A 72,089-nucleotide genomic window follows, 5' to 3' on the forward strand; every position below is an offset into this window, starting at 1 on the left:
GCCCTGTTTATACGCAAAATCTCTTTCAGTTTTCCTACAAGGCTGCTATCAATCCACAGTTTTTGATTCAGGTACATTTTGATAGATACTATCGGTATCACGCGATCTATTCATTTTTTTATGAATCCAGTGACTGAGTTGACGTATTCATTGATGTTATCTCCAGAAGAAATTAAGCACTTATTTGCCTGTAAAATACCCATCATATGCCTTGGTGGGAGAGGAGACGGGAGCCCAGATGGGAGAGCGGGTGGACGGCTGTGATCGATATCCTTGTCTAGGGCCTGGTGGAAAGGCAGCTCTCAGGCTGTGCAGCGAGCCAGCGAGCACAGAAAAGGAAAAGTGTCATTTTGTGATCTTTATCCAGTAATCTTGCTGACACCGGCTCTGTGATATATGTATCGGCTGGTCTGGTCTAGTCTGCTCCGGGGCCCTTTGAGTCTCTCTCAGCCACAGAGCGTATCATCTCTACTGTGCGCTGGCCTGTGTGCGGGTTATACTTACACACACAGGCTATGTGGAAGCCGTTACTGGGGAGAGCTGAGCTATGAAGAGAGAGTCATCTGAAATGAAAACGAAATTGACAAGAAAGGAGTATGTGGCGGTTGTGTGCAGTTATCCAGAAGGAAGCCCATATCACTTCACAGATAGATAAACGATCACTTCCAGAGGTCACAACAGATCGAGAGGAGAATTATGATAGGGCATTTGGTAAAGAGATATGATCGAAGTAGCTGTAGATGAAGTAGCTTTGATGTGGAGCTCATTTTGAGTGTGTAGGCTAATATTGAATTATCACCGAATATGATACTGTGTGAGAATGCACAGTGTATGACCGAACTCTGTCTCTTAATTACTGCATTCATTTGTTATAATTAACTTAGAAATTAATGATCTACTGTATGCATGGGCTATGTGCTCAACTTTTGTTTGCCACGAGACCAGGCTTCCTGCAAAACATGAATTAGCGCACCACATTTGATTTCAACAACTCAGCTAAAAATAAGTGGATTTAGCCATTTCTTTCCAAGTATTTTCCTGTGAAGGAGTCATTAAATACAGGCTGTCATTCTTTTTAATGTCCTTTTTTAATATCCAGAAAAGTTTTGAAGCAGAGAAGTGACCACGGACAATTTGGATGTCGTGTCATAAGCCGCTCTAGATTTTACATTTTTCTGCCTGTGGTTTCTTATAGGGACATTTACCGGATGTTACATTGATGAAGTGATTTAATTTTTAATTTTTTTTACTTTATTGACATTATAGTAAAATGCTTTCATTAAACCTTATCACCTCTAAACACATCGGTTATATGGAAAAGCGTCATTGTACCAAGATACAGTGCATTCAGGAAAGTATTCAGACCCCTTGACTTTTTCTACATGTTACGTTACAGCCTTATTATAAAATGGATTAAATAGATTTTTCCTTCATCAATCTACTCACAATACCGCATACTGACAAAGCAAAAAGTTTGACATCTTTGCAGATTTATAAAAAAATATAAAAAAATTGAAATATCACATTTACATACACATTTACATTCAGACCCTTTAATCAGTACTTTGTTGAAGCACCTTTGGCAGCGATTACAGCCTTGGACATGATGCTACAAGATTGGCACACCTGTATATGGGGGGTTTCTCGCATTTTTCTCTGCAGATCCTCTCAAGCTCTGTCAGGTTGAATGGGGAGCATCGCTGTACAGCTATTTTCAGGTCTCTCCAGAGATGTTCGTTCGGGTTCAAATCCGGGCTCTGGCTGGGCCGCTCAAGGTCATTCAGAGACTTGTCCCGAAGCCACTCCAGCGTTGTCTTGGCTGTGTGCTTAGGATCATTGTCCTGTTGGAAGGTAAACCTTCGCCCCAGTCTGAGGTCCTGAGCACTCTAGAGCAGGTTTTTAACCAAGGATTTTCTGTACTTTGCTCCACTCATGTTTCCCTCGATCCTGACTAGTCTCCCAGTCTCTGCCGCTGAAAAACATCCCCACAGTATGATGCTGCCACCACCATGCTTCACCGTAGGGATAGGGTTCCTCCAGACGTGACGCTTGGCATTTAGTCCAAAGAGTTAAATCCTGGTTTCTTCAGAGAATCTTGTTTTTCATTGTCAGAGTCCTTTAGGTGCCTTTTGGCAAACTCCAAGCGGGCTGTCATGTTGGTTTTCCTATGGGGCCTTTTACTGAGGAGTGGCTTCCATCTGGCCACTCTACCATAAAGGCTGATTGGTGGAGTGCTGCAGATATGGTTGTCCTTCTGGAAGGTTCTACCATCTCCACAGAGGAACTCTGGAGCTCTGTCATAGTGAACATAGGGTTCTTGGTCACCTCCCTGACCAAGGCCCTTCTCACCCGATGGCTCAGTTTGGCCGGGCGGCCAGCTCTAGGAAGCGTCTTGGTGGTTCCAAACTTCTTCATTTCAGAGTGGTGAAGGCCACTGTGTTCTTGGGGATCTTCAATGCGGCAGAATTTTTTTTGTACCCTTCCCCAGATCTGTGACTCAAAACAATCCTGTCTCTGAGCTTTATGGACAATTCCTTCGACCTCATGGTTTGGTTTTTGCTCTGACATGCACTGTCAACTGTGGGACATTATATAGACAGGTGTGTGCCTTTCCAAATCATGACCAATCAATAGAATTTTCCACAGGTGGACTCTAATCAAGCTGTAGAAACATCTGAAGGATGATCAATGGAAAAAATATGCATCTGAGCTCAATTTCGAGTATCATAGCAAAAGGTCTGAATACTAATGTTAATAAGGTATTTCAGTTTTTTACTTTTTATAAATTCGCAAAAATGTCTAAAAACCTGTTTTCACATTGTCTTTATGGGGTATTGTGTTTAGATTAAGGAAAATATTTACTTTAAGCCATTTTAGAATAAGGCTGTAACGTAACGAAACGTGGAAAAAGGGAAGGGGTCTGAATACTTTCTGAATGCACTGTATATGGTTCAGTTTTGCAATGTCTCTAAGTCAAATGCCAGTTTTCTTATCGTTGATGTCTAACTTGATTAGATATAGAGTCAGTTAACACTAAGAATCAAGTTGTGATAAAGACATAAGATATTAAATAAAACAATACAATATCTATACCATTGGACATTTGATTTTGAAAGCTACCTTGCCCCTTTGGGCCACCATATTACGACAACGTTATTGTGTGCAGACATTTCACTAAAACCACAATTCCTCAAGGTTTCATGTTGTACTTTACTTTCCAACTGCAGCCAATTAATTCAACTATCGGAGCAAGCTTTGAACAATATCCAACTTACTGCTCGGGGGTTTACTTATACAAAGCTGCCACCTACAGGACACATATCATCATTGGGCTGCAATAATGGTTAAAAAAAAATGAAAGCTGAACCAGATATGTATATCCATACAGTATTTTTCTACTGATAATCTTTACTGTTTTTTAATTAGTCTATTTGTCTGCCACTAAACGGTGGCCCTAAGGGGCAAACCATTCTCTCTATAGGCCTAAAGTAGGCAGTTGATAACCTACAGCACCATGAATGAAACTACCACATTAAAACTTAACATTTTCACTCATCTCAATACTGTACATCCACAAATTGAAATTCTGTGAGTGAAATACATCAGATTGATCCCATAAGGCAGAAATCACGATCTAATGACAGAGCTTACTTTTAGGTGTCCACCTACTGCCTTATGAAAAACCAACTTGCTCTTATGTCTACAGACATAGGTCTCAGAGTGTTCTGTACAGAGAAAACAGACATAGTGTATGTTGCCTTTACCAGGCTGTATAACGATGGAGAGGCATCTGCTGAGTTATTCATAAAGGGCCATTACACCTTATGCATTTTTAATTGGCCAGACATAGCCTTTTTGTCACAATATGGGGGGTTGTAATGAATATTTACTGCCTATTATTATTAATGACCGAAGCGATTAATAAGCAGGGAAGGCGGCACATCGAAGCAATTAAATTCCACCATACTATTCATTTTCTGGTCGTATTATAAATGGCCCTTAAGATTGGATTATCATAAAGTTGGGTGCCGTTTCATGCGTTTCCATCCCATATGCAATGTTAATATCTGTGTGATTGCTCAGCATACTGTAGGCATCCAGCGGTCCATATCTGGCCTAATGAATAATAGCAGAAGCAAGTTAAACGGAATAGGCTTTGTGATTTCTCTAATTGTGACTTTGTCTGTTTCCATGAATCTCAGTGTGATTCTTTATGTGGATCCTTGCCTATGTTCAACACATATTTTGGAAAATTGTAAATTTACATCAACAACTTTTAATTTTGCCAGGAAATAAAAAGAGGCAAATGGTCTCTAATATTTCACAAATGATTTACATTACATTTGATTGCATTACAAATCATTGCATTTAAACAGTGTATAATGCCAAGGAGTAAAATTTGGGACTACATTACATTAATGAAAAAAGCTCCCTACATTCTTCGGAAAAAAGGTGCTATGTAGAACCTGAAAGGGTTCTTCAGCTGTTCCCATAGGAAGAACCCTTTGAAGAACCCTTGTTGGTTTCAGGTAAACCCCATTTTGGTTTCCATGTAGAACCCTCTGTGGAAAGGGTTTTACATGGAACGCAAAACCAAATGGATTCTACCTTGCATCAGCAATCTACCCCTGCATCCTGCTATTGCCATACAGTGTACACTTTTAGAAAGAAAAAAATGTGTAAGGGTTCTTCCGCTGTCCCCAGAGGAGAACCCTTTTTGGTTCCAGGTAAACCCCTTTTTGGTTACAGGTAGAACAATTTTGGATTCCGTGTAGAACCCTTGGTGGAAAGGGTTCTACATGGAACCAAAAAGGGTTTTACCTGGAACCAAAAAGGGTTCTCCTATGGGGACAGCCAAAGAACACTTGTAAAAAAATTGTTAAAGTATATGATGTATAGCAATAGGAGGATGCAGGGGTAGATTGCTGGTACATACAATTACTGCGTCCTCTCTCTCTCTCGCTCTCTCTCTCTCTTTCCCCCGTCTCTGTTTCGTTCTTGCATTTATTTAATTACATGTATTGCTGTGTTGTTGTTAGATAAGTGATACTCTACAGTAGTATGTCTGAACAGGACTGGAAATGTTAACTGTCCCATCCTAGCAAAAAAACATTGATACCACTCCTCTTAAACATTATGAGGAGTCTTATTAATCCAGTCAAAAGATATGTAGTTACATAAAAAAAGACAATTATGATACAGTAGGTCTAGTGGGTGTCTCGTATTCTACAGGACACCTGTCTCCTCCTTATCTGTTAAGATCGAAGCACAGACTCTTGAATTACCTATCCATACAATGCCATCCAAGTTGGTGTAATCCGACCTTGAAATCAGAGCCAGCAAAACATTTATTAATTAAAGCCTAATCAAAAATGCTGCTCTCCTTTGGATGGGTGTCACACAGGAGGGATGATATGTCCTGATTTTATTTTGCTTCCAAACCACATGATGCATTCAGACAATTAAAATTTCAACAAGTCATTCGCTGATAGCCCTGTGAGTGAGTACTGCCGAGCCGTGGGTCTGGGTTTAGGGTTTCTTGCGGTTTTTCCGACACTTCGAGGGCAGGTTATTTGTTTTGGCTTTTTGCCATGTCCGCAAGAAAACCATGTTTGTCTGAGTGTGCGTCTGCATCCAGAGTTTGCAAGGTCACACAGGCTCAAAGACAACCCACTTCCAACAAATTAAGAGTAACTAAGATTAGGGAGTGTTATGTAGCAAACTGACGTATTTGCTTCCATATGGACACACACTACCATTCAAAAGTTTGGGGTCACTTAGAAATGTCCTTATGTTTGAAATAAAAACATTTTGTCCATTAAAATAACATCAAATTGATCAGAAATACAGTGTAGACATTGTTCATGTTGTAAATGACTATTGTAGCTGGAAACCGCAAAACACCAGTCTCAACGTCAACAGCAAAGAGGCGACTCCGGGATGCTGGCCTTCTAGGCAGAGTTCCTCTGTCCAGTGTCTGTGTTCTTTTGCCCATCTTAATTTTTTTTTTTTATTGGCCAGTCTGAGATATGGCTTTTCTTTGCAACTCTGCCTAGAAGACCAGCATCCTGGAGTCGCCTCTTCACTGTTGACGTTGAGACTGGTGTTTTGTGGGTACTATTTAATGAATCTGCCAGTTGAGGACTTGTGTGTGGGATCTGTTTCTCAAACTAGACACTCTAATGTACTTGTCCTCTTGCTCAGTTGTGCACCGGGGCCTCCCACTCTTTCTATTCCGGTTAGAGCCAGTTTGCGCTGTTCTGTGAAGGGAGTAGTGCACAGCGTTTTGCGAGATCTTCAGTTTCTTGGTAATTTCTCGCATGGAATAACCTTTATTTCTCAGAACAAGAATAGACTGACGAGTTTCAGAAGAAAGTTATTTGTTTCTGGCCATTTTGAGCCTGTAATCGAACCCACAAATGCTGATGCTCTAGATACTCAACTAGTCTAAAGAAGGTCAGTTTTATTTCTTCTTTAATCAGAACAACAGTTTTCAGTTGTGCTAACATAATTGCAAAAGGGTTTTCTAATGATCAATTAGCCTTTCAAAATGATCAACTTGGATTAGCTAACACAACATGCTATTGGACCACAGGAGTGATGGTTGCTGATAATGGGCCTCTGTACGCTTCTGTAGATATTCCATTAAAAATCTGCTGTTTCCAGCTACAATAGTCATTTACAACATTATGTCTATACTTTATTTCTGATCAATTTGATGTTATTTTAATGGACCAAAAATGTGCTTTTCTTTCAAAAACAAGGACATTTATAAGTGACCCCAAACTTTTGAATGGTAGTGTATTAGTATTTCCTGTTCTTTATGACATTGACATTAGACAACACCCATTGGGCAAAAAATGGTTGAATCAACGTTGTTTCCACGTCATTTCAACAAAAACATTCAACGTGATGATGTTGAATCAACGTGGAAAACTGATTGGACTTGAAAAAAGTAATCAACTTAAGAAAATTTTGTCATTTATTTTCACCCATCCTTTTAACCTAAATGACATCCAATGACATGGTCATTTTTTTGTTTATTTCACATTGAATTCAGATTAGTTGACAAGTCAACCAAATATAAATCAAAACTAGACGTTGAACTGACATCTGTGGCCAGTGGGTATTGAGTATGTTTGTGGTTGTCAGAATCACATCAGGAGATCTGTGGCATGTGGCAGTCAGTACTGGACCATTACATTTGTGGTGCAATGGAGAGAGCACATTGAAGACACTATAAGCTTGCTGAAATGTCTGATGTGTATGGAGTCTATGAACACTAGTACAGACATCTGCATCATGGACACCACAGACTGCGGTGCCATGGCATTCAAACAACAGATGTCTCTCTTACATTAGCTTTCAGATAAATCAATGTCATTCAAGGAGAAGAGTAAATGCTCTAGTCTAGAAATTAGGGAACCATGTTGTGACATGGGACCGAGCATGCGGCCTGGTGAGCCCACAGAGGCAATGCTGTAGAAGAGTGTCAGACAGGTCATGGTTAATGAATGGCTGAGACATGAAGTGACTTTGGCTTCTAAGTGTTTGTGTGAGGGAGAGCAGTGTAGCGTGAAGCTGTGGAGATGAAAATGAAAATTGGAAGTGATTAAGATGAAACCATCAACCATAATCTGTCGCTACAAAACATTGAAACAGCACTGCTGGGAGGTCTGGTAGGGGATGGAGGGGATGGGGAAGTGGAAGGGGCATGGAGGACAGATATAGTGTGCAACAGTGCGTGACTCCCTTTTCCCAGAGGGAGCGGACCAGGATAAGACTGACAGCTCTGATGATGTCATCAAAAGTGGCCCTGGCAGGATGTGCTTGAGAAAGATGCCCAGCTGGCGGGGGCTGGCAATTTAGGGGGCAGCCAAGCATGGCAGCTCTACTAAGGGCAGTGCATAATTCTAAGCAGCATGGGTAAGGGGCAAATTTTGAGTAAAGAAAGCACAGAGTAAAGAGTATAGCTTCGCCATAAATAATGAAACACAGATGACATTCTTTACCTTCTGGCTGGCTATGTGGCATGCTTGTTTTTCTTTTACCCCCTTTTGTGTTTTTCTTCATTGGATTTTAACCAAAGCATTTAGAAAATTGAAAGAACACTATTCAAAAACAAGTCAACAAGAAATGACTAAATGAAAGCCCTCAAGGTATTAAGAATGAAATGGCTTTCTTTGTGGAGAAAGCTGGAATCCTTATTGGTGAAACAGCTATGTCCGTTTGCAATATTACAACAACAAAGAAATTACTGCAAACAAAAAAACATCATTGCATGCGCAATAGAACAGCAGCATATGTAATGCCATTTTTTTTACCTTGACATGCGACGCTCCCCCAGCACTCCCCATCTCTGCTTGTCAACAATGTCACACCCTGATCTGTTTCACCTGTCTTGTGCTTGTCTCCAGCCCCCTCCAGGTGTCACCCATTTCCCCATTATCACCTGTGCATTTATACCTGTGTTCTCTGTTTGTCTGTTGCCAGTTTGCCTTGTCAAGGCCTACCAGCGTTTTTTCCCGTACTCCTGTTTCTTGTTCCTGTTTTCTAGTTCTCCCGGTTTTTGACCGTTCTGCCTGCCCTGAGCCTGCCTGTCATTTTGTACCTTAAAACCTGTTTGGGATAGGGGGCAGTATTTTCACATTCGGAAGAAAAGCGTGCCCAGAGTAAACTGCCTGCTACTCGAGCCCAGAGTCAATATTTGCATATTATTAGTAGGAAACACTCTGAAGTTTCTAAAACTGTTTGAATGATGTCTGTGAGTATAACAGAACTCATATGGCAGGCAAAAACCTGAGAAAAATCCAACCAGGAAGTGGGAAATCTGAGGTTTTTAGTTTTTCAAGTGATTGCCTATCCAAACTACAGTGTCTGTGGGGTCATTGTGCACTTCCTAAGGCTTCACTAGATGTCAACAGTCTTTAGAACCCTGTTTCATGCTTCTACTCTGACTGGGGAGAGAATAAGAGCTGACTCAACAAGTGGACTGCCTGAGGCCAATGAGTTGTTTACTGCGCGGTCACGCAGGCGCACCGTTCCTTCTTTTTCCTCTGTAATGAATACGCTATTGTCCGGTTGGAATATTATCAAAGATTTATGATAAAAAGACCCTAAGGATTGATTGTAAACATCGTTTGACATGTTTCTACGAACAGTAATGGAACTTTTTGACATTTCGTCTAGGGTTTTGTGCTCGCGCATTGTGCCTTTGGAATAGTGATCTGAACGCGCAAACAAAACGGAGGTATTTGGACATAAATATGGAGTTTATCGAACAAAACAAACATTTCTTGTGGGAGTCCTGGGAGTGCATTCCAAACAAAGATCAGCAAAGGTAAGTGAAGATTTATAATACTATTTCTGAGTTTTTTTGACTCCAGAACTTGGCGGGTAACTGTATAGCTTGCTTTGATGGCTGAGCTCTGTACTCAGAATATTGAACAATGTGCTTTCACCGTAAAGCTGTTTTGAAATCTGACACAGCAGTTGCATTAAGGAGAAGTGTATCTATAATTCTTTCAATAACTGTTGTAAATTTTATCAACGTTTATGATGAGTATTTTTGTAAATTGATGTGCTCATTCACCGGTGGTTTTGGAGGCAAAACATTTTATGAACATCACACGCCAATGTAAAATGGGGTTTTTGTATATAAATATGAACTTTATCGAAACTAAACATACATGTATTGTGTTACATTGAGTCCTGGGAGTGTCATCTGATGAAGATCGTCAAAGGTTAGTGATTCATTTTAATTGTATTTCTGGTTTTTGTGACGCCTCTCCTTGCTTGGAAAATGGCTGTGTGGTTTTTCTTGTTCTTCTTGTCCTAACATAATCTAATGCTATGCTTTCGCCGTAAAGCCTTTTTGAAATCGGACAATGTGGTTGGATTAACGAGAAGTTTATCTTTAAAATGGTGTAAAATTGTTGATTGTTTGAGAAATCTGAATTATGAGATTTTTGTTGTTTTGTATTTCACGCCCTGCTATTCCATTGGCTGTTGGCGAGGGGTCCTGCTGGCGGAACGGGGTCCCGCTGGCGGAACGGGGTCCCGCTGGCGGAACGGGGTCCCGCTGGCGGAATGGGGTCCCGCTGGCGGAACAGGGTCCTGCTAGCGGAACGTCTGTCCTCAACAGGTTTTAAGAACTCTGCCTTGGATTATTGACCTCTGCCTGCCGTTGACCTGTCATTTGCCTGATCCCTGTTTTGTAAATAAACATTTGTTATTTCGATCTGTCTGCATCTGAATCTTATCCTGAGGTCAGATAGTACAAACTGGCCATGACTGACCCAGCAGACTCGGACGAGCTCCGCAACGCCGTCTCCTCCCAAGGAGCCTTATGGAAGGATTCCAGTCCTTGGCAGAATGCCATGACCGTGCCTTGAATGCAATGCTGGAGCAATTCTGCAGATTATCTGGGAGGCAGCCGGCCCCGACAGTAAACTCCCAGCCCCTCACTAACACCGCTGTCAGCAGCACGTCTCTCCAGGCCACCCCGGCTTCCAGAGAACCCCGCTTACCTCCTCCGGAACGCTTCGCTGGAGGGTCAGGAACCTGTTAGGTGTTTCTCTCCCAGTGGTCCCTCATCTTCAAGCTGCAGCCCTTCCCCTCTCAAAGATAGCATATCTCATAATGCTAATGTCCGGGAGGGTTCTCGTCTGGGCTACGGCGGTGTGGGAACAACAATCTGCCGTGTGTTTCAGCCTGGAGGAGTTCGTGGCTGAGGTAAAAAAGGTTTTCGATTCTCTGTTGTCCGGGAGAGAGGCTGCCGGTAAGTTACTCCAGCTTCGTCAAGACTCCCGCAATGTGGCGGACTATGCAGTTGATTTCCTCACATTGGCTGCCGAGAGTGCCTGGAACCCGGAATTCCTGTTCAATACATTCCTTCATGGATTATCGGAGGAGGATAAGGACGAGCTCGCAGCCCGGGAGCTGCCTACAGATCTCGACTCGCTCATCACCTTGACCATCCGAATCGATGGGCGGCTACGGAAATGTAGGAGGGAGAGGTCTGATTCCGGTCCTAATCGCTCGCCCAAGGATCCCACCTTGCCTCCGAGGAACCCTGGAAGTCCCCAGCATCTACGTCCCCGAGAGAATCCGAGCTTACCTGAGTTCCCCCGAGAGTCTCCGAGGTCTGCTGACTCGCCTTTTCCCGAGCCGATGCAATTCGGCAGAGCTAGGCTTTCTCCAGCTGAACGTATACGCAGACTTAACACCCAGAGTTGTCTGTATTGTGGAACTGCCAGTCATTATGTGTCTACCTGTCCATTTAAAAGACCATGCTCATCAGTAGGTACGAGTACTCTGGTGGGCCCTACAGAGAATTTTTCTTCTCCCCTTACTCGCACTTACATGCCATCCTGCTGTGGGGCGACCAGTCAAAACCACAGTGAGTCTGTACAGTTTATGCTCATCAAGTCTCCTCAGGTTCCCGTTATATTGGGGTTTTCTTGGCTCCAGCACTACAATCCCCTTATCAACTGGACTGCTGGTCATGGGCTGGAACCCGTTCTGCCATGCCCATTGCCTGAAGTCAGCGCAGCCTGACCGAGGACGTCTTGCTGTGGGCTCAGAAGGAGCCTCGGGCCTCGCGTCCATTCCCGCAGAGTACCAGGACCTCCAGGAGGTTTTCAGCAAGGCCCGGGCCACTTCGCTTCCTCCGTATCGACCCTATGACTGTGGTATCGATCTTCTCCCCGGGGACGGCTGTATTCACTGTCAGGTCCGGAGACCAAGGCTATGGAGATGTACACTACCATTCAAAAGTTTGGGGTCACTTAGAAATGTCCTTGTGTTTGAAAGAAAAGCCAAAAAATTGTCCATTAAAATTGATCAGAAAGAGCGTGTAGACATTGTTAATGTTGGAAATGACTATTGTAGCTGGAAACGTCAGATACATTTTTTTTTCATGGAATATCTACATAGCCATACAGAGGCCCATTATCTGCAACCATCACTCCTGTGTTCCAATGGCACATTGTGTTAGCTAATCCAAGTTTATCATTTTAAAAGGCTAATTGGTCATTAGAAAACCCTTTTGCAATTGTTAGCACAACTGAAAACTCTTGTTCTGATTAAAGAAGCAATAAAACTGCTGGCCTTCTAGGCAGAGTTGCAATGAAAAAGCCATATCTCAGACTGGTCAATAAAAAGAAAAGATTAAGATTGGCAAAAGAACACAGACACTGGAAAGAGGAACTCTGCCTAGAAGGCCAGTATCCTGGAGTTGCCTCTTCACTGTTGATGTTGAGACTGGTGTTTTGCGGGTACTACTTAATGAAGCTGCCAGTTGTGGACTTGTGAGGCGTCTGTTTCTCAGCCAGTGTTTTCTGTTGAGCCAGTGTTTTCTGTTGCCAGTTCATCTTGTCTCGTCAAGCCTACCAGAGTTTTTTCCTGTACTCCTGTTTCTCGTTAATTCCTGTTTTCTAGATTTCCCTAGGTTTTTGACAATTGTGCCTGCCCTGAGCCAGCCTGCCGTTCTGTACCTTACGGACTCTGCCCTGGATTATATTGACCTCTACCTCCGTTGACCTGTTGTTTGCCTGCCCTCTGTTTTGTAAATAAGCATTTGTTATTTCAATCTGTCTGCATCTGGGTCTTATCCTGAGGTCTGATAAACAAAACAATAACAACGGCTGTGGGGCAGACAGTAGTTCAGTTTCCCCCTACTGCAAATTCCATCTTTAAAGGACTTGCTTTATGGAGTTTCAGTTCTCTTTCACTTTTGTTTTCTTACAACAAAAGGGCCGAAGCAGAGGATGCAATGGTATTTTTAATAAAGACACTGAAGTTGTCTCTTTTAACCTATTAATCCCATGCCTTTGGAATGACCCCTCCTTTCCCCTTCCCTAATGTTTTAACAATTTACTCACCCCACAGCATACAAGTGTTTTCACTATAAATGACAAGTCTAAGTAATTGATAGAACGTATTTTAAAAAAAAAATATTTACTTATGCATGGACCCCTAAAAGGTCATTTGAACCGGAGTTTTCAAAAAGTTAAATAATATGATAATTTTCTACAATTATGTTAGCTGATTATGGGATGACTATGAAACCATTGTTTGATAGGTAAATATGTTTCAAGTATCTGGGAGCCTCCAATAAAGTTCTATATAAGATGTGTTCATTTTAGGGGTATACACTATAATGTCCCTAAAAAGAAAAAAATACATGTTCTTGAGAAAAGCATATTTGTTCAGTATATTCAGTGTAAAGTACACTTTTTCATATAGACCAAAAGTGCTTATATTGCCTTCAACACAAATGAACAAAGTCATCATAGAATATTGAATACAGTTTCATAATGGTAACTAGAGAATTATAAGGAAGGTGACTAGGTTGGCTGGGTGTCTCCTTCACAGGAACATTTATAAGAGCCACAAACCTGCCACCAAGTGGATAGCTCTTGAAATTACAGAGAGCAGACAATGTTTGTAAAAGAATGGAAATACTCTTACCATTGTAGTATTTACTGGAAATGAATGTCTCTCTGTCCCAAAAATGTTATTGATTGTTGTATTCTGATATTGTCTTTACAAACCATTTTTTGGGGGGGGGATTGTGATTTGCATTTTGCTGAAAATATTGGACATGACTATCACCAGATAATCAATTATTGATTTAATCAATGTAGGGCAAATATTTGTGTCTTTATAAACTCAGAATAAATAGAAACGTCTCTTTTTTTAGGACCCTGTCTTTCAAAGATAATTCATAAAAATCTAAATAACTTCAGAGATCTTCATTGTGAAGGGTATAAACACTGTTTCCCATGCTTGTTCAATGAACCATAAACAATGAATGAACATGCACCTGTGGAACTGTCGTTAAGACACTAACAGCTTACAGACGGTAGGCAATTAAGGTCACAGTTATGAAAACTTAGGACACTAAAGAGGCATTTCTACTGACTCTGGAAAAACACCAGAAGAAAGATGCCCAGGGTCCCAGCTCATCTGCGTGAACGTGCCTTAGGCATGCTGCAAGGAGGCATGAGGACTGCAGATGTGGCCAAGGCAATAAATTGCAATGCCTGTACTGTGAGATGCCTAAGACAGCGCTACAGGGAGACAGGATGGACAGCTGATCATCCTCGCAGTGGCAGACCACGTGTAACAACACCTGTGCAGGATCGGTACATCCAAACATCACACCTGCGGGACAGGTACCTGATGGCAACAACAACTGCCCGAGTTACACCAGGAACGCACAATCCCTCCATCAGTGCTCAGACTGTCCACAATAGGCTGACAGAGGCTGTACTGAGGGATTGTAGGCCTGTTGTAAGGCAGGTCCTCACCAGACATCACCGGCAACAATGTCGCCTATGGGCACAAACCCACCGTTGCTGGACCAGACAGGACTGGCATAAAGTGCTCTTCATTAAACGAGTCGCAGTTTTGTGTCACCAGGGGTGATGGTCGGATTTGCGTTCAGTAGTATTCCGGAGGAGGAATGAGCGTTACACCAAGGCATGTACTCTGGAGCAGGATCGATTTGGAGGTAGAGGGTCCGTCATGGTCTGGGGCGGTGTGTCACATCATCATCGGACTGTGCTTGTTGTCATTGCAGGCAATCTCAACACTGTGCGTTACAGGGAAGACATCCTCCTCCCTCATGTGGTGCCCTTCCTGCAGGCTCATCCTGACATGACCCTCCAGCATGACAATGCCACCAGCCATATTGCTCGTTCTGTGCATGATTTCCTGCAAGACAGGAATGTCAGTGTTCTGCCATGGCCAGCGAAGAGCCCGGATCTTAATTCCATTGAGCACGTCTGGGACCTGTTGGATCGGAGGGTGAGGGCTATTGCCATTCCCCCCAGAAATGTCCGGTAACATGCAGGTGCCTTGGTGGAAGAGTGAGGTAACATCTCACAGCAAGAACTGGCAAATCTGGTGCAGTTCATGAGGAGATGCACTGTAGTACTTAATGCAGCTGGTGGCCACACTAGATGCTGACTGTTACTTTTGATTTTGACCCCTCCCCTTTGTTCAGGGAGACGTTATTCAATTTCTGTTAGTCACATGTCCAGTTTATGTCTCAGTTGTTGAATCTTATTATGTTCATACAAATATTTACACATGTTAAGTTTGCTGAAAATAAACACAGTTGACAGTGAGAGGACATTTCTTTTTTTGCTGTGTTTATTTTAATTGGAATTCACTGAAGAGGGAAAATTGCTTGCTGGAGATATCCAATGCTTTCTACCTGAGTACGATTGGTGCAATTACACTAGTAACAACATGTTAATACAATGTTGTTACAGAGCACTTTAGTGAGTGCACAGTTTTTGTAATTACAAAGAGTATTAGGGACAGTTCCTTATAGAGTTTTACTTCATAGGCATAAGTGGCATATCATATGCTGAAGGCTGTGTCCATATCTAACATCCCAGTATCAGAATACTTCTCAAATTGTAATCTTAGCCAGTTTAAAGGGAAAGTTCAGTATTTTACAACTTAATGTTAGATGGTTCCTCACCCTGACAGTAGTCTATGGGCCAGGAAAAACTGTAATCCATAGTTCTGTTTTCTTTAATGGATAGAACCAACACAAAGTTTGATAAAGAAAAATGTTTAAATGAGTTGAAAGTATTAGTGTAATCTGATTGTATATGAGAAAAGTGGTAGGCATGTGAGCTAAATGAAAAGAAAGTGATTTATGATCAGACATTCTGTTTTGCACATCTGAAGGAAAGTACAAATGTTTTAGGCTCTATTACCCATCAGTTTCTGTCTGCATAAGCTACAGTGACTCTGAACTGCTGTGTGAGTTAATTTTGTCCCCCCCAAATAGTTGAGCCTAAAAATATTTTGTCCAAATACAACTCCAGGTGTTGGTTTGCCAACTTGTACTCACAAACTAATGAATGGGGCACTTTTCCCAAGAAGGAATGTGATTAAAACACTGCAGAGACATCATGTAGTTGGTGGCAAAGCCAGTGGTGAATTATTCATCTTTCACTGCAACTTCGATAATGTCTACATTCAACATATTGGTTTCTAAGTATATACAGATGCAATTTTTAGAGTGAATACTACATTTCTCTTTCAACAATGATGGCAAAAGCAAAAAAGTTCAATTTATTCCACATTTCCCTATGTAGCCATTATGAATGATATATCCCAGAACAAGATCCCAAATATGTCACAGCCCGGGATGTCATGGTATGTTTTTTACAATAATATTGGTCAAGCTAGGTTAAATTCAAACTATCGGTAGTTAAACTGTATCATAGACTGAGGTTATAGGGGTTGTCTAACTTGTTAAGTAGTGTCACGTCCTGACCAGCAGAGGGAGTAGTTGTTTAGTATTTTGGTCAGGACGTGGCAGAGGGATGTTTGTTTTGTATGGTGGGGGTTTTGTGTGTGTTGTAGAGGGGTGTTTGATTTATGTGTTCCTGGGTTTTGGGTGTATGTTCTAGGTTAGTATGTTCTAGGTTGTATTTCTGCATTCTGTCTAGTTTAGGTTTTCTATGTTTAGGTTTGGGTGCTGGACTCTCAATTGGAAACAGGTGTTTCTCGTTGCCTCTGATTGAGAGTCCTATATATGGGTAATTGTTTGGTGTAGTGTTTGTGGGAGATTTTCTTGTTTTGCATGTGTGAGCATGACAAGACTGTTTTGTTGTTCGTGAGTGCTTAGTTTTTTGTTATTTTGGTGTTTACATTATTTAAAATAAATATCAAGATGAGCATCCACATTCCTGCTGCGTTTTGGTCCTCCATTCCCGACGACAACCGTTACAAGTAGTTTTTTTTTGCTTTGGGGAGGGTTGTGTGTTTTTTTTTTATTAGGCGCATAGGGGAAGATAGTGTGTTTTTTCCCTGGTTTACATTTGCTCTTTTGCAGATTTTAGTTTATAATTTCTTCCATCCTAGCCAAATGTCCTAATCTGCTTGCATGCGCCTCCCCTTTATCAAGGTGTTTTGGTACTACACTATGCTTTTCCACATGCTAACTTTTACTATACAGCAGGTCAATAATATCAGTCTACCAGTATAAGTGTCTATCCTGCCCTCTATCCACCATTCATAGTGACAATATTGGAGGGGGATCCTTTGTCCAGATCTGCAATAGGCTAACTGGCAGTCATACCAGACATAAAAGCGTTCAAAGCTGCATACATTTATTTTCAATATGAATTCACAACAACAAATAGGAAAAGCTAATAGGCAGCGAAGAGGCCAGGTGCATCATTGCACATGAAAGGACAGTGAAGACAGGAGACATTCAGATCAAAAAGCTCCCCTATTGATCTTGTTTATGGACAATAGAATTATCCTACCTACAGTTGAAGTCGGACGTTTACATACACTTAGGTTGGAGTCATTAAAACTCGTTTTTCAACCACTCCACACATTTTAACAAACTATAGTCTTGGCAAGTCGGCTAGGACATCTACTTTGTGCATGATACAATTAATTTTTCCAACAATTGTTTACAGACAGATTATTTCACTTATAATTCACTGTATTACAATTCCAGTGGGTCAGAAGTTTACATATACTAAGTTGACTGTGCCTTTAAACAGCTTGGAAAATTCCAGAAAATGATGTTATGGCTTTAGAAGCTTCTGATAGGCTAATTGACATAATTTGAGTCAATTGGAGGTGTACCTGTGGATGTATTACAAGGCCTAACTTCAGACTCAGTGCCTCTTTGCTTGACATCGTGGGGTAAAAAAGACAAAAAAACAGCCAAGACCTCAGAAAAGAATTGTAGACCACAACTCTGGTTCATCCTTGGGAGCAATTTCCAAACGCCTGAAGGTACCACGTTCATCTGTACAAACAATAGTACGCAAGTATATGGGACCACGGAGCCGCCATACCGCTCAGAAAGGAGACGCGTTCTGTCTCCTAGAGATGAACATACTTTGGTGTGAAAAGTGCAAATCAATCCCAGAACAACAGCAAATGACCTTGTGAAGATGCTGGAGGAAACAGGTACAAAAGTATCTATATCCACAGTAAAACGAGTCCTATATCGACATAACCTGAAAGGCCGCTCAGCAAGGAAGAAGCCACTGCTCCAAAACTGCCATAAAAAAGACAGACTACGGTTTGCAACTGCACATGGGGACAAAGATCGTACTTTTTAGAGAACTGTCCTCTGGTCTGATAAAACAAAAATAGAACTGGTTGGCCATAATGACCATCGTTATGTTTTGAGGAAAAAGTGTGAGGCTTGCAAGCCGAAGAACGCCATCCCAACCTTGAAGCACAGGGGTGGCAGCATCATGTTGTGGGGGTGCTTTGCTGCAGGAGGGACTGGTGCACTTCACAAAATAGATGGCATCGTGACGGAGGGAAAATAATGTGGATATATTGAAGCAACATCTCAAGACATCAGTCAGGAAGTTAAAGATTGGTTGCAAATGGGTCTTCCAAATGGACAATGACCCCAAGCATACTTCCAAAGTTGTGACAAAATGGCTTAAGGACAACAAAGTCAAGGTATTGGCCTCAATCCCATAGAACATTTGTGGGCAGAACAGAAAAAAGTGTGTGCGAACAAGGAGGCCTACAAACCTGACTCAGTTACACCAGCTCTGTCAGGAGGACTGGGCCAAAATTCACCCAACTTATTGTGGGAAGCTTTTGGAAGGCTACCTGAAACGTTTGACCTAAGTTAAAGAATTTAAAGGCAATGCTACCAAATACTAATTGAGTGTAAACTTCTGACCCACTGGGAATGTGATGAAAGAAATAAAAGCTGATTATATATCATTCTCTCTACTATTATTCTAACATTTCACATTCTTAAAATAAAGTGGTGATCCTAACTGATCTAAGACAGGGAAGTTTTACTAGGATTAAATGTGAAAAACTGAGTTTAAATGTATTTGGCTAAGGTGCATGTAAACTTCCGACTTCAACTGTAGACTAGCCTACAACACCACAATGCAAGTGAGTATAAAATTATACTTTTTTTATGTGCACTACGTATTGATGGAAACACAACTCCGATGGCAAAATGCATACTGTTTTTATGCAGATTTTAGAGTATTCACATGAAAATCTATCACTGATTGAATGGAAACCTAGCATAGACACCATAAAGACTCTGGCAAGTGCACTAGTTCAGTGTCACTTTGATTATGCCTGCACATCATCGTTCACCAGCAGCCCTGGGGAAGAATAAAGAATAAGCTACAGACCAGCCAAAACAAGCTGGTAAAAATTGGACTTAAACTCCACCCTCATAATCATCTGGAGGTCAAGCATTTTAAGCAGCTAGGCTTGGTCTGGTCCACATAATTATCACGGACTCAGCCCCCAGGTACCTATCCAACTATTTTTCATTTGTTAGAAATGTCCACCAGCATGATACCAGAAACTCTGCTTTAAATATAAGAGTCTATCTGGTAAGAACACATGTTCATATACCAGCTCTTGAGTGGAACAAACTACCATAGCAACTTAAAGCCATACGAACCATAACAACTTTTAAAAAATAATGTCAAATCTGGCTAATGTGTGTACAGTAGAACCTTTTTGTCTCTCTAATGTGACTGTATCTACAGTTCCTTCAGAATGTATTCATACCACTTGACTAATTCCACATTTTGTTGTGTTATAGCCTGAATTCAAAATGGATAAAACATTTTCTCACAATACCCCCTAATGACAAAGTAACAAAATGTTTATAAAAATATTAGCAATTTTATTGAAAATGAATTATCTAATTTACATAAGTATTCACACCCGATCCAAGCACCTTTTGGCAGTTACTACAGCTGAGAGTCTTTCTGGGTAAATCTCTCAAACATTTCAACACCTGGATTGTGCAGCATTTGCCCATTATTATTTTCAAAATTCTTCAAGCTCTGTCAAATTGGTTGTTGATCATTGCTAGACAACCATTTTCAGGTATTGCCATAGATTTTCAAGCAGATTTAAGTCAAAACTGTAACTTGGTCAGAAACATTCACTGTCTTCTTGGTAAGCAACTCCAGTGCCCAACATTTGGTATGCTTTGTTTATTGGTTGTGTTTATTGGATGGCACAGATACCTGTTGTTGGAAAATGTTTGAATATATTTTATATAATTCGAAATACGTTAAAACAACATTAATGCAACCAGTTTAATTCGAGGTGACGTGCGATGCATAAAGGCCATACTCGTTGAAGTCAATTACAACAATGTTGACTGTCATATTGAGAAAACACTGGATGTTTTACTGTTCCAATCACTTGTTACTGTAGCCAATGCTATTTAATAAACTGTAGCATCAATCCGCAATGGACTATGAGAATATTGTGTGCCAGCCGAATTGGAGTTGATGACAACCCAAAGACCGTCAATAACCTACAGAACTTGAGACAAACACATGTAGTATTAAGCCATGGAACACCTTGATTGGTCAGTGAGTGGCCAAGCCATCATAACTGCAACTTGTTTACTAATCAAAACCCAGCCCTTTCACACTATAGCCAGCCTTTGCACTCATAATATCTACTATAAAATAGCTAAAATATTTCTGACACTCTCCCAGACCTAAAGAGCAGTTGAGGCTCCTCAAAGGAGGAAGGGGAGGACCATGAATTTCATTTTTTTTTTTACATGAAAAGTTATCCTTTTTAGATCAAACTATACTAAAATGTATTTATGTCACCAAATAACTGATTAAAACACAGTTTTGCAATGAAGGTCTACAGTAGCCTCAACAGCATCCTCTAGGGTGGCACAATGGGGTAGCTGGAGGACAGCTATTTTCCATCCTCCTCTTACTTTAATACAAAACCTAGGAGGCTCATTGTTCTCACCCCCATCCATAGACTTACACAGGAATTATGACAACTTCCAGGAGAACATCTTCCAACCTATCAGAGCTCTTGCAGCATGAACTGACATGGTGTCCATCCAAACAAAGGATCAGAGTATAAATCTCATACTGAAAGCATAAGCTACAGATAGCTAGCACTGCAGTGGATAAAGTGTGGTGAGTAGTTGACTCAAGAGAGAAAGAAAATAGTTGAACCGTTTTGAACAAATACATTTTTTCAAAAATAAAGGTGAAGCAGCAGAAAGAGATATTTAGTTGTATTTTTTTCTTCATCTTTGTTTACCTTTCACTTGTAATTAATACTCAGGGAGAAAAAGTTGTAGATTCACGCGCAGAGCGCGGCAGGTGTTTATTTCGCCTTCGCAGAAGGCAGGAATCGTGGTCACAGGCAGGCAAATGGGCAGGTGAATCAAAACTAGGACAGAAGGCTATAACTGGTTCTCACGAACCAGCTAGGAAAAGGCTTAGTAGAGCCAAAAGGAATAATACTTCACAAAGGCACAAACAGAATGAACTGAACTAAATAAGGAGATGATGAGACCAGCTGAGTAACTAACACAGGTGAAGTCAATGAATAAAAATGAAAGACAGCGCTACATTCAAGAACACACAAAAAAGGGCTACATTCAAGAACAAAATGAAACATAACACAAGGTTGACTAAGAAAATAAATACAGAAGCTTACATCACTCACTTAGTTAATGCAGCTAATTGAGCCTACTCAACAACCTGACTCAAACAGAGAGGAATTAGCTAAGGCTATCCAACACTGCAACTTTTCCAAGGTAAGCTTTCCGTTTTATTAATTTATTACCACCGGAGCCCACCAGTGTAACTGCTAAACTGCTTGCTGTACACTGTACTGTGTGATTGGATTGTGGGTTTACTAAAGCGTTAATTCTAATTTGTTGACTATGACGTTAGCGAATATGGTGACAACGATATAGGCTCTGAAGTGGTTATTAATTATGGTAGAAAGGTTTGGCTTGAAGAGGTTTTTGTGCCTGGACACAGACAGCTGTGTCCGCAAGTGAAGGGGAAAAGGTGAGAGGAGGAGAGCCTGTAGATGCGAGAAGGAATTGTACAATGAGCAAGGTGATGATGCTGCAATGAAAGTGAAATGTGTGTGTGGGTGAACAGGGTTGTATTCGTTCTGCCGATTCCGTTGCAAAATGTTTCTTAAACAGAAAGGAACAGGGATGGACCTACATGTATTTTTCCAAAAGAAACTCTTGTTTTGCAACTGTTTGGTCTAATGATTACACCTCAGATCAGCTAGATGCAGGCAAGGGTGTGCAAGGCGGTATTGAATGTGTCACTGTTTGTCACCTTGATTACTCACTTTTGTCTCTCTCGATTTGTGCACCTACGTTATAAACGTTCAGTTGTAGGCTAGATTGTAGCAACCTCATGATGGCTATAGGGCAAATTCGAGTATCATGTAAGTAGCCTAGCTAATGTCAGTTATGCTAGCGATGACAGTGATAATGATTATTAAAGTATTCATAACCAGATACATAACCAGCAGTCTATGGTCTAGCTACCAGTATACTCACCACCATTGGAGACCAACAAACTCCAACTAGCTATTCCGCATGGTAGGGTCCTTCAGCAGGGCATACAAACCATAGTTGACTGTGCATCCTGCTGGAAGCATGCATTATCGAACCGGAGCCGAAAGAATGGTCAATCTGAAAGCATGGTCATGACGTCTGTGATCCTTTGAACATGGTGGGGCGATGAAACAAAGGAGGCCCATTCAATGAAGGTAAACGAAGTGGGCAGAGGGGCGATTTGCACGTAGAGTTTGGCAAAAGGGGGCATGAATTGTTGACATAATTGTAATCCAAACCTAACCTTCATTTAGTTGTGACGCACTCAGGTTCCAAACTCCAATATAGACAGGACTGACTTTATGACCAAAATGATCCTATTTAAACTTTGTAGTCAATTTTGATATTAGAATACATTTTTCGTTTCATATCGATGCCACATAGGCCGTTTTTAAAGGGATTAGGCGGTTTATAGCTCAGTTGGTCATTTATAACAGAAATAAAAAATCATCTGAGATGCCATTTTGTTCTCATTGACCTTAGCTAGCTAACTAATGCACAGTTCCCATGCCAAATGTATGGTGAGTCGAACTGAACAGAAATTAAGAGCGGGCGGGCACAGTTGAGAGCTTTCTTTGACATTGATTGGTTTGATACAACTGCTCTCAACACTGCAGACTTCCTTGTTGGTTTTGTGTCGAATTTAGGCATAACTGTGACCTCTTCTGTGTTAAAGAAACCACAAAGTTTATTGCACTATAAAGACAAAGAAAGACGATTCACACACCTGTGCAGCACAGAAGTTAATGTTTGAAGCAGTGACTATGATAACTCCCTTTTACTAAATGAATCATGAAGTCTCCTCATCCCTAAAATAAACAATGAGATTTTATTTTTTATTTAACTAGGCAAGTCAGTTAAGAACAAATTCTTATTTACAATGACGGCCTAGGAACAGTGGGTTTAACTGCCTTGTTCAGAACGACAGATTTTTACCTTGTCAGCTCGGGGATTCGATCTAGCAACCTTTCGGTTACTGGCTCAACGCTCTAACAACGAGGCTACCTGCCACCTTAGATATGTTAGCGATAGAGATATTACTGTGCAACGTAGACATTCTATTTTCTCCCGAGATTGCAAAACAATTTATGTTGATGTAGTGCCCATCAGTTATGAATGTTTCAACCTCTGTGTTGAGAAGTCGTGTTTTTACCATCAGTTGCTGGTTTCAAAGAGCACCAAAAACTACACTAACCTGTTCTAACATGTCCACCTGTGAATCCAAGGCCATGATTGTGTTTCCGTTGTAGGTGTGGTAGCGAAGCAACCTTTATTGCGCAAAAGAGAGGTGCATGCTTGCAGCTCCCCCCAGGTGGTAACGCAATGTATACTCATATTAATGCAAAACCATGGAGGACTAGGGTACAATAATAATGTTGTGCACAAACCAGGGGTTGGTACTACAATTATTTTCCAATTGTTTCATTCTGAAAATAATCATAATTTTCTTTTTCCATTCCATGGTTACGACCAGCAAAATAAAGTTCTGAACCGTTCCTCTTCCTTTTAAACTTCTGAATTGGGCATTTTTTTACATTTACCTCAACATTAAATTACTTCACCAATGTGGATAAAGCAGGTTGTGGTGGAGCGGGCAAGCTATTTACATACATTGGACAAACCAGAGTAGCATGAGATGCACATTTTTCATGTGGGTAGAAAGCGAGAGAGGGTGTAGGAGGAGACTTGCTGTTTAGGCCTGAATTAGGCCCACGGCTTCTATGAAGGAACTTTGAATGTCTGAGAGATGGCCGTAGGACCAGAGCTTGCTAGCTACAGTAGACTATGCATCGGAGGGGGAGAGGCAGGTAGCCTAAACACGCACACACCCTGGCATTGGTTTTCAGCTGGCAGGCAGAGACACTGGAATACTTTTCTGAGTAATAAAGTGAGGGCTTTGCATAGGCGCTATGCAAGCCCTCAAAAGGCCCGGAATGTAAAAGAATGTTAATAACCAGTTCCCGTGCTTTTAAAATAAGGGTTCTGTGTTCCGGAATAGTACGGACCACTTTCGCACCTGGTTCTGATTCGGTTCCTCTAAAATTCTGTTCTCTGAACCAGTTCCAACCCCTGGCACAAACATACTTTGATTTCATTTGTATCCCAAAATATGGATTTTTTTTACTACTTGTGCCTATGAGTGTATAAAACATGTGAATTTTGTCCCAATATTTTTCTTACATTTTCAATAAATTGTGTTCTGTTTTAATTCCATGATCTATTGAATTGATGCCATGTAGCTCTGCCATTTTAAAGTAAACTATTTCAAATATTTGACAACTGGGCTCCATGCAAAGAGTATAATACATTTTTAAAAAACAATAAACTTGTTAAAGAACAAATTAGGCCTGCTAGTGAGGAGGAAATAAAAGTAGTACAATGGATATTGTATTGTTTTATTATGCAGTCTAGTGTTCTGAATAATATGACATACTTGATTATTGATTATCTTCAAAACAAACATATTAAAAAAGTAAGACTTGTTTGTTTTGGTGTAGGGGAGAGTGTGGTGAGTTGAACCAAAGGGGTAAATTGAGCCACCATTGTTTCTAGGAAACCATACACAAAACATTTGACCAAAGATTTAGGAAGAGGTCATATTTCATGGAGTCTGAAGGAAAAAAACGACATGGAAAAAGTGGTAGGCAAGTTAGGTCCAAATTAATTTATTGTGTCAGTGGTTTCATGATTCTTGTATCTAAACCAAAGTAGATCATTTTAAGATGTTTTTCTTAACATCAGTTGGGGTATCTATAAGCTTCAATATGAGGTCCTAAACCTAGCATGAAAGTGCATCCTTGTACCTGTGTTGGCTAATATAGTCTAAATATTTGCACTGGGGTAAGTTGAGCCAATTGCCATGGGGTAAGTTGAGCCAATGGCAACTTGAGCAAAAGTAATTGTTTTCTTCCCAGACATATGCAAGGTATTATTGTGAGGTAACAACGATTAAGTTGTGTTAAGTGTTTTTTTTAAGTACAATGTGTTTGTTAGGTGTTAAGCCTGTATTAAAATATGCTTAAAATTATTAAAAGACAAAAAAGCTACTGTGATTGTGTTGAATTGTGTTTGGGAAATAAAGATGGACATGGTTTTAAAAAGGTAGTGGTGATTTTTTATTCAGTACAGAAATGTGTAGGCGGCTTAATTTACCCTGTCTCGTGGCTAAACTTACCCCATACCCATCTGCCACAAGCACAGGGATCGGTTAACCACCTAACTGAGGAACTAAATTTAACCTTGCGTAATAACCAAGATGCAATTCGAAACTAGCTCCCAGGTTTACAGAAAATATCCGAGCTCTGAAGCAAGCTTTCAGAAATTTTGAACGGAAATGGCGCTCCACCAAACTGGAAGTTTTCCGACCATCTTGGAAAGACAGTACTGTGCAATATCGAAGAGCCCTCACGGCTGCTCGATCATCCTATTTTTCCAACTTAATTAAGGAGAATAAGAACAATCCAAAATGTATTTTTGATACTGTTGTAAAGCTAACTAAAAAGCAGCATTCCCCGAGAGAGGATGGCTTTCACTTCATGACTATTTCAAGGACAGCTTTTTTACATCTTCATAACATTGCAAAAATCTGAAACTTTCTGTCCAAAAATGATAGAGAAAAGTTTATCCACACTTTTGTCACTTCTAGATTAGACTACTGCAATGCTCTACTTTCCGGCTACCCGGATAAATCACTAAATAAAATAAAATTAGTTCTAAACACGGCTGCTAGAATCATGACTATAACCAAAAAATGTGATCATATTACTCCAGTAGATAGGTAGGGCTGATTTCAAGGTTTTACTGCTAACCCACAAAGCATTACATGGGCTTTCTCCTACCCATCTCTCCGATTTGGTCCTGCCGTACATACCTACACGTACGCTATGGTCACAAGACGCAGGCCTCCTTATTGTCCCTAGAATTTCTAAGCAAACAGCTGGAGGCAGGGCTTTCTCCTATAGAGCTACATTTTTATGGAATGGTCTGCCTATTCATGTGAGAGACGCAGACACGGTTTCGACCTTTAAGTCTTTATTGAAGACTCATCTCTTTAGTAGGTCTGATGATTGAGTGTAGTCTGGCCCAGGGGTGTGAAGGTAAACGGTAAGGCACTGGAGCGACGAACCACCATTGCTGTCTTTGCCTGGCCGGTTCCCCTCTCCCCACCGGGATTCTCTGCCTCTAACCCTATTACGGGGGCTGAGTCACTGGCTTACTGGTGCTCTTCCGTCCCGTCCCTTGGAGGGGTGCGTCACTTGAGTGGGTTGAGTCACTGACGTGATCTTCCTGTCTGGGTTTGGCGCCCCCCTCGGTGTCTCCCGACCCCACCTGTCTCAGCCTCCATTATTTATGCTGCATTAGTTTGTGTAGGGGGGCTAGGGTCAGTCTGTTATAGCTGGAGTATTTCTCCTGTCTTATCCTGTGTCAATTTAAGTATGCTCCCTCTAATTCTCCCCCTCTCCCCTCCTGGAGGACCTGAGCCCTGGGACCATGCCTCAGGACTACCTGGCCTGATGACTCCTTGCTGTCCCCAGTCCACCTGGTCGTGCTGTTGCTCCAGTTTCAACTGTTCTGCCTGCGACAATGAAACCCTGACCTGTTCACCGGACGTGTTACCTTGTCCCGGACCTGCTGTTTTCGACTCTCTCTCTCTCTACCACACCTGCTGTCTCGACCTCTAAATCGTCGGCTATGAAAAGCCAACTGACATTTACTCCTGAGGTGCTGACCTGTTGCACCCTCTACAACCACTGTGATTATTATTATTATTTGACCCTGCTGGTCATCTATGAACATTTGAAAATCTTGGCCATGAACTATTATAATCTCAACCCGGCACAGCCAGAAGAGGACTGGCCACCCCTCAGAGCCTGGTTCCTATCTAGGTTTCTTCCTAGGTTCCCGCCTTTCTAGGGAGTTTTTCCTAGCCACTGTGCTTCTACATCTGCATTGACTACTGTTTGGGGTTTTAGGCTGGGTTTCTGTATAGCACTTTGTGACATTGGCTGATGTTAAAAGGGCTTTTTAAATACATTTGATTGATTGATTGGAAAAGAAACAGAAATGACTGCTTCGGGCCCCACTATTACCACAGGTCCCCTCCAGAATGTCTTCTCTTTTTTTACATTTATGGTACAATCCACACAACATGTGTTACAGATCTAAGAACAATTTTTATCTAAGAGTGCACGATCGAAATATGACAAACCTCAGGGTCTCCCTAAAACTCAACCAAGGTCTTTCGATTACTTTGAGGATATTGCGCTATTACTTTATCTATATTGCGCGAACGATCATAAATCAATATGAGACGCTGGAAAAGTTCCCAGTGGGAGTGAAGAGAAGGGGATTATAATGCCGGCCCTGCATTCACTTATTACCACAACTGTCACTGGGCAATGGATGAATCTCCAGGGGGAAAGAAAGGCTGCATTTCCATAATCATTCACTTCCTTTTCTTTATGATGGATTTGAGATTCACAAACTCAGGCTGTATGTTTCGATGAATCACGTTGCCTAAGGGCCCATTCGAACTTCTAACTTTCCTTCTCGCAGTCGATGCAATCTCTATGCACCCACTGTCTTTGCTTTAACCAAGACATCCATCTGATTTTGTCAATGTTGTCACATCGACTGCTCATCTGGTAAAGACGTGAGAATAATGCAACCCACCTCCACAACCAAGGCATGTCTGACTGTGGCAAACCTCTAGGGGTCACCATAACGCAGTGCATGACCTAAAGACCTATCAGATACTTTCCTGACTTACCCAAAGGGAGAACCTTCTCACGTCCAGGAATAAACGGCTGTGTGCATGTTTCACAATAATTCAATTAAGATGAAAATGAGGACAAGGTGTTCTTGGGAAGAACACAAAACATGACTTTGTTGGCATTTCATGACTATTTTCCAAGGATATACTTTATGAAGACAAGATGTTATTCTCCAGAAATATGTTTTTATTCATACTAAAGTGATACCATATGGTAACATAAAATGATACCAATGGTGCCATACTGTAGTTTGAAATGCCTGTCTAATGTCTCAATTGGGCCTATACTGTATGTAATTTACCAGTTGGTGAATGTGTTGATTGAAGCCATATCATATTTGTTGGATGAAGTCATTTTGTAGGTCATAATATATTGGGGCATTTTTCATCTAATGGATCCAACAAAGACAATATTTTGTCTGTGGCTCTACACAAACAACATCTGGAACAGTGAAATCCATATTGAGTCTAAGTGTAGGCCTGGGGAGTAGCAGTGTTCAGAGACCAAAGCATTGACAGCTTATACATAGATGGATTCACTATAGGGGAAAGTATCTACAGACAGATTTTGAAGATACAGTGGAAATGAATGAAATCCATAATCTAAGCCTATGTATCTGTGACTCAATATAGGAAAATAAACATGTTGTGGATCCTGAGCCAGAAACAAACAAGTCGTGTGGGTGGAGTAGCCACATCATAAGAACTTGTGTTCTTACTCATGGGCACGATGTTAGTGAAGGTAGTACCTCTTCGTTTCACTCCATTTCAAAATACTTTTTCCCGACTGAACATGACCCTGATGTTATCTAATGTGGATTATGTAAAGCTCTTACCAAAGCACATGGTCTCCATGACAACCAACATCCTGAAGAAACCACTCCTTCACAATAAACAAAGGTCGGCCATGTGTGTTGCACAGCCTGTGTCTATATCACCTTGTAGTGGGCCTACAATACAATTCTGAAATGCAAATTGCCATGACATCTGAAGAGAAACGTAAGGGTATGTTTTCAAGTCTGCTTTCAAAAGGCCTCACAAGGCTAGTAAAGTAAAGGAAAATTCGGACAGGTGGGGACATTTAGTTGGTCCCCACAAGGAAAAAGGCTGAAGTTAGCTTTAGGGTAAAAGTCAGAATTAGGGTTAGGAGTTGGGTCAGGGATTAAGGGTTAGGAAAATAGGATTTTGAATGGGTGTCTGACAATGTGTGGGCGAATAAGGGTGTCTGACAACCAGGGTTGAAAGAAACTGGAATGGTCTGATACCGAGTATCAGTAAAATAAATTGTGGGGGTATGCCATTCCATAAAATATGATCCTGTCACAATAATTAAAACATAGATTTCAAGAAAAGGCTATCACACTATTTATTATTACCGCATGTCAGTCACATGAAACATTTACTAATAGACTTGAAAACTTGTGGAATAAGCTCCAAAGATTAAAACAATGTAACGCTACAAAATGCTGTGCAGTTCAATGATAACACTGACATTTTTGCCAACTCGCACAGACAGCAGTGTATCCGTCAATTCAGGTTACAAAACTTGTGTAGGCCTAATGAATGATGTCATTCATAACACTTTTTGGTGTTTTGTAAGTGGTCTCTATGCATTGATTGCCCCCCATCTATCTTCAGAGCTCGTGCTGCTAGGTGATCTAAACTGTGACATACTTAACACCCTGGCCATCCTACAATCTAAGCTTGATGCCCTCGAACTCACACAAATTATCAATGAACCTACCAGGTACAACCCCAATGCCGTAAACATGGGCACCCTCACAGATATTATCCTAACCAACTTGCCCTCTAAATACACCTCTGCTGTTTTCAACCAAGATCTCAGCGATCATTGCCTCATTGCCTGCATCCGTAATGGGTCAGCGGTCAAACGACCTCCACTCATCACTATCAAATGCTCCCTGAAACACTTCATCGAGCAGGCCTTTCTAATCGACCTGGCCCGGGTATCCTGGAAGGATATCGATCTCATCCCGTCAGTAGAGGATGCCTGGTTATTTATTTTAAATGCCTTCCTCACCATCTTAAATAAGCATGCCCCATTCAAGAAATTTAGAACCAGGAACAGATATAGCCCTTGGTTCTCTCCAGACCTGACTGCCCTTAACCAACACAAAAACATTAGCATCGAACAGCCCCCGTGAAATGCAACTTTTTAGGGAAGTTAGAAACCAATATACACAGGCAGTTAGAAAAGCTAAGGCTAGCTTTTTCAAGCAGAAATTTGCTTCATGCAACACAAACTCAAAAAAGTTCTGGAACATTGTAAAGTCCATGGAGAATAAGAGCACCTCCTCCCAGCTGCCCACTGCTCTGAGGATAGGAAACTCTGTCACCACCGATAAATCCACTATAATTGAGAATTTCAATAAGCATTTTACAACGGCTGGCCATGCTTTCCACCTGGCCACCCCTACCCCGGTCAACAGCACTGCACCCCCCACAGCAACTCGCCCAAGCCTTCCCCATTTCTCCTTCTCCCAAATTCAGTCAGCTGATGTTCTGAAAGAGCTGCAAAATCTGGACCCCTACAAATCAGCCGGGCTAGACAATCTGGACCCTTTCTTTCTAAAAGTATCTGCCGAAATTGTTGCAACCCCTATTACTAGCCTGTTCAACCTCTTTTTCATGTCGTCTGAGATTCCCAAAGATTGGAAAGCAGCTGTGATCATCCCCCTCTTCAAAGGGGGGGACACTCTTGATCCAAACTGCTACAGACCTATATCTATCCTACCCTGCCTTTCTAAGGTCTTCGAAAGCCAAGTGAACAAACAGATCACCGACCATTTCGAATCCCACCGTACCTTCTCCGCTATGCAATCTGGTTTCAGAGCTGGTCATGGGTGCACCTCAGCCACGCTCAAGGTCCTAAACGATATCTTAACCGCCAGTACTGTACCAACAGTACTGTGCAGCCATATTCATTGACCTGGCCAAGGCTTTCGACTCTGTCAATCACCACACACTCATCGGCAGACTCAACAGCCTTGGTTTCTCAAATGATTGCCTCGACTGGTTCACCAACTACTTCTCCGACAGAGTTCAGAGTGTCAAATCTGAGGGCCTGTTGTCTGGGCCTCTGGCAGTCTCTATGGGGGTGCCACAGCATTCAATTCTTTGGCCGATTCTCTTCTCTGTATATATCAATGATGTCGCTCTTGCTGCTGGTGAGTCTGATCCACCTCTACGCAGACGACACCATTCTGTATACTTCTGGCCCTTCTTTGGACACTGTGTTAACAACCCTCCAGACGAGCTTCAATGCCATACAACTCTCCTTCCGTGGCCTATAACTGCTCTTAAATACAAGTAAAACTAAATGCATGCTCTTCAACCGAACGCTGCCTGCACCTGCCCGCCCGTCCAGCATCACTACTCTGGACGGTTCTAATTTAGAATATGTGGACAACTACAAATACCTAGGTGTCTGGTTAGACTGTAAACTCTCCTTCCAGACTCACATAAAACATCTCCAATCTAAATTTCAATCTAGAATTGGCTTGCTATTTCGCAATCAAAGCAGCCTTCACTCATGCTGCCAAACATACCCTCGTAAAACTGACCATCTTACCGATCCTCGACTTTGGCGATGTCATTTACGAAATAGCCTCCAACACCCTACTCAACAAATTGGATGCAGTCTATCACAGTGCCATCCGTTTTGTCACCAAAGCCCCATATACTATCCACCACTGCGACCTGTATGCTCTCATTGGCTGGCCCTCGCTTCATACTTTTTGCCAAACCCACTGGCTCCAGGTCATCTACATGACCCTGCTAGGTAAAGTGCCACCTTATCTCTGCTCGCTGGTCACCATATTTGCTTTCACCTGGGGCACGCATTCCAGCAGGTAGTATATCTCAATTGTCACCCCCAAAGCCAATTCCTCCTTTGGCCGCCTCTCCTTCCAGTTCTCTGCTGCCAATGACGAACTACAAAAATCTCTGAAACTGGAAACACTTATCTCCCTCACTAACTTTAACCTGTCAAGGTATAGGGGGCAGTATTTTCGATTTCGGATGAAAAACGTGCCCAGAGTAAACTGCCTAATACTCGGGCCCAGAGTCAAATATTTGCATATTATTAGTAGATTTGGATTGAAAACACTCTGAAGTTTCTAAAACTGTTTGAATGATGTCTGTGAGTATAACAGTACTCATATGGCAGGCATAAACCTGAGAAAAATCCAACAGGGAAGTGGGAAATCTGATGCTTGTAGTCTTTTCAAGTCATTGCCTATCTAACACACAGTGACGTAGGGTTCATTTTGCACTTCCTAAGGCTTCCACTAGATGTCAACAGTCTTTAGAACCTTGTTTCAGGCTTTTGCGGTGAACACAGAGCAAACACGAAGGCCAGGAAGTTGGTGACTCAGAAAATGACATGACTTTTGTGGCGCACACTCACCTGATGAGGTAGCTGTGTTCCATAACGTTTTGCAAGACATTGGAATCGTCCGGTTGGAATATTATTGAAGTTTTATGTTAAAAAGGCCCTAAAGATTGATGCTATAGAACATTTGACACGTTTCAACGAACGTAAATAGAACTTGTTTTGACTTTTCTTCGTAGAATTTTGGGCGCGCTTCCTACATTTGGAGTACCTTACTGAACGCGCTAACAACAAGGAGGTATTTGGACATAAATTATGGACTTTATCGAACAAAACAACATTTATTGTGGACCTGGGATTCCTGGAATTGCCTTCTGATGAAGATCATCAAAGGTAAGTGAATATTTATAATGCTATTTATGATTTTAGATGACTCCAAATGGCAGGTATCTGTATTGCCTGCTGTATTTTTCTGGGCGCCGTACTCAGATTATTGCAAAGTGTGCTTCCCCGTGAAGCTTTTTTAAAATCTGTCACAGCAGTTGCATTCAGGAGATGTTTATCTATAATTCTTTGAATAACAGTTTAATATTTTATCAACGTTTATGATGAGTATTGTTGTGCTGATTCACCGGCAGTTTTGGAGGAAAAATATTTTCTGAACATCACGCGCCAATGTAAAATGGGGTTTTTGGATATAAATCTGAACTTTATCGAACAAAACATACATGTATTGTGTAACATTGAGTCTTAGGAGTGTCATCTGATGAAGATCGTCAAAGGTTAGTGCTTAATTTTAGCTGTATTTATGGTTTTTGTGACCCCTCTCCTGCTTGGAAAATAGCTGTGTGGTTTTTCTTGTGTTGGCACTGTCCTAACATAATCTAACTTTATGCTTTCGCCGTAAAGCCTTTTTGAAATCGGACAATGTGGTTGGATTAAGGAGAGGTTTATCTTTAAAATGGTGTAAAATAGTTGTATGTTTGAGAACTTTGAATTATGACATTTTGTTGTTTTGAATTTGGCGCTCTGATTTTTCACTGGCTGTTGAATAGTGTGAACCGTAGGTGGGACGGAAGCGTCCCACGCAGCCCTGAGAAGTTAAGCATCAGCTGTCAGAGCAGCTCACAGATCACTGCACCTGTACATAGCCCATCTATAAATAGCCCAAACAACTACCTCTTCCCCTACTGTATTTATTTATTTTTCCCCTTTGCACCCCAGTATTTCTACTTTGCACACTCAACTACTGTCAAATCTACCATTCCAGTGTTTTAATTGCTATATTGTATTTACTTCGCCACCATGGCCTATTTATTGCCTTTACCTCCCTTATCTCACCTCATTTGCTCACATTGTATATAGATTTATTTTGTTACTGTATTATTGACTGTATGTTTGTTTTACTCCATGTGTAACTCTGTGTTGTTACAGTGAGGGAAAAAAGTATTTGATCCCCTACTGATTTTGTACGTTTGCCCACTGACAAAGAAATGATCAGTCTATAATTTTATTGGTAGGTTTATTTGAACAGTGAGAGACAGAATAACAACAAAAAAATCCAGAAAAACACGTCAAAAATGTTATAAATTGATTTGCATTTTAATGAGGGAAATAAGTATTTGACCCCCTCTCGATCAGAAAGATTTCTGGCTCCCAGGTGTCTTTTATACAGGTAACGAGCTGAGATTAGGAGCACACTCTTAACCTCTCTAGGGTAGGTGGCACCAAATCGTCCCACCTACGTAACAGCCAGTGTAATCCCGTGGCGCGTTATTCAAAAACCTTAAAAATGCAAAAACTTCAATTTTTCAAACATATGACTATTTTACACCATTTTAAAGACAAGACTCTCGTTAATCTAACCACACTGTCCGATTTCAAAAAGGCTTTACAACGAAAGCAAAACATTAGATTATGTCAGCAGAGTACCCAGCCAGAAATAATCAGACACCCATTTTTCAAGCTAGCATATAATGTCACATAAACCCAAACCACAGCTAAATGCAGCACTAACCTTTGATGATCTTCATCAGATGACAACCCTAGGACATTATGTTATACAATACATGCATGTTTTGTTCAATCAAGTTCATATTTATATCAAAAACCAGCTTTTTACATTAGCATGTGACTAGCATGTGACTAGCATTCCCACCGAACACTGCCGGTGAATTTACTAAATTACTCACGATAAACGTTCACAAAAAGCATAACAATATTTTTAAGAATTATAGATACAGAACTCCTCTATGCACTCTATGTCCGATTTTAAAATAGCTTTTCGGTGAAAGCACATTTTGCAATATTCTCAGTAGATAGCCCGGGATCACAGGGATAGCTATTTAGACACCCAGCAAATGTAGCACTCACCAAAGTCAGATTTACTATAAGAAAAATGTTATTACCTTTGCTGTCTTCGTCAGAATGCACTCCCAGGACTTCTACTTCAATAACAAATGTTGGTTTGGTTCAAAATAATCCATAGTTATATCCAAACAGCGGTGTTTTGTTCGTGTGTTCAAGACACTATCCGAAAGGGTAAATAAGGGTGACGAGCATGGCGCAATTCGTGACCAAAAAATTCGAAATATTCCATTACCGTACTTCGAAGCATGTCAACCGCTGTTTAAAATCAATTTTTATGCCATTTTTCTCATAAAAAAGCGATAATATTCCGACCGGGAATCTGCGTTTAGGTAAACAGACGAAAGAAAATAAAGCATTCGGTCGACTCGGGCACGCACCTAAGCCCATAGTACTCTGATCGGCCACTTGCCAAAAGCGATAATGTGTTTCAGCCAGAGGCTGCCTCGATATCGTTCAGCTTTTTCCCGGGCTCTGAGAGCCTATGGGAGCCGTAGGAAGTGTCACGTTAGAGCAAAGATCCTCAGTCTTCAATAAAAAGAGCCAAGATGAAACACAACTTCTCAGACAGGCCACTTCCTGCATGGAATCTTCTCAGGTTTTGGCCTGCCATTTGAGTTCTGTTATACTCACAGACACCATTCAAACAGTTTTAGAAACTTTAGGGTGTTTTCTATCCAAAGCCAATAATTATATGCATATTCTAGTTACTGGGCAGGAGTAGTAACCAGATTAAATCGGGTACGTTTTTTATCCGGCCGTGTCAATACTGCCCCCTAGCCCTAACAGGTTAAAGGGAGTGCTCCTAATCTCAGTTTGTTACCTGTATAAAAGACACCTGTCCACAGAATCAATCAATCAGATTCCAAACTCTCCACCATGGCCAAGACCAAAGAGCTCTCCAAGGATGTCAGGGACAAGATTGTAGACCTACACAAGGCTGGAATGGGCTACAAGACCATCGCCAAGCAGCTTGGTGAGAAGGTAACAACAGTTGGTGCGATTATTCGCAAATGGAAGAAACACAAAAGAACTGTCAATCTCCCTCGGCCTGGGGCTCCATGCAAGATCTCACCTCGTGGAGTTGCAATGATCATGAGAACGGTGAGGAATCAGCCCAGAACTACACGGGAGGATCTTGTCAATGATCTCAAGGCAGCTGGGACCATAGTCACCAAGAAAACAATTGGTAACACACTACGCCGTGAAGGACTGAAATCCTGCAGCGCCCGCAAGGTCCCCCTGCTCAAGAAAGCACATATACATGCCAGTCTGAAGTTTGCCAATGAACATCTGAATGATTCAGAGGACAACAACTGGTGAAAGTGTTGTGGTCAGATGAGACCAAAATTGAGCTCTTTGGCATCAACTCAACTCGCCGTGTTTGGAGGAGGAATGCTGCCTATGACCCCAAGAACACCATCCCCACCATCAAACATGGAGGTGGAAACATTATGCTTTGGGGGTGTTTTTCTGCTAAGGTGACAGGACAACTTCACCTCATCAAAGGGACGATGGACGGGGCCATGTACCGTCAAATCTTGGGTGAGAACCTCCTTCCCTCAGCCAGGGCATTGAAAATTGGTTGTGGATGGGTATTCCAGCATGACAATGACCCAAAACACATGGCCAAGGCAACAAAGGAGTGGCTCAAGAAGCAGCACATTAAGGTCCTGGAGTGGCCTAGCCAGTCTCCAGACCTTAATCCCATAGAAAATCTGTGGAGGGAGCTGAAGGTTCGAGTTGCCAAACGTCAGCCTCGAAACCTTAATGACTTGGAGAAGAGTGGGACAAAATCCCTCCTGAGATGTGTGCAAACCTGGTGGCCAACTAGAAGAAACGTCTGACCTCTGTGATTGCCAACAAGGGTTTTGCCACCAAGTACTAAGTCATGTTTTGCAGAGGGGTCAAATACTTATTTCCCTCATTAAAATGCAAATCAATTTATAACATTTTTGACATGCATTTTTCTGGATTTTTTTGTTGTTATTCTGTCTCTCACTGTTCAAATTAACCTACCATTAAAATGATAGACTGATCATTTCCTTGTCAGTGGGCAAATGTACAAAATCAGCAGGGGATCAAATACTTTTTTCCCTCACTGTAGTTGTTCCCCTTGCTCTGCAAGGGCCACGGCTTTTGTGGAGCGATGGGTAATGATGCTTCGAGGGTAGCTGTTGTCTATGTGTTCCTGGTTCGAGGCCAGGTTGGGGCGAGGAGAGGGATGGAAGCTATACTGTTACACTGGCAATACTAAGCAGTGGAAACACGTTCTCTGGAGTGATGAATCATGCTTCACCATCTGGCAGTCCGACAGACAAATCTGGGTTTGGCGAATGCTACCTGGCCCAATGCATAGTGCCAACTGTAAAGTTTGGTGGAGAAGGAATAATGGTCTGGGGCTGTTTTTCCATGGTTCGTGCTAGGCCCCTTAGTTCCAGTGAAGGGAGATCTTAACGCTACATCATACAATGACATTCTCGACGATTCTGTGCTTCCAACTTTGTGGCAACAGTTTGGGGAAGGCCCTTTCCTGTTTCAGCAAGACAATGCCCCTGTGCACCAAGTGAGGTCCATTCAGAAATGGTTTGTCGAGATCTGTGTGGAAGAACTTGACTGGCCTGCACAGATCCCTGACCTCAACGTCATCGAACACCTTTGGGATGAGTTGGAACACCGACTGCGAGCCAGGCCTAATCGCCCAACATCAGTGCCCGACCTCACTAATGCTTGTGGCTGAATGGAAGCAAGTCCCCTCAGCAATGTTCCAACATCAAGTGGAAAGCCTTCCGAGAAGAGTGGAGGCTGTTACAGCAGCAAAGTGGGGGGGGGGCAACTCCGTATTAATGCCCATGATTTTGGAATGAGATGTTCGACGAGCATTCGTCCACATAGTTTTGGCCATGTAGTGTACCACTAAATGCGATATTACTCATATAACTCAATAAGTGCGGTCCTTCATTCACCATTAAGTTTCTCCACTAAGGCCATACAAATTTCAAATGTGTAATGGAATTCTTTTTTAAATTAAACTTAGGGCTCCATTTTTCTCAATTTCCGCCTGACTGACGTGCCCAAAGTAAACTGCTTCTTGCTCAGGCCCTGAAGCCAGGATATGCATACAATTGGTACCATTGGAAGGAAAGCACTTTGAAGTTTGTAGAAATGTTACAAATAATGTAGGAGACTATAACACAATAGATATGTTAGGAGAAAATCCAAAGAAAAACTAAGCTGATTTCTTTTTGAGACAGACCATGCTCTTACAATGGAAAGTATAGGGGCATTCTGAATTGTGTGCTCCTAGGATGCAATTCCTATGGCTTCCACAGGGTGTCAGCAGTCTATGTTCAAGGTTTCAGGCTTGTAAATTCCAAAATGAATAAGAAATATGAGTTTTAGTACAGGGACACAGTCTTGGAAATTCATGTTTGGGTGCGCGATGAAGACAAGACGCACCTGCTAAAATCAGTTTCCTATTGAACATACTTCTTTCCGTAAGAAATATTGTAGTTTGATTTCATTTTAGGGTATCTGAGGAGTAAATAGAAATGTATTTTGACTTGTTGAAGCAAAGTTTAGCGGTAGATTTTCGGATTCCTTTCTCTGCATGTTGAACGAGTGGATTGCTCAAATCGATGGCGCCAACTAAACAGACGTTTTGGGATGTAAAGAAGGATTTTATCTAACAAAACGACACTACATGTTATAGCTGGGACCCTTCGGATGACAAATCAGAGGAAGATTTTCAAAAAGTAAGTGAATATTTCATCGCTATTTGTGAATTTATGAAACTTGTGCCAGTGGAAAAGTATTTTGATGTGGGGCGCCATCCTCAAACAATTGCATGGCATGCTTTCGCTGTAAATCGGACAGTGCAGTTAGATTAACAAGAATTTAAGCTTTCAACAGATATAAGACACTTGTATGTACCTAAATGTTTAATATCCATAATTTTGTATTATTTATTTGAATTGCGCACTCTCCAGTTTCACCGGAAGCGGGATGCCTAGCCCAAACAGGTTTTAAAGTGAGGCAAATAAAAGTTAAAACCAAAATGTGGATCTTCTTGTTGAAATACTATAGCGATCTTAGTTCAGCACCTAGCAATCTAATCAAGATATTTTTGCTTCTTGGGGAGGCTAAAAGAGGCATAGTTCAGCCATAATCCGAGAGGAAGTTGTTTATCTCTTTACTGAAAGCTTGAACACATTTAGCCGTTTCTATGACTGAGTGAGTGTCGCCTGAGTGTTGACAATTTTAGGTCAAACACTAAAAGGCCAGCCTTTTTGACTATTGCTTTATTCATATGCCATCATTCATATGTTGAGTCCTTGAGAACAATTAGGCTACAGTAGATGAAAATGTTGGAATGGTTGCACTCACAAAATCCATTGTGCTGCATGCATCCTGACGTTATGGGCTACTATACCTAATGTCTCAAGCATTCATTTTCACAAGGATGAGGTTCTTGCACTTAAACCATTTGTATTCAGGTATAGCTCCCATGGCATCACTACTAAAGTTAGTTTTACAGGAGCCTGATTGAAATACCGTGCCCATATGACTGGGACCGTCTAGGAGAGCAACTCTAAGCTGTCTGGATCTGGGAACCGTCGGTGAGACTGTCTTCCATCCGTTTGCTAACACCAACAATTTAATGGAAGTGGTTATCAGTGCTTTTTCTGACATCCTGAGGTTTCGGGAGAGATTCCTAGGGTGGGGCTGAGGGATGGGAGCTTTAAGTGTGCGTCTCCCCCTGATAAACATGACTGTTTAGGCCAGAAACTGAGAAAAACATTTCATAGCACCCATTTCTTTTGTGTGTGCAAGTACAGAATGCCTTGGGACTTGTATTGATGTAGCGCAAGACAGATGTGTCAAGTCTAAGGTTTGTTGTTTGACGACGATGTGTACATAGCATAGTTTATTTTGGATTTGACAAACTTTGGAATGCCAATCAAAATGCAAAAGTTTAGGGGAAAATATGTGTCAATTCTATCTCATGTGTGTTCGGGGTGTGGGAAGACTACGTGTACCAACAGAAAAATAAATTGTTGCGTGCCTGCACTGTAAAACCTTTCCCTGTAAAATGACAGCATTATACTGGCAGCGGAGTTGCCAGCTAAATACTGTAATTTTGCTTCACAGCAGCGATGGCGTCATGTTATACAGTAAGAAAAATTGTACAATACAGAGTTATTCTGTACATGAATGAGCCTACTGGATTCATTACAGCATCACAGCTGTATTATATAATTACAGTAATTTGCTGGCAACTCTGCTGCCAGTATAATGCTGTAAATTTACCAGGGTTTGTATTTTACAGTATTTTAATGTAATTGGTGCAAGCAAATTGGCTGCTTGATAATGTATTTTCATATTACAGCATATCAAAAGTATTGTGTATATAAATATTTCCAAACTTGTTGTGACTACAGGGCAAAACAGACCAAGGTACATCACTCTCTCACGGGCGCAACAAATGTAGCCTCTTACAAGACACACCTCAAAATATGTTCATGAGACTGAAACAATACCATGTACCCACTAGTGGTCAAAGGTTTTTTGGCGCCCCAAAAATACGGTAGGGTACTGTATTCTGTGGGGTGGAATTACAGTACTATTTGAAATACAGTACTTCTTTACAGTAATGTACTGTTAAATCAATGTTTCAATGTTATTTCCGGTATCATTTACCAGTTATGCCTAAAATCACCAAGAGTGCATTGCAATTTATGGCTATTTACTGTATGTAACCAAAGAAGCGCAGCACTACAACAGTAATTAAAAACGTATATTGTGTGCCTGTGTGTGGGGTGGGTGTTGGGGAGCGAGAGAGATAGAGGGGGAGGTAGATGGAGTTAAAATTGGGATTCTATAATCAGGAGCAAATCTATTTGGGGTAAGGGAGCTTATAGTCTGAGCTTCATGTCTCTCACCCGACAGCATGAGGATGGAACCTGAAACTGAAAATGTATATCAAGTCTACAGTATGTGTAAGCCATTAGGCCTACTTTAAAGAAATACAGTATGTTAGAGTAATTTTTCATGAGTGTTTCAGTATTTTACCCATAATGCAGTGCAATCTACAGTATTAATTCTGTAAAACACATTTAATGTATTTTACTGTGCATTCACCAACCAACACCACCCCACTACTATCTTTTTCAGACTGACCTTTTCTGACCCTCTTTACTCATGCTCTTACAACTAGATACAGAGTGTTCCGTTCCCTCCAGACTATCTCCATGCACAAACGTAAACACACTCACACAACAGACACACACACACACACTTATGGATTCTGTCCCCCACCTCCTCCTCACATCTCCTTGGTGAGATAGTGAATAACCTAGAGGAAAGCCTCTGATGATAGAGTACATTAAGTCCACGCAGTCCCACTTTAATTATCAAACACAGGGGAAGAGCAAATGCCGCTCTCCCTCTCCTCGGACAATTTCCCTGGTAATCTCCCTCCCTCTGCGCTGAAAAGAGAGGCTCCTCCATCACCCCCTCTATTGACTTAGGGAAAGGACCAGTGTTCATTCAGCTATGATTGAACCAAACAGTATTCCCTAGAGGGAACTGAGTATTTTCTCTATTGAAGCCTGGATCATTGAGTAGAATAATTATAATGGTCAGGCAGCACCAAACCCAATATTGCTGATAGAAAAACGAGAGCACAAATGTAATGTACAGAAATATGCATGTTCATAAATTAATCAGCTGGCAAATGCACGGGCTCAGTCACTGAATCACAACTGAAAATACAAAAGCAAGTCCCTGTTCTCCAGTGAAAGTAAAATGTAAATTTAGTCCCAAAATTCTGTAAAATCTAAATAATTCAGCCTTGAGAAATTAAGAATTGATTTTAACAGTTCAGTCTGTCCTTATAAGCAATAGTACACACAGGAAATGTACACTGAGTGTACAAAACATTAGGACAGACTGACCAGGTGAATCCAGGTGAAAGCTATGATCCCTTATTGATGTCACCTGTTAAATCCACTTCAATCAGTGTAGATGAAGGGGAGGAGACCAGCAGGAGACAGGTTAAAGAAGGATTTTTAAGCTGTGAGACATTGAGACATATATTGTGTATGTGTGCCATTCAGAGGGTGAATGGGCACGACAAAAGATGTGTGCCTTTGAACAGGGTATGGTAGTAGGTGCCAGTGTGAATGTGTCAAGAACTGCAACGCTGCTGGGTTTTTCACTCTTAGCAGTTTCCTGTGTGTATCAAGAATTGTCCACCACCCAAAGGACATCCAGCCAACAGCAGGCCAGTGGTCGAAAACAGTTCATTGATAAAAGAGGACAAAGAATGCTGACACGAATTGTGCAGAGCAACAGACAGTCTACAGTTAGTCAACTGATATTGGGAATTTTCAAGTACATGTGTGCCCATTATACATCTTAGAGTATAGGGCAGAATAAGTGCACTCAATATTTGTGGCTAGGTCATTAGGCACCATTAGACATGCACTGTCTTGGGAGTGGCATGTCTGTTTATTTTTGTACCATTGCTATGACCTAATGTTTACTCTTGCTATGGTTATGCCACCAATGGAATCTATGCCTTAATGTGAAATCAAGCTAAAATTAGTGCAAGGCAAAAAGATAATGGTGGCTAAATGCCAGAGGGGATGAATCATTAACATAAAGAGGAGTTACTATGTGTGTGACATAAGGATGAAAACTGTATAAAAAGTGTGTGACAAGGCTGGAATGACAGTTGCTTCATGAACCAGCTCGGCTTATATTACTTTGTAATAAAGTCTACTTGAACTGAGAGGCTCCGGTATTTGAGAAATATTATTGACTGAATATTTCCACGACATAAATGGCGAGCTTGCCAGGAGTGGCGAAAAGGGACCAGAGACTGCGGACGGGCCTCTTGGACAAACTGCACAAACAAATGGCCACTTGAAAACAAAGGTAAGCCAAGTTCTTGCCTATAGTATAGAGTTTGTGTGGTTCACTCTGGGAACCTGCCTCAGCAGTAGGTCACCAAGTGGGTCTCTCCAAATTTGATGAACCAAAGAAATATTGGGAGCTTTTGGTTTCAATGAAATGCTTGCAAAATAATGAGGGGATAAAAATAGTTGAGGGTTGCAATAGTGAATATAGAGTATAGTAATTGGTGTGTGACCACTGCAGAGGGAGAGTTGTGTGCTTCATCTTTCTTGACTGGCTCAGTTGAATGGGGTTATTCACCTGATTTTGTTCGGGCAGTTCATCTGACCAGTTTGTTCAGTCTGTTTGAGTTGTGACTGTGTTGTCTGATTCAGTTTGGCCGGATTTGTTTGTTTAGACCTGTTTGAGTTGTGCACGGACGCAACCCATTCGTTTTATTCAATCAGTCCGAGTGGGTGGGTCATTCAATTCATCCGGCTCACTCAGTTGCTCATCTGGGGTGGGTGTGCAGTCTCGTTCATCTGTCTGCCATATTGACTGTTCTGTTCGATTCAGTTTGTAGTGGCAACTGTCCATCTGCATGGTCAAATAAAATTAAATAGAAATCCTATGATACCGCCTATTGTGTCGAGAAAGTGGATCAATAGGGACTGCTTGGATAGGTACAAATCCTGTATAATACTGCTTTTCTGTGTCGAAGAAGTGAATCAGAAAAAGTGCTGAATTTGCAGGTCACTTAGGAAAGCGTGAGAGAGTGTGAAAGTTCTCTGTGTGACCTGGTAGGGAGGACGCACCCAGTCCCCCACTAAAGGAGAGGAGTGTGAATGGCACATGAATAACCATTGAAGTAATATGAAGTTGAAGTAATTGAAGTAATATGATATCAGTAGTGTTAGAACAGAAAAGGAAGATAATAACTGAAAGATTATGTGGAAATAGGAAGACAAGTGTGAATTATTTTGGTAATATGGGTTATCAATAGTGATATTTGAGGCGCAATACTGGAATAAGACTTAAAGTCATCTGTATTCTCCAGTAATACATTTGCAGACGCTATAGTATAGATTCTAATACAAGGTATTCAGTGCCATAACCAATGAATTATTATCCAGGGAAGTGGGTAGCGCTACCTTGGAAAATAGTTAATAGAAGGTGTGTGATATAGACGGGAGTGAAGAAATCATAAACACCCTAGACACAGTAGGGAGAGGTTTGGGAATAATAACTATTCATATGTCAACAAACGGCCCCATTTCTCTCTGTAATATGGAGCTAGAGGATTTTAATAAAGCCATGGAGTTGCTGAAAGAAGTGCAATAGAATTCTACCAATTCGACTCGAATATGGGAAGAATTGAGCAAACTGGATAATATTGGCAGCATTTCCCTGCTGACGGAGAATTCAAATCAAATAAAGAATTCAGGGAGACAATTATGACTTGGCACAATCACATAAAACCAGAATCAAAAGCTCGATTTACCAACTTATTGATGTTAGCATTCTATCAGCGTAATCGCACTAACCACACTATTTGAGTATGGGTATTGTTAAATGGGGTACTTGGTAAAATCTCTCAGGCTACTTTGTTCAGATTTCAAAGCACTGGTTTGAATGTACCAGAGTGCAGAATTACTGATGAATTTACGAACGCTAAATGCCGGGTTGAATATGGCCAGTGTCAGTAAACGTCAGGGAAATAACATAATTTGAATTATTGCCAGCAGCACAGTCACCAACGTTTTTAACAAACATGTAAAGAGCCTAACCAGCTCTGCGAGGTGAGTAGAATGGAGAGTGAAGATGTATTCTCTTGTTTGTGTCTGGAAGTAGCGCAAGCTAAATTAGCTAGCCAGCTTTAGCCAGTTATTTTGGATGCTTGAATGCCTGGTGGCAAGAAAAATATTATGCATTATGAATCAGAGGATCAACCCTATTCCTTAGCGGATTTTGGGGTTGAATAATCCTTGTGAGAATCAAGGACAGTGGATATTAGGTAACATATTAAAATTGGCAGTATATGGTCAAGAGCACAAATTATGTTTAAAAATAGTAGTCAAACTTTGTATCACGCCACATTCAAACAATCGCTAAAGGGTGTGGATTTGGGGGTTCTGTGTTGATACAATATGTTTTGGATTTGTTATTGGCGTGAAAAGACGAAGAAACTCATATACCAAACATCGCCACATTAGTAAACTATGTGATAGAGTAAGGTCACAATGAATTATAGCTATGGTAAAGTACAACCAGCGAAATGAGAACATATTTGGGGGTTTCGAGAACCATTCGAATTAAGAAAACCCTCGTGAGACTTTATTTTGTTTTATTCTAAAAATAGATTTATTGACAAAAGGAAGAGATACGAGTAATTAAAGTGCCTCCCTGTGAGAAGTAGAAGTTGTTTGTTTTGACTTTAATTGAAATAAATAAATCACATGGTAACATAAACGTCAGATGGAAAGACAGAGGTAGAGTACAGTAGAGATTCTAGAGGGCTTTCTGAGTTTAATGGAAGAGATGTTTTTATTTATTTTATTTTATTTCACCTTTATTTAACCAGGTAGGCAAGTTGAGAACAAGTTCTCATTTACAATTGCGACCTGGCCAAGATAAAGCAAAGCAGTTCGACAACATACAAAAACACAGAGTTACACATGGAGTAAAACAACATACAATCAATGATACAGTAGACAAAAATAAGACTATATACAATGTGAGCAAATGATGTGAGATAAGGGAGGTAAAGGCAAAAAAGGCCATGGTGGCAAAGTAAATAAAGTATAGCAAGTAAAACACTGGAATGGTAGAATTATAATTTGAAGAAAGTTCAAAGTTAAAATGTAAATAATGTGGTGCAAAGGAGCAAAATAATAAATAAAATAAATAAATACAGTAGGGGAAGAGGTAGTAGTTTGGGCTAAATTATAGATGGGCTATGTACAGGTGCAGTGATCTGGGAGCTGCTCTGATAGCTGGTGCTTAAAGCTAGTGAGGGAGATAAGTGTTTCCTGTTTCAGAGATTTTTGTAGTTCGTTCCAGTCATTGGCAGCAGAGAACTGGAAGGAAAGACGACCAAAGGAGGAGTTGGCTTTAGGGGTGACCAGAGAGATATACCTGCCGGAGCGCGTGCTACAGGTCGGTGCTGCTATGGTGACCAGTGAGCGGAGATAAGGGGGGACTTTACCTAGCAGGGTCTTGTAGATGACCTGGAGCCAATGTGTTTGGCGACGATTATGAAGCGAAGGCCAGCCAACGAGAGCGTACAGGTCGCAGTGGTGGGTAGTATATGGGGCTTTGGTGACAAAACGGATGGCACTGTGATAGACTGCATCCAGCTTGTTGAGTAGGGTATTGGAGGCTATTTTGTAAATGACATCGCCGAAGTCGAGGATCGGTAGGATGGTCAGTTTTACGAGGGTATGTTTGGCAGCATGAGTGAAGGATGCTTTGTTGCGAAATAGGAAGCCAATTCTAGATTTAACTTTGGATTGGAGATGATTGATGTGAGTCTGGAAGGAGAGTTTACAGTCTAACCAGACACCTAGGTATTTGTAGTTATCCACAAATTCTAAGTCAGAACCGTCCAGAGAAGTGATGCTGGACAGGCGGGCAGGTGCAGGCAGCGATCGGTTGAAGAGCATGCATTTAGTTTTACTTGTATTTAGGAGCAGTTGGAGACCACGGAAGGAGAGTTGTATGGCATTGAAGCTCGTCTGGAGGGTTGTTAACACAGTCCAAAGAAGGGCCAGAAGTATACAGAATGGTGTCGTCTGCGTAGAGGTGGATCAGAGATTCACCAGCAGCAAGAGCGACATCATTGATGTATACAGAGAAAATAGTTGGCCCAAGAATTGAACCCTGTGGTACCCCCATAGAGACTGCCAGAGGTCCGGACAGCAGGCCCTCCGATTTGACACACTGAACTCTATCAGAGAAGTAGTTGGTGAACCAGGCGACGCAATCGTTTGAGAAACCAAGGCTACTGAGTCTGCGGATGAGGATGTGGTGATTAACAGAGTCAAAAGCTTTGGCCAGGTCAATGAATACGGCAGCACAGTATTGTTTCTTATCGATGGCGGTTACGATGTCGTTTAGGACCTTGAGCGTGGCTGAGGTGCACCCATGACCAGCTCTGAAACCAGATTGCATAGCGGAGAGGGTGCGGTGGGATTCGAAATGGTCGGTAATCTGTTTGTTGACTTGGCTTTCGAAGACCTTAGAAAGGCAGGGTAGGATGGATATAGGTCTGTAGCAATTTGGGTCAAGAGTGTCACCTCCTTTGAAGAGGGGGATGACAGCAGCTGCTTTCCAATCTATGGGAATCTCAGACGACACGAAAGAGAGGTTGAACAGGCTAGTAATAGGGGTTGCAATAATTTCGGCAGATAATTTTAGAAAGAAAGGGTCCAGATTGTCAAGCCCAGCTGATTTGTAGGGGTCCAGATTTTGCAGCTCTTTCAGAACATCAGCTGAATGGATTTGGGAGAAGGAGAAATGGGGGAGGCTTGGGCGAGTAGCTGTGGGGGGTGCAGTGCTGTTGAACGCAGTAGGGGTAGTTAGGTGGAAAGCATGGCCAGCCGTAGAAAAATGCTTATTGAAATTCTCAATTATAGTGGGCTTATCAGTGGTGACAGAGTTTCCTATCCTCAGTGCAGTGGGCAGTTGGGAGGAGGTGTTCTTATTCTCCATGGACTTTACAGTGTCCCAGAACTTTTTAGAGTTTGAGTTGCAGGAAGCAAATTTCTGTTTGAAAAAGCTAACCTTGGCATTTCTAACTGCCTGTGTGTATTGGTTTCTAACGTCTCTGAAAAGTTGCATATCGCGGGGGCAGTTCGATGCTAATGCAGAACGCCACAGGATATTTTTGTGTTGGTTAAGGGCAGTCAGGTCTGGGGAGAACCAAGGGCTATATCTGTTCCTGGTTCTACATTTCTTGAAAGGGGCATGCTTATTTAAGATGGTGAGGAAGGCATTTAAAAAAAATAACCAGGCATCCTCTACTGACGGGATGAGGTCAATATCTTTCCAGGATACCAGGGCCAGGTCGATTAGAAAGGCTTGCTCGTTGAAATGTTTCAGGGAGCGTTTGACAGTGATGAGTGGAGGTCATTTGACCTCTGAACCATTACGGGTGCAGGCAATGAGGCAGTGATCGCTGAGATCTTGGTTGAAAACAGCAGAGGTGTATTTAGAGGGCACGTTGGTTAGGATGATATCTATGAGGGTGCCAGTGTTTGCGGCTTTGGGGTTGTACCTGGTGGGTTCATTAATAATTTGTGTGAGATTGAGGGCATCAAGCTTGGATTGTAGGATGGCTGGGGTGTTAAGCATGTCCCAGTTTAGGTCACCTAGTAGCACGAGCTCTGAAGATAGATGGGGGGCAATCAGTTCACATATGGTGTCCAGAGCACAGCTAGGGGCCGAGGGGGTCTATAGCAGGCGGCGACGGTGAGAGACTTGTTTTTGGAGAGGTGGATTTTTAAAAGTAGAAGTTCAAATTGTTTGGGTACAGACCTGGATAGCAGGACAGAGCTCTGCAGGCTATCTCTGCAGTAGATTGCAACACCGCCCCCTTTGGTCATTCTATCTTGTCTGAAAACGTTGTAGTTAGGGATGAGGATTTCAGAGTTTTTGGTGGACTTCCTAAGCCAAGATTCAGACACAGCTAGGACATCCGGGTTGGCAGAGTGTGCTAAAGCAGTGAATAAAACAAACTTAGGGAGGAGGCTTCTAATGTTAACATGCATGAAACCAAGGCTATTACGGTTACAGAAGTCATCAAAAGAGAGCGCCTGGGGAGTAGGAGTGGAGCCAGGCACTGCAGGGCCTGGATTCACCTCTACCTCCCCAGAGGAGCAGAGAAGAATGAGTATAAGGGTACGGCTAAAAGCTATAAGAATTGGTCGTCTGTGACGTCCAGAATAGAGAGAAAAAGGAGCAGGTTTCTGGGGGCGATAAAATAGCTTCAAGGTATAATGTACAGACAAGGGTATGGTGGGATGTGAATACAGAGGAGGTAAACCTAGGCATTTAGTGATGATGAGAGAGATATTGTCTCTAGAAACATCATTGAAACCAGAAGATGTCATAGCATGTGTGGGTGGAGGAACTGATAGGTTGGATAAGGTATAATGAGCAGGGCTAGAGGCTCTACAGTGAAATAAACACTAACCAGAACAGCAATGGACATTGCATATTGACATTGAGGAGAGGCATGCTTAGCCGAGTGATCAAAGGGTCCAGTGAGATTCAGACAGCTAGCCGGGCCATAGGTAGCAAGCTGGTGGAAGATGGAGGGAGGTCTGTTTTTAGCCACCTCGTGCGTTTCCGTCTGTGGGTTAGTGGGGTTCCGTGTGGAAGGGGGGACCAGTCCAAGTTGGCAAAATAGTTAGTTATAGTGGCCCAAGAAAAGTGTCCGATAGACCTATTCAGATCGCAGCCGATAAGACAGCTAACGATTAACGCAGATGGGCTATCAGGTTACGTCGCGATAACTCCCTCGGGCAGATAGCGTCGGAGGTCCAGTCGTGAGGGCCCGATGGGGCTCCGCATCGGCAGTAAAGCGGGTCAGGATAGGTGATTGTAGCCCAGGGGACACTTCAGCTGGCTAGCTCAGGAAAAGCCCACGAGTGGCTGACGGAACTCTTCAGCTGGCTAGCTCTGGGATAATGTGTGTTAATTCCGGGACCGACGTTTCCAATAGTCACTCAGGTAGCAGCTAGTTAGCTGCAAGATCCAGGTGTAAATGTCCTGAGCCTGCGGTAGAAATCGGGAAAAGGAGAGAGAATAGGTCCGGTATGCTCTGGTCTGAGTCGCGCTGTACAAAAAACTGGCGATAGCTTTTCGAGCTAACGGATAGCTGAGGACAGCTAACCGTGGCTAGCTGAACTCCAACGTTAGCCAGTGAAAATGGCTAACCTCTGGCTAGCTTCTGTTGTGGATATGTAGACTCGTGAAGACTCGTGAAGGTGACAAAGGAGAGTAAGTCCATTGGAAAGTGTCATGACTGTCCTGATCAGGTCAGGGTACAGGAGACCACCACCCTACAGGTTATCTCCCAAACCCCCAACAGAGGAGGAGAGATCTAGGGGTCTGAAGATGTGGGGATTTTATGACCCCTCACGCCCATAATAAACCTTAGGCCACAGAGAAATTCCTTTGTCCTCACAATGGAGAACTGGCCTCAGGACATTAAACATGCAATAAAGGGACTTTGGAACAATGGTTTCCGTCAGCCACAATGGTGGTCATGACGAGAGGTGGAATATGAAAATGTATGTAACTTTTGTATTGTTATTAAAGGTTAAGAGATGACGTTATTATGAAAACATTGTACCTTTAAGAGTTTTCCCAGTATATGCCTGATGTTTATACATTGTACGTTGTGTGGAAAATATCCAAATCAAAGAGAATGTTTTGGTAAGGATTAAATGTGAAGTTAGTGTCTAAAATTGGATTTTAGTCAAATCTAGGCCTTGTCCCTTAACGTGGTACACCCAGAGAATTGCCCTAAAGGCGGTTATGCCCACTTCTGACCCGAGGGTATAAGACAGGAGAGTGAAGAATTAACATAGGAGACTTGGTGACCCCAAGCTGCAGCGAAGGTCTAACAAAGTCAACGAACCCCAAAACGAAACACAAGGTTGAAGACAAAGAAATCTTTTTCTACACGAGCTACGGACGAGTAGCTGTGTCTAAGCGGGTGAATTCAAGCCGAACCACCCAGCCTCCACTCTTCATTGAATCGTGGTATCTACACCGTTCGAGTCCTAAGCTGTGAGCTCTGAGCTACAGAGCTGTCTGTCCTCAGAAGACCCCTTTCAGATCAAGGGCGAGGGATCAGACCACTAAGCCAAGAAGGACACTGACATCGTGAGGACAACCAGAGAGTTGCGCCGGAGAAGTGCGTCATTGAGAAGCCTAAACGACCCACGCGGAGCTTCCCACCTGAGACCTCCAACACGTAATTACATCATTATATTCTGACCCATAAGAGCGGCAGTTCGGGGCAAGGCTAGGTTTAAATAAGCATGGCTGACAAATGAACCCAAATGTATATTTCTCTCGTGTACTTTCTTTGTTTCTCTCTCTTTTAAATCCCCATTTTGGGTAACACGTGCCATAGTGTGTTGGCCCGTTATACTAAGTCCTAATCAATAGCCTAGACTGTGTTTTGTGTATGTGTATTTTTATCATCATTTTAGCTTGCTAGTAAATAAATAATCAACTAAGATTGGTGTGGTAAACTCATTGGTGTAGCCCGGGTTCGTGCAGATTCCCGGATTATGCGACATTCAGACATGAGACAAGAGGTTGATTAATTTAGCGACTGTTGTAAAATCGATATTCTGATATCCTTTGAGTTAATTTGGGAAATAGAAACTCAATCAAAATAATTTTCCCATGGTGCCCCAGGTTAATGAGTTAATAATTGCTTGATTCATTGCTTAATTCATTTAATCACGCAATTATAAACCGTTAATAATTCGATGAGCAACAGTCGTCACATTAACTAATACAACGTCACGACAAAAGTAAGAATTTCAGATTTGAATTGTTTGGATTGATTAAAAATAGACTGATGTATTTTCTACATTTGGCTATTACAAGTTAATCTTCAAATAACAGATGTTTAATGAGTGTGAAGCACTGGTTATTGATAAAAAAATATAGTCATTGATAAGGAGGGTTGACGTAAACGTAATGAGTGTTGACAGTATGTGAATGGTAATATGTTATGTTTTTTTATAGCACTCTAATGATGCGATATTTTAGTCATTTGAAAAGCTGAGGTTTCAATACAAGGTTAAATGATGAGTAGAAGATTTGAGCCTTGAGAATGTAAAAAAGATTAGCTGCGGTTGAAAGTGAGCAGGCAGTGGGACATTTGAAGTAGAGGTATGAGAAACATTCTTTGACAGTTTCTGATTACTGTTGCTTGGTTTTATAGTTAGGTAACACCAGTGAATTTGAGCAGGAAGTTAATGTATTCTATTACTGAACAGTGTCCAGGAATAAAAGTAGATGTGACTGGAGTAGGATTCTTGCTTCCAGGACTGATGGATGTCGAGTACAGTATGTATGTTAATTAAGGGAGACATAGGAAACCACGTCTCAAACAACTTTTTATTAGATGCCTGGGATCAAATATCACTGATTCCTTAAGATGAGAAATTAACCTGTTATGGCTAGGGGGCAGTATTTTCACGGCCGGATAAAAAACGTACCCGATTTAATCTGATTATTACTCCTGCCCAGAAACTAGAATATGCATATAATTATTGGCTTTGGATAGAAAACACCCTAAAGTTTCTAAAACTGTTTGAATGGTGTCTGTGAGTATAACAGAACTCATATGGCAGGCAAAAACCTGAGAAGATTCCATACAGGAAGTGACCTGTCTGACAAGTTGTTGTTCATCTTGGCTCTTTTTATTGAAGACTGAGGATCTTTGCTGTAACGTGACACTTCCTACGGCTCCCATAGGCTCTCAGAACCCGGGAAAAAGCTGAATGATATCGAGGCAGCCTCTGGCTGAAACACATTATCGCCTTTGGTAAGTGGCCGATCAGAGGACAATGGGCTTAGGCGCGTGCATCTTTCGTCTTTTTACCTAAACGCAGATTCCCGGTCGGAATATTATCGCTTTTTTACGAGAAAAATGGCATAAAAATTGATTTTAAACTGCGGTTGACATGCTTCGAAGTACGGTAATGGAATATTTAGATTTTTTTTGTCACGAAATGCGTCGTGCTCGTCACCCTTCTTTACCATTCGGATAGTGTCTTGAACGCACGAACAAAACGCCGCTATTTGGATATAACAATGGATTATTTGGGACCAAACCAACATTTGTTATTGAAGTAGAAGTCTTGGGAGTGCATTCTGACGAAGAACAGCAAAGGTAATAACATTTTTCTTATAGTAAATCTGACTTTGGTGAGTGCTAAACTTGCTGGGTGTCTAAATAGCTAGCCCTGTGATGCCGGGCTATCTACTGAGAATATTGCAAAATGTGCTTTCACCGAAAAGCTATTTTAAAATCGGACATAGAGTGCATAGAGGAGTTCTGTATCTATAATTCTTAAAATAATTGTTATGTTTTTTGTGAACGTTTATCGTGAGTAATTTAGTAAATTCACCGGAAGTTTGCGGGGGGTATGCTAGTTCTGAACGTCACATGCTAATGTAAAAGCTGTTTTTTTATATAAATATGAACTTGATTGAACAAAACATGCATGTATTGTATAACATAATGTCCTAGGGGTGTCATCTGATGAAGATCATCAAAGGTTAGTGATGCATTTAGCTGTGGTTTGGATTTATGTGACATATGCTAGCTTGAAAAATGGGTGTCTGATTATTTCTGGCTGGGTACTCTGCTGACATAATCTAATGTTTTGCTTTCGTTGTAAAGCCTTTTTGAAATCGGACAGTGTGGTTAGATAAAGGAGAGTCTTGTCTTTAAAATGGTGTAAAATAGTCATATGTTTGAAAAATGGACGTTTTTGTATTTTTGAGGAATTTGTCATTCGCGCCACGCCCATCATTGGCTATTGAAGCAGGTGTTCCGCTAGTGGAACGTCTAGATGTAAGTTAACTACATTGGCGATAGGAAAAAGTATTACATTTAGAAAGGTTGACTTCTTAGGGATATGGGGCAGTATTCTGAAGTTTTGTGCACAAAGTAAACTGCCTTTTACTCAGGCCCAGAAGCTAGGATATGCATATGATTGGTAGTATTGGATAGAGAATACTCTAAAGTTTCCAAAACTGTTAAAATAATGTCTGTGAGTATAACAGAACTGATATAGCAGGCGAAAATCCGAGAGTCCATGCGGATTTCTTTTTTTTGGAGGTGACACCATTTAAAATGCCTGCCAGTTCCTAGGGCTTCCAGCAGATGTCAACATTCTTTAGAAAGAGTTTCAGGCTTGTTTTTGAAAAATTTGCTAGAATTTGTCATTTTTCTAGGTGGCTCCCATTCTGGCTGTAGTGTTGTGGCGCGCGTCGGTGAGGGCGTGCCCTTCGTTATTTTCTCCGGTAATGAACATACTATTCTCTGTCTTAAATTTGATTGTTTATTTACATATTAGGGTACCTGAGGATGATTAGAAACGTTGTTTGACTTGTTTGGACAAAGTTTATTGGTAACTTTCGGGATTCATTTGTATGCATTTTGAACAAGGGAAACCGGTGGATTACTGAGTCAAGCGCGCCAACTAAACTGACTTTTTTGGGATATAAAGAAGGACTTTATCGAACAAAAGGACCATTTGTCATGTAGCTGGGACCCTTGTGATTGCAACCAGAGGAAGATCTTCAAAGGTAAGTGATTTAATGCTTTTGTACGCAGGGCGCTGTCCTCAGATAATAGCATGGTGTGCTTTCGCCGTAAAGCCTTTTTGAAATCTGGCAAAACGGCTGGATTAACAAGAAGTTAAGCTTTTAAACGATGTAAGACACTTGTATTTTCATGAATGTTTAATATTATGAATTTATACAATTTATACAATTTTGTAGTTGTGATTCGGATACAGCTAAAGAGAGAGTTGCTTTCGAAAGATGAGGGATGAGGGCACTCCTCAAATGTATTGGCCAAGAGAGGCTCCAGAAACCTTATCTCTAAGTGTCCTCCAACAGAGAGGTTGTTTGTTAGAGAAATCACTGGAGGATAGCTTTGGTCAACCATTAAGTTTTTTATTCCTTTTTTTTTCTTCTTCTTTTCAAGTCAATATGTTTTTAGGTTTCGTGGAACATAAGAGTGATCATTGTTCCAGAGGAGGGACTGATGTATATTGACTAATTGATTGAGAATGTTTTAGTATGTTTATAACTGAAGTGCATTAGGAGTAGTGACTAGTGTGTTATGGGTTAGATGGAATGATATATGTGCAAATTTATCTGTAGCAGGAGGCGAGGTGTTTGAGACAGAATGTTTACATAAGGCTTGTAAGTGGGATGGAACGTGACTGCAGTAAAGACCTGTGGGGGCTCATAAATTAAGGTCATGGTGATAGAGGAGTATCATTCCCAGAGACTGTATATTGTTACAGGAGATAGCTCATAGGAGAGGGAGGACAGCTAAACTGTGCACAATATAGGGAGTTAATGAAGTTAAATTGAACATTACACATACCCAGATCATGGTGAGAGTGGTGGCATTTCAGACAACATGATAAACTTTCAAGAAACCTGTGACTCAGAGTTTTATTATGTTGGATATTCTTCCAACTCATTCATCTCTTTCCCAATTTCTAACAGCCGGCGAACGCTTGACAGATTACATGCAGGAGTTATTCTTACGGCAGTTGCTGTAAGGACTGTAATTGAAGGAGACTATAGGCATGGGCCATGTTAGTAGTAGCTGGGGTTATATTAGTAGCATTGTTGGGATATCAGTTTATGAGGACTTCTGCCACATGGCTTGGTAACTGGGAGACCGATGGGAGTACAGGGGGGGCTGTTATTCAAATGTCACAAATGAGTGATCTTGCCATAAGAGGAGAGTCTGTTGTCAGGAAATGACCCATGTGTTTCAGTGTGTATATCCTCAGGTGAAAGCAGCACAAACCCTGCATCCCACTGCTGGCTTGCTTCTGAAGCTAAGCAGGGTTGGTCCTGGTCAGTCCCTGGATGGGAGACCAGATGCTGCTGGAAGTGGTGTTGGAGGGCCAGTAGGAGGCACTCTTTCCTCTGGTCTAAAACAAATATCCCAATGCCCCAGGGCAGTGATTGGGGACACTTCCCTGTGTAGGGGCAGCTGCTTTATTGGTTAATGCATCATATGAAAGAGGATAGATGTTGGGGTAATTTTACTCTGAACAACATTTTGAAGGCAATGACGTGAAAGTATATACAGTGCTGAGTTTCCTCAAGAGGATGTAGCGTTGACTAGGGATATGCACTTGCTTCTCAGGTGATGTGCCTATCAGGTGGCAATGAAGGAGATGGGGAACAAAGGGAAAATGACATGGCTTGGGAACACATCTCGGAACCTGGGGCCGGATAGGGGAAGACTGGCCTTACTACTATCAGCCCATAGGAACACATTGATACACACATTCATACATAGCAAAAAAAAGATAGCCCAAATATATATCAAAGGAAGCATGGTTTGAGGTGTCTGAAATGCATCTGATAGATATAGGAAAGCATCAGGGACAAAAAAACCCAGGTCCTAAAAATGGCTATTCAAGTCTATTCATTTTCATTCATAAGGCATGTTTATGGACGGTTGTTGAAAAAATTGCTCAGTGTGCAGTCTTAGTTGGTCACTGATGGACATAGTTGGTCGTAGTTGGTCCTGAATCAATAATAAGCCATTTTGCCACAACTTTGCTTGGGGTCATTGTCCATTTTCCTGACTGATGTCTTGAGATGTTGCTTCAATATATCCACATAATTTTTCTTTCTCATGATGCCATCTATTTTGTGAAGCGCACCAGTCCCTCCTGCAGCAAAGCACCCCCACAACATGATGCTGCCACCCCCGTGCTTCACGGTTGGGATGGTGTTCTTCGGCTTACAAGCGTCCCTTTTTTTCCTCCAAACATAACGATGGTCATTATGGCCAAACAGTTCTATTTTTGTTTTATCAGACCAGAGGACATTTCTCCAAAAAGTATGATCTTTGTCCCCATGTGCAGTTGCAAACCGTAGTCTGGCTTTTTTATGGCGGTTTTGGAGCAGTGGCTTCTTCCTTGCTGAGCGCCCTTTCAGGTTGTGTTGATATAGGACTCATTTTACTGTGGATATAGATACCTTTGTACCTGTTTCCTCCAGCATCTTCACTAGGTCACAAGGTCCTGTGTCATGCACAAAGTAGATATCCTAACCGACTTGCCAAAACTATAGTTCGTTAACAAGAAATTTGTGGAGTGGTTGAAAAAAAACGAGTTTTAATGACTCCAAACTAAGTGTATGTAAACTTCCGACTTCAACTGTAGTTGACTGTATAACCAGATTACAACCAATTGTTCTCTGTTAGACCAGGTACAGTAAATTAAATGTTTTTGTCACGTCCTGACCATAGAAAGCAGTTATTTTCTATGGTAGAGTAGGTCAGGGCGTGACAGGGGAGTTTTCTAGTTTAGTTTCTAGTTTCTATGTTATGTTCTAGTTTTGTATTTCTATGTTGGGTTTTGTTTGGGATGATCTCCAATTAGAGGCAGCTGGTCATCGTTGTCTCTAATTGGAGATCATACTTAAGTAGGTGTTTTTCCCACCTGGGTTTGTGGAAGATTGTTTCTGAGTTAGTGTATGTTTCACCTCTGCGTCACAGTTTGTTGTTTTTTTGTTAATGTGTATGTATTGCATAGTTTCACTGTGAAAATAAAATGTGGAACGACGCACACGCTGCACTTTGGTCCGCTCCTTCCTACGACAACCGTGACAGTTTTTCATATAGAGAATGGTAAAAACTTAATATGCTGCTTGTTATCTGATCAGATACGACTTTCTTGTTGCTAAAAAAAACAATTGCCACCATGAAAGATGTCACTGCAATCAGTTTTACAAGGATTCAACTGAAAAAAAGTATACTTCTTCCACTAACACCACATTCTGAGGTGAGTCACTGAGTAGGTGTCTAGACAGCTGTCATTTCTAGTATTTTCTTTCATGAATATTCATGAATATTTAGGTAAGCTTTTATAGAAAATGGTAATGCGTAATGCTGATTATTGGAGAGAAGGACACGTCATTTTAGTTTATTTGGTTATGTCAATAAATAAAAAAACACTGGAGAGAAGAAACACTTCTGTTCTCCTAAAAATAATAACTGTAATCAAAATAAAATGGTGTTTTCATTTCATTAGTGGTACACAGACCTGCATGGATGTGTACTTGCATTCATCCACACTCAATATGATAATCAGAGTGGATATGCAGCAGCAGAAAAAAATTTACTTTCATTATTTGCTGGAAAAGCTGTAATAGCCCTTTTACATCAACCCCTCCAGCCAATGCTTATTGGTCTGGTAGAAGCTAAGCAAACAGGACACACTGTCCAGTGTCTACAACAGAATGTTAAGCTTTGAGGAAATATTGACTTCTCATCTACAGCCTGCATCGAGAATACTGCAAGTCAGGTTATGTACAGAAATCTGTTTTTTTTTGTGCAACGGGCGCTTAATACAAAAAAAGATGAGAGAGCGACTGAACACATCCACATGAATTGCAGAAATTCATGCGGTTCACGCCTGGTGGGTGGGTATAATTGGTGGAACGTTCCAACAGGAATCTGTTCCAAAAACTTCATACATAACAAGGTTGCCAAGAAACAACTCATATAAAGTATAGCGGCAGAATAAGAATAAGATACTGCAGTGGGCATTTAATTATGTTTTTCACTCACCACGTTTATTCTGAAAAATGTCTGTCCTCACTCTGGTAACCTATGGACAAACATTAAGAATAAACTACTTGGTGAGTTGATGCCTATTCGGCAGCTAGTTAGCTAGGAGAATTGATCATGCTACTTTGTATGCGTTGTTTGTTGGCATCCATGTACTTTACAAAGTTTTTGGAACAGATTCCTGTTGGAACGTTCCACAAATTATACCCAGTCCCCCTGGTTGATGTGATGACTGTTCTGCAGGCTCTAGTTTTGTCTAATCTTGATTATTGTCCAGTTGTGTGGTCCAGTGCTGCAAGGAAAGACCAAGTTAAGCTGCAGCTGGCCCAGAACATAGTGGCAAGTTTTGCACTTCATTGTAATCAGAGGGCTGATATAAATACTATGCATGCCAGTCTCTCTTAGCTAAGAGTTGAGGAAAGACTGACTACATCACTTATTTTTATAAGAAACATGAATGTGTTGAAAATCCCAAATTGTTTGCATAGTCAACTTACACACAGCTCTGATACACACACTTATCCCACCAGACATGCCACCAGGGGTCTTTTCACAGTCCCCAAATCCAGAACAAATTCAAGAAAGCATCCAGTATTATGTAGAGCCCTTATTGCGTGGAACTTCCTTCCATCTCATATTGCTCAAATAAACAGCAAACCTGGTTACAAAAAACAGCTAAAGCAACACCTCATGGCACAACACCTCTCCCCTATTTGACCTCGATAGTTTGTGTGTATGTATTGATATTGTATTGATAGGCTACATGTGCCTGTAAAAACAAAATGTATGTAGTTCTGTCCTTGAGCTGTTCTTGTCTATTAATGTTCTGTATTATGTATTATGTTTCATGTTTTGTGTGGACCCCAGGAGGAGAAGCTGCTGCTTTTGCAACAGCTAATGGGGATCCTAATAAAATACCAAATACCACAGGTGATCCCAGCAGCCATTGCAGTAGCAAGATAATGGGGTGATGGGACTATGCCAGAAATACCCACAATACCTCCCTCCTCGGAACACCACGCGTTATGAATGAACAGTCTACACCAGCTCTCTGGGGAGATCAACACTAACACTCATTATTTATTTTCCTCTCCTCCTCTGGCTTCTAGTTACTGTAGATGCCTCATTTCGAAAATACAAAATAAACCAACAGCAAACAAGCACAGGTCGTGTTCCTGAGATTAAAGGGGTAAACGACAGCTGCAGAAATCTGTTTGTGTTGTGTTCTCTTCCTTTGCAATCCAATTTGAATATATTAAAGCAACCCTTTACCATAGCTCACACAAAAACCGAGGCGGAAGTTGAACACTCACTCAGTGCTGTGTGTCATTTAAAAAGTTCCAGTGGGCATAGAAATAGATTAAATAGACATACTGTGCATGGCTTAAACACAAAGAAACGAACATGCTGTATCTGGTAGAATCAAAAAGCTTCCCCTCCCCAACACAACCTTAACATTCCAATTCTCTTCAAATCATAATTATCCTCAACTATCAAACTGCAGTCACATCTGCTGGAAGCTCTCAATTATTCTGTCTACAATAAATTGTAAAATTGTGTTTCAGGATAAATGGCTATCATGTTATTTTGGTCAAACGGCAGAAACCTGAAGGTAGTTTGCAAAGTTACACCACTAACTCTTTCTCAAGTTTTCTTTTAGCTTATTTCCTTATCATGAGATGGAATGGGTAATTTGTCCAACATTATTTTTTTTATTTTACCTTTATTTAACTAGGCAAGCCAGTTAAGAACACATTCTTATGTACAATGACAGCCTACTGGGGAACAGTGGGTTAACTGCCTTGTTCAGGGACAGAACAACAGAGTTTTTTACCTTGTCAGCTCATGGATTTGATCCAGCAACCTTTTGGTTACTGGCCCAACGCTCTAACCACTAGGCTACCTGCCGCCTCGAAGGCAATTGCAAGAGTATAAAATGTGTTAATCTCATCAAAATTCTTATTTCCAATTTCTAATACCAGGTTTTTGGATTGAAATGTCTAGCGGAAATCTCCAATATTAATCTCTGATTAAATGTAATAACTCATTAGACACCACGCAACATCGAAAGCTAGGTTAAATAAGTTATTTATTTCCAATGTCAGTAATTAATTAGTGTGTGTGTCTCAAATGTTTGCAACAGCTTAAAAAAAACATAAAAAGCTTAGTACATAAACCTAGTTTTCTCAAATCCATACAATTGATCAAATCAAATTGTATTAGTCACATGCAACAGGTGTAGTAGACCTTACAGTGAAATGCTTACTTACAAGCCCCTAACCAACAATGCAGTTTCAAAAAAATACAGATAAGAATAATAGATAAATGTAACAATTAAAGAGCAGCAGTAAAATAACAATAGCGAGACAATATACAGGGGAGTACTGATACAGAGTCAATGTTGAAGTCGGAAGTTTACATACACTTAGATTGGAGTCATTAAAACTTGTTTTTCAACCACTCCGCAAATTTCTTGTTAACAAACTAAAGTTTTGGCAAGTTGATTAGGACATCTACTTTGTGCATGACAAGTCATTTTTCCAACAATTGTTTACAGGCAGATTATTTCACTTATAATTCACTGTATCACAATTCCAGTGGATCAGAAGTTTACATACACTAAGTTAACTGTGCCTTTAAGCAGCTTAGAAAATTCCAGAAAATTATGTAATGTCTTTAGAAGCTTCTGATAGGCTAATTGACATAATTTGAGTCAATTGGAGGTGTACCTGTGGATGTATTTCAAGACCTACCTTCAAACTGCCTCTTTGCTTGACATCATGGGAAAATCAAAAGAAAATCAGCCAAGACCTCAGAAAAAAATTGTAGACCTCCACAAGTCTGGTTCATCCTTGGGAGCAATTTCCAAATGCCTGAAGGTACCGCGTTCATCTGTACAAGCAATAGCTCGCAAGTATAAACACCATGGTACCACACAGCCGTCATACCGCATTCTGTCTCCTAGAGATGAACGTACTATGGTGCGAAAAGTGCAACTCAATCCCAGAACAACAGCAAAGGACCTTGTGAAGATGCTGGAGGAAACAGGTACAAAAGTATCTATATCCACAGTAAAACAAGTCCTATATCAACATAACCTGAAAGGCCGCTCAGCAAGGAAGAAGCCACTGCTTCACATTCTTAAAATAAAGTGGTGATCCTAACTGGCCTAAGACAGCGAATTTTTACTATAATTAAATGTCAGGAATTGTGAAAAACTGAGTTTAAATGTACTTCGCTAAGGCGTATGCAAACTTCCAACTTCAACTGTAAATAGGCACGTTTCATTTTGTCCAAATAAAATTAAATGTTTTTTGCTCATATGATGTGAAATGATATATGAAAACGAGTCATTTGGAGTAGGCAGTGCCATTAGTAAGTAAACTGTGATAGGACCAAAGAGTTAATCAATGTGCTTTTTCCATAAATGGACAACTATTTACCTCCATGGTTGTAGAATCTTATCTATTTTTGCTGACTTTCTATTGAAATTAATTGTGGGAAGTTTGTAGAGCCACCTTTTCCAGCAATTGCAGCTGCAAGTCTCTTGGGGTATGTCTCTATAAGCTTCGCACATCTAGCCACTGGGATTTTTGCCCATTCTTCAAGGCAAAACTGCTCCAGCTCCTTCAAGTTGGATGGGTTCTGCTGGTGTACAGCAATCTTTAAGTCATACCACAGATTCTCAATTGGATTGAGGTCTGAGCTTTGACTAGGCCATTCCAAGACATTTAAATGTTTCCCCTTAATCCACTCGAGTGTTGCTTTAGCAGTATGCTTAGGGTCATTGTCCTTCTGGAAGGTGAACCTCCGTCCCAGTCTCAAATCTCTGGAAGACTGAAACAGGTTTCCCTCATGAATTTCCCTGTATTTAGCCCCATCCATCATTCCTTCAATTCTGACGAGTTTCCCAGTCCCTGCCGATGAAAAACATCCCCACAGCATGATGCTGCCGCCACCATGCTTACTGTGGGGATGGTATTCTCGGGGTGATGAGAGTTGTTGGGCGTTTTCCTTGATGCCCAAAAAGCTCAATTTTAGTCTCATCTGACCAGAGTACCTTCCTGCATATGTTTGGGGAGTCTCCCACATGTCTTTTGGCGAACACCAAATGTCTTTGCTTATTTTTTTCTTGAAGCAATGGCTTTTTTCTGGCCACTTTTCCGGAAATCCCAGCTCTGTGGTGTATGACTTAAGGTGGTCCTATGGACAGATACTCCAATCTCCGCTGTAGAGCTTTGCAGCTCCTTCAGGGTTATCTTTGGTCTCTTTGTTGCCTCTCTGATTAATGCCCTCCTTGCCTGGTCTGTGAGTTTTGGTGGGTGGCCCTCTCTTGGCAGGTTTGTTGTGGTGCCATATTCTTTCAATTTTTTAATAATGGATTTAATGGTTCTCCGTGGGATGTTCAAAGTTTCGGATTTGTTTTTATAACCCAACCCTGATCTGTACTTCTCCACAACTTTGTCCCTGACCTGTTTGGAGAGCTACTTGGTCTTCATTGTGCCGCTTGCTTGGTGGTGCCCCTTACTAAGTGGTGTATATATATACTGAGATCATGTGGCAGATCATGAGACACTTAGATTGCACACAGGTGGACTTTATTTAACTAATTATGTGACTTCTGAAGGTAATTGGTTGCACCATATCTTATTTAGGGGTTTCATAGCAAAGAGGGTGAATACATATGCATGCACCACTTTTAAATTGTTTTTTCTTCACTTCACCAATTTGGACTATTTTGTGTATGTTCATTACATGAAATCCAAATAAAAATCCATTTAAAACCTCTTAAGGATCGGACACTTTTTTCAATTTTCGTCTAAAATGACATACCCAAATCAAACTGCCTGTAGCTCAGGACCTAAAGCAAGGATATTCTTATTCTTGATACCATTTGAAAGGAAGCACTTTGAAGTTTGTGGAAATGTGAAATTAATGTAGGAGAACAAGACATTAGATCTGGTAAAAGATAATACAAGGGAAAAAAACATGCTTTTTTTGTATTTTTTTGTACAATCTTTGAAATGCAAGAAAAAGGCCTTAATGTATTATTCCAGCCTAAGCGCAATTTAGATTATGGCAACTAGATGACAGCAGTGTATGTGCAAAGTTTTAGAATGATCCAATGAACATTGCATTTCTGTTCAAAATGTTGCATCAAGACTGCCCAAATGTGCCTAATTAGTTTATGAAGAACTTTTCAAGTTCATAACTGTGCTCTCTCCTCAAACAATAGCATGGCATTCTTTCACTGTAATAGCTACTGTAAATTGGACAGTGTAGTTAGATTAACAATCCTGGGGATAAAGACAAAAGTGTCAATGTATGCCGATGACTCGTTTTTTCTTAAGTCCGCAATCTGGATCCCTGCACAGTCTCATTGAAAATCTTGATCACTATTCTAGCCTCTCTGGATTAAAACCTAATTATGACAAGTGTACCATAGTATGTATTGGATTGTAAAAAAATAGTGTTTACACTACCTTGTAGTTTACCAACATTATATCCACTTGTCACACCCTGACCTTGGAGATCCTTTATTCTCTATTTTGGTTAGGTCGGGGTGTGACTAGGGTGGGCATTCTAGTTTATTTATTTCTATGTTGGCCTGGTATGGTTCCCAATCAGAGGCAGCTGTTTATCGTTGTCTCTGATTGGGGATCATATTTAGGCAGCCATTTCCCCATTGTGTTTTGTGGGATCTTGTTTGTGTATAGTTGCCTTGAGCACTGCATAGCTTCACGTTCATTTTTGTTCTTTATTGGGGGTTTTTGCCGGTTCACGTAATAAAGATGATGAACCCAAACCACGCTGCATTTTGGTCCGATTCTTACAACAACGTCCGTGACACCAGTATCAACAAAAAAATTGGGCTTGGCAGCACCTCCTATTGGAGAATCGATCCATCCAAAGGGTAGGTTTAATAACAAAGCAAATGAAATGTGGCCATACTTTTTCAATCATCAATGCTGCTATTTAGGCCTATATAGCGTTTGCAAAGTCATCAACAGCAATTATTTGAATTCAACCCAGAATTTAATATAAAATAGACTGGCTCTGGTTAGCTCTGGTTGATTTCAAATGTAATAATATTTAGGGACATTGAATTGTATTTGGTTGTCAAAGCAACCAAATTTCAACATTAGAAGGAGATGTAAATTATCTTCTGCTTGGATAGGTGCATCTGCGCCACTGACTTAGTCTGGTTTAATTCTAGTTTGTCTACAAATTAAAAATGTATATGTTGGATTCACGTCTCCAACTCAACCAAAAAATACAAGTTATAGAATAGGACTGGATCAAATCATCTATAAATGCACTTTAAATAAAGTTTGATTTGATTTAGTCCTGTTATTTAACTTCTATTTTTTGGTTGAGTTGGAGATGTGAATCCAACATATACATTTTTAATTTGTAAACAAACTGGAATTAAAACCAGACTAAGTCAGTGGCACAGATGGGCCTATATCCAAGCAGAAGATAATGTTGATATTTGGTTGCGTTGACAACCAAACACAATTCAATATCACTTTTGAAATACAATAAATAGCATATTAACTTGTCGTCAAGTTAACATATGATATGTTGGATTCATGTCTCCAATTCAACCAAAAATAAAAGTTAAAGAATGTGATTCATTCATTGACTCAGGTGGAAGTATGCAAGCAGTAGATACAGTACATCAACTTTGAATGTTGATATTTGGTTGCATTGTCAACCAAACACAATTCAATATTACTTTTGTCTTACAGTAAATAGCCTACAATTAAGGCTATTTTACAAACTAATGTAATATTCAACCTTAAAAAAAGTAACACATACATGGCTGCATTTTGAGGTTACTGTACCTATACATTTCTTCATATGTAATTATATAAAGCGAGCATGTTCAAGATAGCATGCATAGGTCATCGCAGGTCTGTGGAGCTCTTCACAATTGCTGTAATAATCTGTGCAGAATCTCAAACTGCACCATACTTTTTTATGTAATCTCAACTGCAATCCAGGTCATTTCGTTCTGACATTAGATGAAGCAAAGTGATATCACTTTGTCTTGTATAAATAAACAAAATATCTGACATTGTAATCCCATTTGAATTTTGCTGTGCTTTTAAATAGTTTAAAGTGCAGTGATAGACATTTGGGTGACAACTAAACCAAAAACCCGATATTGTTTTTCCATTGGAATTTCATTGTGCTTTAAGATGGCTGAAAGCATAGTGATAACACATTGAAATTCAACACATTTTTGGCTGACTTTTTGAGTGCGTGAATATAGGATGTAATCTCATTGATCAAAGTCTCAACAAAATATTACCCAATCATCCAAATTGAAATTACGTAGCGTGCCAAGTAGGATGTCAGAAATGACAGAAATAGACTCTTAGGGGCAGTCTGTGATTGGTACATCCATTTTTTGACTTTTACATTCATGATATATACAGTCATTGATTCTTGAATAATATAACTATTCCATTAGAAAAAGTGCCTTGCTCAAGAGCACTGTCCCCTCAGAAGTGCCTCCATCTGCCGACCCTCACGTCAGCCTCTCGTGATGGAGCAGTGAATGGCTCATCACAGCAAACGTCTATGCACCTCTGCTCTTCATTCAGCTATTGTATTGAGATTCAGACAATATCAGCCCCCAACATTTTCATAGCTGGTTGTAATGTAATGAAAGTAACACCATTGTGCCAAATAATCATGTTTTTGCAGGCATGGCTGTCAAACACTAAGCCAATCAAAAATGTCAAATATTGCACGATATTGAAAAGAGAGGTATTATCTAGAGCTAACCACACAACCTCAACCCTCCTCAATTCTACAGTGGTTTAAAGACAGGGCAGGTGGATTTTAATAGGGTAGAATAGTCTAGCTATACTGAGCACTTAATGTGAGACTGGTTTTCATATATTTCACTAGGCCTACATACAGTGCCTAGTGAAAGTCTACACATCCCTTTTACTGCCTTAAAATTACAGCTAAAAAGTTTTTTAATTATAATTTTTAAAATGTACACAACCTACTCCACATATACAAAGTGAAAGAAAAATTCTAGAACAGTTTTTATTTTTATGAAGATTTCTTCATTGCATATGTCTTCACTGCCCAGAGGTAATACTTGGTGGAAGCGCCTTTGGAAGCCATTACATCTGTGAATCATTTAGAATAATAATCTACCAACTTCGCACAATTCTTAGAGCAACATTTATGCATTGTTTTTGCCAAAATTGCTCAAGCTCATTCAATTTGGTTGGGAATCATTGATGGACAGCACTATTCAAACATTGTCTCTTTTCAATCTAATTAAAGTCAGGACAGAGACTGGACCACTCAGGAACACTCAACACCTCTTGGAAAGCCATTCTGGTGTCTCTTTGGCTTTAAAATTTGTGTAATTGTCCTTCTGAAAAAAAATTCAGAAGACTGAGGCGCGTTTTCTTCTACCGTTTTACCTGTGCTTTGCTCCTTTCATATTTATTTTGATTCTGACAAACCCCCCAGTCCCTGCAAGTGACAAGCATACCCATAACATGATCCTGCCAGGGTTGAGGAGTAAAGGATTACATGTAGGGTTGGGTAAATTACTTTCTAAATGTAATTTGTTACAGTTACTAGTTACATGTCCAACATTCTAATCAGTAATGTACATTTTTGATTACCTAAGCTTAGTAAAGTAATCTGATTTAGAGGCATTAGAAGAAGACAAAAATTGATACTATAAATTGAACAACACCCATTGAAGGATAAATCAATGATAGAATTTACATAGCTGGCCATAAATGGATGTTGCATTTTACTTTATGGGTTGGTTATGTAGGCTTCTTCAAACCCATTGCTTTCTACTACCAATAATAATATGATTAGGCTATATCTTTACAGAAAAAAAACTAAGTCTGTCAGATATCCAGTCATTCCAGTTGATCTTCAAGAATACGACTTGGAAATATGGAAATGTAGTTTAGACACATTTTTTACCTGTGCATAACCCAAAAACTAAGGACGTACTAGCCTACTCTGTTGTTTATGATTGTCAAATCAAATTGTATTGGTCACATGCGCTGAATTAAACAGGTGTAAACTTTACAGTTAAATGCTTACTTACAAGATGATTCCCAACAGTGCTGAGGTAAAAATATTTTCTAAATAAAAAAGGAAATAGTAACACAATTAAAATAATAATAAGGCTATATACCAGTACCGAGTTAATGTGCAGGGGAACGAGGTAGTTGAGGTAATTGAGGTAATACAGTATGTACATGTGGTTAGCAGTAAAAGTGACTAGGCAATAAGAATATATAAAAAACAGCGAATGTAAAATGTGTCTGTGAGTATGTGTGGCCTCAATAGGCATGTGTATGTTTTGTGTGCGAGCGTGTGCGTATGTAGTGTGTGTGTGTGTGTGTGTGTGTGTGTGTGTGTGTTGGAGTGGGTACATTGACTTCAATACAAAAGCTAGGAGGCTCATGGTTCTCACCCCCTTCCATATACTTTCACAGTACTTCCAGAGGACATCCTCCAAACTATCAGAGCTTTTGCAGCATGAACTGACATGTTGTCCACCCAATCAAAGGATCAGAGAATGAATCTAGTACTGAAAGCACAAGCTACAGCTAGCTAGCACTGCAGTGCATAAAATGTGGTAGTTGACTCAGAGAGAGAAAGATAATAGCTGAACAGTTTTGAACAAATATGTTTCTTCCAAAATTAAGCAAGAGAGAGAGAGAGAGAGCTAGCTATATTTTGTTGTATATATTTTTTTCACTTTGACTTAATTAGCTAGCTCAAACAGAGAGGGATGCTATGTTAACTAGCTGGCTATGGCTATCGAACACTGGAACTCTTCCAAGTCAAAGCAAGCTTTTGGTTTTATTAATTTATTGCCACCGGGGCCCGCCGGTGTAACTGCTAAACTGCTTGCTGCTGACTGTACACTGTCCTTCATGATTGTAGCGGGTTTACTAAAGCGTTAGTTCTAGTAGCTATGTTGACTATGACGTGACAACGATGTAGGCTGTGTGTAGCGGTCATGATATGAAGGTTTGTCTTGGAAAGTTGTTTTTTTTGCCTGGTCACAGACAGCTGATGTGTTGTCCACAAGCAAAGGGAAAAGGTGAGAGGAGAAGAGTGCGTAGCTAGATGTGAGAAGGAATTATATATACAATGAGCTGTTTGTTTGTGGCTGCTATGAAAAGTGAATTGTGTTTGCGTGTGATCAGGTTTGTATTCATTGCGCCAATTCTGTTAAAAAAAATATTTTTTAACGAAAGCAATTACAACGAAACGGGGATAAACATACCTGAATTTGTCCAATAGAAACTCTTGTTTGCAACTGTTGGACTAATGATTACACCGTAGATCAGCTAGATGTAGGCAAGAGCAGGCACTGTCACCTTGATTACTCAAAATTATCTCGACCTGTGCACCGACGTTGTAAACTTTCATTCATAAACTAGGTTGTAGCAACCTCCATGATGGGTAGAGGGAAAATTTGAGTATAATGTAGTAGTGTAAACCTATCAATGTTACATTCAGCTGGGTGAATGGAATATGAATGATAGATCAAATCAATATGAATAATAGTCATCCAATATGCTGTAATAGAAAGAAGGCCATGTTCATAAAAAATTAAATCATCCTCCCTCATCTTAAAATGTCACCGACCGCCACTGCAGTGTCGTATGTGTGAGTGCGTGGGTCGAGACTAGTGAGTGTGCATAGAGCCAGTGCAAGGGAGTCAGTGCAAAACCATTAACAAAAATAATAAAGGTGGTCAATGTAAATTGTCTAGGTAGCCATTTGATGAACTATACAGCAGTCTTATGTTTTGGGGGTAGAAGCTGTTCAGGTGTCTTTTGGTCACAGACTTGGTGCTCCAGTACCGTTTGCAGTGCGGTAGCAGAGAGAACAGCCTATGACTTGGGTGGCTGGAAGCTTTGACAATTTTTAGGGCCTTCCTCTGACACCGCCTGGTATAGACGTCCTAGATGGCAGGAAGTTTGGCCCTGTTGATGTACTGAGCCGAACACACTACCCTCTGTAGCACCTTGAAGTCAGATGCCGAGCAGTTGCCTTATCAAGCGGTGATGCAGCCAGTCAAAATACTCTCAATGGTGCAGCTGTAAAACTGGGGAGAATTGATTGTGTTGTCATAGAGGACTGATTGGGCTCCTTGCTTGGAGTTGAAAAAGAAATGCTGCTTTCATGGAATGGCATGCTTTGAGAACTACCTAAAAGGGTGATTTGCATGTGAAAAATGTATGCCATATGCTGCATTTGCTAAAGGCCTATTGTTTATGTTTTTGCGGGGGACACTTTGATATCTCGATAATTTGCAGCTGTTTAAGTCTATCAAAAGTGTACACGTTTTAATCCGTTACTCCCCTAAACATGTCATCCTTTTTTCTTTTTTTTTTACTATAATCTATTACATCACCAGCAACAATATTGTAATCAAATTACATATACTTTTGAAAAACTAGATGATTACTTCTAGGATTGCTTTTAAATTCAGAAAGGATGTTTTGCAAAACCAGCATTAAAAATAGGTGCAAGTTTAACTTTGGTCCGCCTGAGCGAGTCTGGCCACAACTTAGAGACTACTATGACAAACCAAATGAGTTTGATGGATCACGGGCAAAGAGGGGGAATAGGCTTTTGTAGGCTACAGTCAAGGCTATGTCTTCCAGTTGTGTTGTGACAAGGTAGTGGTGGTATACAGAAGATAGCCCTATTTGGTAAAAGACCAAGTCCATATCATGGCAAGAACAGCTCAAATAAGCAAAGAGATCATTACTTTAAGACATGAAGGTCAGTCAATCCAGAAAAAGTCAAGAATTCTTAGTTTCTTCAAGTGCAGTTGCAAAAACCATCAAGCGCTATGATATTTTCATTTGTTGAACACTTTTTTGGTTACTACTGTACATGATTCCATATGTGTTATTTTATGCTACAATGTAGAAAATAGTCAAAATAAAGAAAAACCCTTGAATGTGTAGGTGTGTCAACTTTTGACTGCTACTGTATGTGTATTTTAACCCAATAATGGTTGAATTTAAGAAGTTTAAGCTGCTTATCAATTATTGTTTTTGCGACCAGTTGACAGCCAGTGATAAATGTGCTCTTGCAACAGCTGCGTAGAGCCGATCCCAGCTTATGGAGCAAAAGTATGAGGGAGTTCCTCCCTTCTAAACTCCTCTGTGATATTGTGCTCCATACTGTCAAAAACAAGTTTATTTTAAGAAAACCACTAGTGGGGCTTTCATTGCTCAATGCAATTTGTGCTGGTACAAAAAAAAGGCCTGACGGACAAATGCTCAAACTCGCACACTTTGATAGACTTAACCTTTTACTGCAGTGGGCTAAATCAGGGTCACACAGTGTGTTTCTTGGTAGTCATAAACAAATCTACTTTAAAACAAAAGTATACACCTCACACACATGTTTATGGGCTTACAAAAAATAAGAAACTTGTACCATGTCAGATATAGAGTACAATAGTATTCAATATTGAGTTTGCATCCCACTTTATTTACATCACAGAAAACTGATATATAACAATGTTTGACATAGAAACACTGGATTTTTTTACCTCCCCAAAAAATAAATGTTTATCAATTATGAAATTATGGAAAATACTTATAACATTCCACCAAGGAGGCCCCTAGGTTATTTGACAGCAAGAAAGGGCTATACAGCTGCAAATTATCGAGATATCAAAGCGTCACTCACAAAAAAATAACAGTAGGCCTATAGCAAATGCAGCATATGGCATACATTTTCCAAATGCAAATAGCACTTTCTTTACTCGAAGCAATGAGCCCAATCAGTCCTCCATGACACAAAACCATAAACAACAGAGTAGGCTAATAAGTTCTTAGTTTTTGGCTTATGCTCAGGTAAAACAATTTGGTTAATGTACATATTTCCATGTCCTATTCTTGAAGATCAAAGGGGTATTCAATTATTTGGAATGACTGGAATCTGACAGACTTGTGTTTTTAATGTATGTGATGGAATTACTGCAGCCTTGTATATTGCTGTACTGATCGAGACAAACATGCACACACTTTAATTGAGGTTGAGAGCAAGTACACAGCAGTGGAGTCTTTTACTTTCAAATCAAATCAAATCAAATGTATTTTTATATAGCCCTTCGTACATCAGCTGATATCTCAAAGTGCTGTACAGAAACCCAGCCTAAAACCCCAAACAGCAAGCAAAGCATGTGAAAGAAGCACGGTGGCTAGGAAAAACTCCCTAGAAAAGGCCAAAAACCTAGGAAGAAACCTAGAGAGGAACCAGGCTATGAGGGGTGGCCAGTCCTCTTCTGGCTGTGCAGGGTGGATATTATAACAGAACATGGTCAAGATGTTAAAATGTTAAAATGTTCATAAATGACCAGCATGGTCAAATAATAATAATCATAGTAGTTGTCGAGGGTGCAACAAGCACGTCCGGTGAACAGGTCAGGGTTCCATAGCCGCAGGCAGAACAGTTGAAACTGGAGCAGCAGCACGGCCAGGTGGACTGGGGACAGCAAGGAGTCATCATACCAGGTAGTCCTGAGGCATGGTCCTAGGGCTCAGGTCCTCCGAGAGAAAGACAGAAAGAGAGAAAGAGAGAATTAGAGAGAGCATATTTAAATTCACACAGGACACCGGATAAGACAAGAGAAATACTCCAGATGTAACAGACTGACCCTAGCCCCCCGACACATAAACTACTGCAGCATAAATACTGGAGGCTGAGACAGGAGGGATCAGAAGACACTGTGGCCCCATCCGATGATACCCCCGGACAGGGCCAAACAGGCAGGATATAACCCCACTCACTTTGCCAAAGCACAGCCCCCACACCACTAGAGGGATGTCTCCAACCACCAACTTACCGTCCT

Source organism: Salmo salar, chromosome ssa05, assembly GCF_905237065.1.
Source record: "Salmo salar chromosome ssa05, Ssal_v3.1, whole genome shotgun sequence".
NCBI classification, from domain to species: Eukaryota; Metazoa; Chordata; class Actinopteri; order Salmoniformes; family Salmonidae; genus Salmo; species Salmo salar.